The following is a 69,846-nucleotide window of genomic DNA, read 5'->3' on the forward strand; positions in this document are numbered from 1 at the left end:
TAGCCTGTCTCCCTCCTCAACTGTACGATGAACCTGACCTATGAAAGTCCACAGTTCTCTTTCTGATATCTTGGTTGATTTCTTTGGGGGTTTTTTTCTTTCATATTACACATAGGAGCAGCATGATGGTGGTTACATCTAAACCAGTGGTTCTTAACCTTTTTTGAGGTACCGAACCCACCAGTTTCATATGCGCATTCACTGAACCTTTCTGTAGTGATAAATATAATATGATTTTTTCCCCCCCAAATTCAAGACATAGAGGTCACCCCAAGATCACTAACTCTTCTTAAAAGGAAGAGTCTCTGAGAACAGTTCTTCAAAATATAGTCAGTGTTTTCAGCAAAGTTGAGCTGACTGTCCAGGAACGACCCAAGGTATTTAAAATTTGCCACAGTTTCAACAGGTTGGCCATCGAGAGAAACTGGAACCACTTTAAGGTCTTGTTTAGATCATTTAATTAGCTCTACATTCTTAAGATAATTAAAAATTAATAATAAATAATAAAGACCTTGTGGTATTCTGATTTAGTAATGTAATTATATTAGCTGTGTTACCACCCCCATGACACTAGAGGCAGCAGCAACCTCGAAAAAATGCGACTAAGGAGCAGATTTAGAAGTGCACCGAAAGCTACAGAATTTGGTCAAAACTGTGAGCTTTGCTGAAGTAAATAAAGACACAAGTTCAAATCCATGCTGAGTGGAGCTCCTTCAATCAGGGCTCCTCCGCAGCACTGATTGGCTAAGCAATGTAACGTGATCTTCTGCAGCAAGTGATGACGACTTTATCAGTCGTGATGACGACTTGTGTAAAGTCGTCATCACGACTTTACACAAGTGTGTCTTTACCTCCGCGGCAGAGGCTCCGCCGATATGGAGTTAGATTTGTTTCACAATTATTCAATCAAAAAAAATTACACTCAGCCAAAAAAAAAGAGATTCAATCAAAAAAAAAAAACTTTAAAAATGTTTAAAAATATGTTTATGATTAAATAGTTTTTATGACTTTTTTTTTGTTTGAGAAGATTTTTATTTTTGATTGAATCTCTTTTTTTTGGTTGAGTGTAATTTTTTTTTTTGAGTGAATAATTGTGAAACAAATCTAACTCCATACGCCGAACCCCTGAGACCGACTCATCGAACCCCTGGGGTTCGATCGAACCCAGGTTAAGAAACACTGATCGGGTTGTCCGTATTTAACTCAATGCTATGGAGTTATCTCTCAGACTCATTGCAAAACCAAGACATCATCATTTGGGCTACACCTACTTAGTTAAAGGTATAGTAGTGTATGTAAACTTCTGATTTTGAATACAGTACAAAAATATCTGTCATTGTTCTGACATCTAGCAAAAAGAGACTATTTTTGCAGTCCTAACTGACCTGAAACAATAATAGCTTAGTCTTATTTAATGTCAAACAGAGGAAAAATGAGCTGTGTCTTTTCAGAAAGTCTGGATAAATATCAGTGTGTGGGTTCACGCTTTGAGGCTGCGGGCCCACCACGATTGGTTCCCTGCCCACATTTAGGTACCTCAAAGGGTATGAGATCAGGGACCACCTTGAGCAACAGGGACTATCTTTTATGGTTGGTGTATGGTGTATACGGTGTGCTCCAGGGCGTCACCTGTTGGTTTGTATGTGCTGTTTTTGTAATAAAAACATACAGCCAAATCAATCTAAGAGTGAAGACAAAAAACATTGTTGGAATTTGTTTTGCAGCTACCAAACACATAATACAATGCTGACCTCTAGTGTGAATTCAAAGACACAGCATGTTCAGAAAAGAAAATACCTTGGTTGCACAAACTTGAACAGGGAGCATAGAGTGCTCAAAAGAGTTCAATATGTGATATATTAATATCCAGTAATCCTGATGCATGTTTGGCTTTTAACTGGAAATATTTGCAAGGTATCTTGCATGTTACCACTGCAACGATGACCATCCATGTTGAAGAATGACGAGGACTTTTCTTCTTCACCTGCTGCCTTCTCTCTGAATCACTGACTGTTTTTAAACTTCATTACACATTCTTGCTGTAAATAAATGAAGCACTCCAATTAGAACAAATCAAATGTTAATAAATCACATTCGAACCTGAGAATGCTTGTCTTTTCTTCCACATTTACTTGAGATGGCAAGGAAGCACTGGAATATAGGTTTGGAAAATTTTATTTTTAAATTTTAGAACTGTTTATTCTTTCTTGCAAAAAACATTAGTCCTATGCTCATCCATATGCTAGCTAAAACCCTATTTTTTAAAACTTTTTAATAATTCAGATCTGATGTTTGTTTATTTTAGATCTGAGGTTTAGTAACATTTTAGGATCGACTGAGAACTTAATAAAACATATCCTCAAAAATTTAAATAGCCTATTAATTGTGTATCTCAATCCAAAATAAATTAAGCTCTTCTTTGTATCTTGCAATTACCCTGTAATCTTATCCTTAAGCTTTGATGTGCAATGATCCCCCGCAATAAAAAAGAAAAAGACGTGCGCCGCCCGGGAATCGAACCCGGGTCGCAAGAATGGGAATCTTGCATGATACCACTACACCAGCGGCGCTGACACGCTTTAGCGTAGACGCTGTGATAATTCGATACATAGCTACATCCGAGTAATTATGAGTTTTATATATGAATATATATAAAACTCTTAACTACATTATCTAGTGTTATAAAATAAGAAACAGGGAAAATGTATTTCACAGGACGCTGTTCTTTTATTTGATTAAAAACGCAATGTTTCCCTTTATGCTGAAAGTTTTCTGTGTTTACTTCCGGTGTTGTAGTGTAACACCGAAGTAACTTCCTCTTACGAGACCTCATGTTGCTAACGGTCAAAATATGTGGTTTTTGAAACCAATTCATTGTAAGTTTCGATATTAGAGTTGCTACAACTCAAAAAGGTTTGTGATTTATTTATTTTTTTAATTTTTAATCTCTTATTTCGTAAATTGGATTTAATTTTTTTTGCGTCAGGATGTAATATTTAGCTATGTGAGGCTAATTATTATGTTACAGTTACAGCTATGATATACGGTAAGTTAAATTTGATAAACTGTTGTTCGTCATAACTGAGAAAAGATTAATTACTGCCCAGCAAATTTTAACCTTACTGGAGCATTGCAGTGATATTCATTAAAGGTTACATACACGGTGTGTAACAGAGAACTGGAAACTGAACTTAAACACCTTTAGAAACGTCATTATGTTTTTCCTCACTATTAGAGAAGACCCAGTGTGAATTTTCTAAAGATTTATTAACCTTGAGCGAACGTTTCCTGTAAACGTTCCTCTTGCTCTTTGAAGATACGAGATTTTTCGAACTTCTATTGAACGATTCCTATATGCTTTCTGGAACTTGACGTTGATGCTTTTAGAGAATCTTGATGTGACAGACTATTTAACATTTATCAACCATAATCCTCAAGGCACACTGCCCTGCATAGTTTATGTGTTTGCTTGCTTCAGTGCACCTGATTTCAATTAATGGCTGATTAAAAGGATTTTACTAAACGCCAGCCTGAATCGGGTGTGTTTAAAGAAGGGCAACAGAACATGCTGTGCAGTGTGCCTTGACGACGCTTTAGGGAACAGTCTTATTAGAGAACTGTTTGTAAATATTCCCTAAATGTTAGAGAACTTCAAAACTCCTGGAAATGTTCCCTAAACGTCTTCCAAAGCTTCCGCATTTTGTGATCTTATGGGACATTCTGTGGTTACAGATGTCTTCACCTTATGGAAAGCATACCGGTGTTCTAATTTTTAGAGAACCTTCTCCAGGATACTTTGCAAAAGTTGTTAACTTTCATGGCGCTTTTGGGGAACATTTCATGATAGTTCCTGGAAGCTTGGAGTAGACCAGCCAGATTTCTGACTCTTTCTGAAGCTTGCACTGTCAATGTGGAGACAAATCCTCAGAGAACTCTGTAAGGTTCTCTAAAAGTTGAAACATTTGCAGTCTCCAGAGAAGTTCACAGTGAGGCTTGTGTATTTATGCAACAAAGTGGACCAGTATCGAAAAATGCACAGGAGATATGTGATGAATTTGTGGGATATCTGTTGATCTCATACTAATAAAAGTGACACCATCAGAGGTTTTACTAACATCCTTTCACTTCCTGCAGAGGTTTTACTCATGTCGAACAAGAATGGTGAAGTGGAGTGGGTGGAGACAACCGAGGAGGTTGTTGAAACTGAGGAGGGCCTCTCTCTGAAGAACAGCACCCCGGCAGGTAACGTGTGATAACCATATTTTTAAACTTTTTAAGAAATAAAAAGTCTAACATCGCATCTCTGTTTGTGCCTAAAGTGGTGGTTGATTTGGAGTCGGCTGAAACGTCACTCCAGAAACTGCTGAGCACTGTGGGACAAGAAGAAAGCACTGAGGGCCAAGATGGCTTCTGTAAGTTTATTTCATTTTCCTTTCTTATTATAATGAAGAGTTAAACCTGTTAAACCGGTAGAGCATTGACAAGCTGGTATCAGTGTTCATGGTAGCTTAGCAACCACAACCCCCAGCCAAACAACTTTTTGATAATAACATGCTTTATTTGCATGGAGACATTGTCTTTTCTAAAGTTACTTTTGTGCAAATGATGAATTTTTAAAAAATATTTTCCTTTTAACATGTTTCAGCCACACAAGTCCACTCACTTTAATATTCAATTTTTCTTTTACATTTCCAGGTTGTGAGGAGTGTCTGCCTCTTTTTCAGGATCAGAGTAATCCTGATGACATTAATGGTCCATCGTTTATCCTCGACTTTCCAACGACCATGGGTGTCCCACAGCGAGCTCTTCTCACTTTACCCTTTGGCCTGATGATAGGCAGATCCAGCATTCCCAGTGCAGGAGTAGGTGTAATAAACCAAGGACCAGCACTGTCTCCCGGAATGCATTTTGGACCGTATGAGGGGGAAGTGACAGTGAAAGAAAATGCTATAACTAGTGACTTTTCTTGGGAGGTGAGTTTAATGGTTTTAATGTGACAAAATGTGAAAGTTTAAAATCATTTTAGTAGTCCTGAATCCAAACAGCAAATTGGCAGTCCTTGTGTGTGTCATCATGCTTATAACATTTTATTTATTTATTTTTTCAGATTTACAAAGGAGAAGATCAGTATGAGTACATAGATGCCGCCAGTGACTCCTATTCAAATTGGATGAGGTATGTGAAGGTGAAGGTTTACTGAACTAGAGTAAAATTGATGGGGCATTTTTGATAGGTACACGCTCAACAACTATCATCTGTATCTATCATCTGTGTAAGCACATGCAGAAATTTTACAAACTTTACCGTTTCTAAGTGGTGAACTTTGGTCAATGTTTCTAGAACTACAATAATATCTTAGGTTTCAAAGGTTTCTTTTGAGTCATGTAGTCAAAGAGAACGTAAATAAACCTGGCGTACCAAATTTCAGCTTATGGGGCAAGTCTTAGTTGGCCTGATTTTGCTTTATCGGGCCTCACAGAGGTTGTCACAATCTTTTCTTAGGCAACTTAATTCTGTCTCATAAGATCATATTACACTTTAATAAATCTGCACAGTTACTGACAATCTTGTACCCATTCTTGCTCCAAAGTGCGTTTCTTTAGCATTCAGTGAGGAATGCTAAAATTTTAGATGCTGATTATTTCTCAGGGTAGATTAAAAATAGGTTTTTAATTAATTTTGATAACTGGCTGATTAAGTGGTGGATCATGGCTTTTCCAATTTAATCCAAATTTAGATTTAAATAATCCTAGTTGTAACAACACATTTTGTCTCAGTGAAAGTTATAGTCCAGTTTTGGAGTAGACCAGCCAGATTCCTGACTCTCATCTAAAAGAAAATCTGTGTAGGGAGATAAAAGTTATAGTAATGGAGAGTAGGCCTCCCAGCCTCAAGGACTAGGATTTTATCATCAGATAAATGTTCAAAATGCCAGCAAAAACATTCAAAAAGCTGGTCAGCAATTATAACAAAGGTTTGATTGCTGTAATGTCAATAAGATTTAAAATCAACTTTTTAGTTTATTGGGCTCAGCTTCATGTTGTACTCAACATATTTCTACCGATCTTTGTTTGTGCATAGGTATGTGAACTTTGCTCGCAGCAAGGACGAGGCCAACCTGCTGGCCGTTCAGTACAAAGGCAGCATCCTGTTCCACTGCTGCCGCGCCGTCCAGACCGGAGATGAGCTCACAGTGTGGCCGAGCAGCAAACTGCGCGCCCACCTCAGCAAAGATTGGTCTGACATGTTGTCTTTGAAGATGAGCAGAACAGGTAGCTTTCGCTTCCCAAATCTGTCACCAAAAAAAACCAAATGTGTTTTGAGATCTAGTCTAGATTAAGTTGCTCATTATTTTCCCGTTTTTCTCTGAACTCGCAGAGAGCGGTGAGAGTGCGTCGTCTCCGATTTTCCTCTGCTCCAGCTGTCTTCTCTCGTTCACCACGGAGAGCTTCCTCCTCCGACACATAGAGCACTTTCACTCACAGCCCAAAGCAGACGAGGCAGCCGGCGAGGAAAACCCCGGCACCAGAGACGAGCCGCCAGCCTCTCTGGTGATGCTGGTGGATCCAGTTAAATCCAAAACGTGTGATGATTGCGGGAAAGTTTTTAAACAAGTCCCCCACCTCAGGAGACACAAGCTGTGCGTCCACTCCAACAAGCGGCCTTACTGTTGCTCGCATTGCAGGAGAAGCTTCAGTCAGGCGTCCGGTTTGGTCCGACACCAGAGCGTTCATTTTGGAAAAGCTGCAGCTATGGACAAACTGGTCCCTACAGCGGAGAGCTCTGCACTCGGATTAGAACTCTCCAACCAGCCGGAAGTGGCTGCATCTCAGGAGTCGGAAAGAAGCAACCCGACCGAGGTTGCACAAGTGGATGTGCATGTAGAAACGCAGCAGCTAGATTGTTCAGTTTGTGGAAAGAGCTTCACGAATGAAGCGCACCTCAAGAAGCACGAGGCAGCTGTTCATGAGAAGTTACGCCCTTATGTCTGTTCTGTGTGCCTCAAGTGCTTCGGCCAGTACAACGACCTGGCCAGGCATCTGCAGAGTCACCAGAAGAATGAACATAAAGAGAAAATGGACGAGGATTCGGAGGACGCCGCCACCATGCCGTTTAGCTGTGGTGAGTGTTTGGTGGCTTTCTCTTCGGTGGATGACCTGCAGCTGCACATAAACGAGCGGCACTCGGAAGACTCGGCGGCTGAAAACCAGGGAAGTAGTTCAGCTCCTCCTGTGGAAACCAAAGACCTCACCCCAAACAGTGCCCCTCTGAGGCCTCAGCGCCTCAGAGCCAGATCTAAAGTTTCTGCCGTCACTCAACTTGTAGCACCTAAACGCAAAGCGGCCAATCAGCAAGAGGCCTCGGCTGTCAGAAATGCAAAAATCAAGAAGTACAAGTGGTTTAGCTGTAATCTCTGCAAGCAAACATACGGAAACCCGGACGATCTCAAGGCACACAAGTGCACTTCGAAGCCGCTGAACTGCGGGCAGTGCAGCGCCGCCTTCTGGAAGTCTAGTTTGCTCAGAAGGCACACACAGATAGCGCATGGAAGGGCGAAATCCTTCCGCTGCGACTCCTGCGATAAAGCCTTCTCTACGTCAGCGAAACTGAGGCAGCATCAGAAAAACAAGTCTTGTCAGAAGTACCACTGCGCCTCCGAGCTGTTCCCCTGTTCCTTCTGCCACTTCTCCTTCACCATGAAGAGCTACCTCATCAAACACATCAAGAGGCACCATCCTAGGGATTACTCGGAAGGCCTGATGGACCTGGAGGAGGCGGAGGGGGAGTTCACGTGCTCGGACTGCGGGACAAACTGCGCGGACGCGGAAGCGCTCGCGTCTCACACGTGCATCAGGCAGCTGAAGGTCCTGTATTTGTGCACCGACTGCGGGAAGAGCTTCACGAACCACTACGGCCTGAAGCAGCACCAGCGCATCCACACGGGCGAGAAGCCCTACAGCTGCACCTCCTGCAGCAAGAGCTTCTCCTACGTGGGCCAGCTAAACGTTCACCTCCGGACTCACACCGGCGAGAAACCCTACCTGTGCACCCACTGCGGCGAGAGCTTCCGCCAGTCGGGAGACCTGAAGAGACACGAGCGGAAACACACGGGCGTGAGGCCGCACGAGTGCACCGAGTGCAGCAAGAGCTTCAGCCGCCTGCAGAGCCTCAAGGCTCACCTGCTGCTTCACCAGGGACAGAGGCTGTTCAAGTGCAGCCAGTGCGGGAAGAGCTTTTCCAGAAACTATCATCTCAGGAGGCACCATCAGAAGGTGCACACGTAGGCAGGTATCAGGACTGTAGTTGCTGTGAAAAGAGTTCAGATTTCCACAGATTAAAGTAAACGACTTTACTTTAGCAAGTTTAAGAATAACTTTGTGAAAGTTGTTCTAGATTTCCGACATTAGCCCGTTTTTATTTAGTTCCAAAACCAGTTTTAATGCAAGTTGCTGATGTTAGTGGAACACAGCGTCATCCTTATTTCTGTTTTGTTGTTTTGTCCATCCACTTTGTGCAAAACTTTTTTTTCTTTTCTTATTACTCTCCAACCCATCTGAATCAAGTAATCTGGGATTCTGAGGCAATTCTGTTGTTTGATTGAGGTGTGTTGGAGAAGGGATGCATCTAAAAGTTAAAGGATGGTATCCTTTCAGGTTGCACTTGAGCGCCCTTGAGCTAGAGGTTGAAAATAAATAAGCGTCAAAAAACCCCTCCAGAGGCGGACAATATCTATTTCAGGTTCCACAGATTCAGTATGATTGATGGGGATTGTTTATCCCCAAAACCTCACGACTAAGATTGATTCAGCATCAGTTTACATAAAGTTATTGCACCTTTCTGTTTGAGGTCTTTGTTTTTTGTTTGTTTTTTTATTTAAATTTACAGAATTTAAATTGCATTCAATATAAAATAATTCTCAGCATTAGACTCTAAATATTGTATAATTTATTAAAACAAGATTCACTTACGTTTTGACAAAAAAAAGGAAATGAAGCTAAACTGAGATTTGCCACGGTTTGAAATAAAAACACAGCTGCTCATCACTGTTGACCATTTATTCCACAAAACATACAATGCAAAGCGTGTGCACTGTACAAGCCTTAATATTATGAAAATAGTCATAACCATGCCTGTTTTTTTTTCTTTTTTTTTAAATTAAGTTATCCTAGGTTTTGTTTTCATTACCACCCTCATCTACTACTTGGTTTTAACATGACAACAGTACAGCTTCGTCTATTCGATTACCTTTTTCTTTGCTTTTGTCCTTTTTTTTTTCTTGACTACGTTATAAAGATTACGCAAATTGAAAATATTGAAGTCTGACCTGAAACTATACAAACATACTGCAATGACAGGTGACTGCTTCAAACTGTGCATGAACCGAAAACAGGTAAGAAACCTGGCAGTGTTTTTCCATGTGCTACACGCGGTGGTTGTCAAGTGCAGCTGCTGGTTCGAGACGAAAACTTCGCTGCTGGTAACGACTTTGGGAAAAGACAAAAAAATAAATAAAATTTCCCAGTCTGGTAATGGTTCAGGAATCGGTAATTCAAGTTACACAAGTTCTTAGCAACATCCATCTGGAGGGGGAAACGGATCCGTTGTCACTTGTGGCACAGAAGTTGCAGGTTTGTTTCGTGTGGTACCTCTTCTAAAGACACAAGGGGATGGAACCGGAGGAATGATGGCTTGTTGATGGGTTTTTAGTGTGTAGAAAATACACAAACACTTCTGGAAAGTAGGCAGCAAGGTTAGGTGACGAGACACCTAAAGGAAGGTTACTGTTACTACGGTTTAGAAATCACGTTCCACTCGTTCTCTTCGTTCCATCGGCGCGCCGCGGCATCTTCGGTGCAAACTCCTTCCTTCGTACCACATCTTTATCACGGAAAATATACAACAACCGTCCAAATCTCGGTTTATATTATGTTAAATGTTATCCACATTAAAATTTTTACAAACCAAACCGAAAACACACAGCATCACATCTGTACAAAAACTGAGGGGGGAAAAAAAAAAGTCACAAAAAAAGTAGGTAAAAACCAAAGAAAGGGATTTTGTTTTTGGCAATTAAAAGCAACAGCTTGGTCTGTCACAAAACAACAAATTATGGGGAAAAACAAATACTGAAATAAAAAAAAAGGAAAGTACATTTAGAGCTCATCAGAGTCTATGCTTGTTGTGTTTCATCGTTTCAGTGAACGGTAACAAAAAAAAATGGGGCTAAGAGGGTTAAATGGCCAAAAGACAAGGCCTGAGGACTCAGCGTATGACCGGGCTCACGATGGAGACAAAGATACCCTGCAGTTCAGTTCATCAGGTGAAGGTTCACATGGAATGAAAAAAGGCTTTTATAAGGGTTCAGATTTAAGCTCCTCCACCCTGACCTCCAGGTCAGCCACCTAGGAAAGAGAAGAAGAGACGTTTAGAGAACAGCTGCTGCAGAGACACAGTTCCAGTCTTTAACAAAAAAAAAAGACAAAAATTGATTCGTCAGCTTGATTAGACCAAATGGTAAGAGACTTTGAAATTACTTCTGTTCGGTGCCGACATTGGTTAAAGTGATTTTGTTTTGTTTTTTGTCTGTAAAAGCACAGAATTTGGAAACGAAGATAACAATTGCAAAAAGAATCCTCTTATATTAATTTGAGCTTTGACATGTTTGTATTTTATAGTTGCATTAATGACGAAGCTTAAAAATTACCCCCCATACCTGTTCCTGAAGTTGTCCCGACTCCTCCTTCAGAAGGGACGCCTCGGCTCCAACCTGCGCACAACGCTGGGTCTCCTTCTTTAGGTACTCAATCTCCCTGTTTGAGAAATGTTTTAAAAATAATAAAGCAGTAGCACAGTCTTGTACTCGGATGTTTTAAAAATGAAAATCCAACTTTTTATTAGAGTGCATATATTCAGTGGGGGGTGGGGGGGGGGGCTCGTAGTGCCACAAATATTTCCCTCCCATATTGCACCCTATACAGAGTTCCAATAATATTTTGGTTTTATTCTTTTTCAGATCACACATCTAATTTGTCAGTTTTTAAAAATAAAAATAATAGACTTTTAAGGAGAAAAAAAAATAAAATTCCTTTCTGGGGATCATTTTTATTTTTCCCCACAAAATATGAAACAACAAAGTACTAAAGTTGGCTTTCAATTCAGAAAATATGAAAAAGAGCTATTTTGTTGCTTTTTGGCTTCTGCATAAGATTTCAATATTTGAGTCACATGGTGTCTGATGAATCATGTTGCAAAAATTGAGATAATAAACCAAATCCAGTCCAAGAATGCCAATTTAAGATGACAAAAGGACTCAAAAGTAAAAAGGGTAGATTTTTTTTTTCCCTAATTTTTTTTTCTTTTAAGTGAGTGTTTATGCTACTTAAGTGTGTGCATGCGTTCACACTGTCTCACTTCTGCTGATACTCCTTGATCAGCCGCTTGGCTTTGCTGTATTTGCGCTCCAGGGCCTGATACTGGGCCTGCGTCTCCTTCAGGTGCTCATCCACCGCCTGACACAGGCTCTGCGCCTCCATCCAGTAGCCCTCCAGCTTCTCCATGCGCTCTTTGTTCTCCTGCAGGGTCTGCTCCAGCTGAGCCTTGTCCATTCGCCAGCGCTGCTTCTCCTGCTCGGCGTGGTGCAGCTGCAGGGACGAACATAGCCTCCGTTTCAATAAACCGACCAAGGCTTTTACCGTTATAAATGCTGCTCTGCATAGAACTCCTCTGGCTTAATGTGAAGTCGTGTTAGCCGTAAGTCTCACCTTTCTCTTCAGCTGCTGGATCTCCGCCTGAGTCACAGCATGCTTTATCTGGAGCTTTAGCAAGAGAACGAAATGAATTTTTAACACCCGTGTTTCTGTCACGCACCAGAGCGGAGGTGAGCCGTGGTTACAGATGAAATGTCCCGCTTCGAGGTATTCGTGCCTCACCTCTTTATATTTATGGGTGAGCTTCTCGGGGTCCGTCTCCAGAGGCGACATGTCCTCGTTCTCCGCCAGGTCGAACACCTCGATGGCGCTGGGATACGGCGGGCTGGCCTCGTCCTCCTCATCCTCTTCCTCATCTGTGCCATATTCGCCACCCTGGAGGAACACGTGCACAGAGAAGATCGGAGAGGTAGATCAATGTAAACGTAAACATCTGAAATACAGAAAAGTTTATTTTCAGCTGGAAAATGAAAGCAGAGAAATCCTTATTTTCCATCTCATTGTAAGTTAAATTGTATTTTATAGTGAAGTTGCAGTCAAAGTGTGGAAAATTGTTACTCCTAAGAAAAGAAATATAAATTCAATGTTGAGGCAAAATTGTATATCCATGTAGTGACCATAAATGTCCACTAGATGGGGTGCAACCCCCAACGATCCTTCCTGCTTTCTAAATTTACCATTCTGCTTTTCAAGAACCACCCTGACCTCCATCACTCATGCAGACAGTGAGAACGGTCCTAGAAGAACCTCCCTGCCCTGTCCTACAAGCATTTAACCACAGATGTTGTTTTCATAAAAAACAACAACAAAAACAACAGAATATTAAAGACCTAATTTTAAAATCACAAAGAGCTTTTGAGTACAAAATAATCTGAGTCATCCCTGAATTGGCTCCGTTTCTGAGCTTAGCTTACTGCTTAACCGTGTGTCATATCATAGATGATCTTAATGGATAAATTTCATAATCCTATCCAAAGTTGGATTTAGTTTCTCTGCAGCCTATAAAGATCAAATTAAGGCTATTATGTGATCCATGTATGTGGAAGTGCTTTTCAATAGTGACAGACATTTTCTTTCACATATTATTTCTAAGCAAAACACAACACCTGACAGCAGCATTTTAGAAGCTCGTAACTTCAGGAAAATGGGAATAAACTTCAAGTCAAGGGATGGCAAATATTTCTGGAATTTACAGAAAAACCAAGATGTACGTGGGTGTGTGTGCAGATGTATCGAACCTCTTGTTCGTCCATGTATTGGTTGTAGCGTTGCTCCATCATTTCCCTCTGCCAGCGCTCCTGCTCCAGGGTCTGCTGGATGAGCTGGGCCACTTCGCTCTGCTCGCCCGGCTTCTCCCGCCCAATCACAAACCTGTGATCGCATGCTCATTGATAAGAACTCTGACAGCATAACTACTGATCAGCAACACGTTAGAAGATGATCCAAAACACACATTTACTACAGGTGGATCAAGAGTTCTGCATAAAATTGTCCTTGAAGTTAACAGTGATATGAAATTGTTCTTTGTTATCAACATGGAGGATAAGAACTGTCTCTTTAAAGACTAAAATAGTACTTTCCTTATATGGTAAACTGCTATAGCTTCCTGAATTGGTGCAGTAAGACGTTATTGCAGTCAGACATTTCCTTCCTGTTTACTACCAAACAATGATCTTTTCTCTGGAGCTACGCTCTGCAGTTTCTAAGATCAACTCTGCCCGTCTTTCAGCTCATCACAGAGGATATAAGACGCCTGACAGAGGTCCACAAATCTCTGTCAAATTAAAGCCGAGGCTACATTAACCCGTCGCAAAGCAACAGATGGCCGCTGAGCCAGCCTCTGTCGTCTTTTAATTTTATGCGGCGTTTACGGGTAATTAAATGCTCACAAACACGCTTCCTGTCCCGCTCCATTAGTCTCACTGACAGTTTTTTTTTTTTTTTTTCCTGAATAGACCCTGAGCTTCGTGAGTCCCTCCACTGCCGCTGCAGCAGATCCATAATGTATGAGCTGATCCGTAGAGGTCTCTGATCTTTAGAAGTCACATTACACTAACAGTTATCCCAACAGCACTGGCCACAAAAAAAATTAATAAATAAATAAAATCTCCTGAATTATGAATGAGCCTAAACAACAAAAGGTGCTCACAGAACTCCAAAGAGCAAACAAAAAGCTGCAAATAGCCTCCTGGCATTTGGACCTGACACTTAAGATCCAGACTGTATTTGCCTGATGATAACAGTGTTTTCTGTAGCTGTAGCTCGGAGACTTTGAGCTTTCTTCAAACCGTCCCTAAAATGGAGCTCTTTTAAACCCAGAAGGCTGTAATCATGACTCTGTCAGAGTTGCAATATAAATCTCCAGTCTGGTTAAATGAATGGGCGGGATGTGGGAGAAGTCATTCCTGTTCTGGCTGCGGGTAAATACATCAAAATGAAACCGTCTGCTAACAGAAGATGTTAGCAGAATGCTGGACGTCAAGCGGAGCTGTAAAGGACGTCCCGGTCGCAGAGAATGCCTCGCAAAAAAAAAAAAAAATAGCCGCAAGAGCGGCACCCTCCCGGTGATAAACGCTGACCGTTTAATCCTGCTACATAACCCCAACCTGATGACTGCAGCCCGGACGGGGAACTGGGTCACAACAGGCCCGATTAAGGCAAGGTTACTAAAAAAAAACGCCTCTTACTTGACAGTTCCTGAGGTGTTCCTGAGTACGGAGGCGGCAAAGCTTTGGGTGACTCCCACCAAGCTGGTCCCGTCCACCTCCACGATCAGGTCGTTCACCTGGATCCTGAGGAGACATTTCAACAGGTTTACAGAAAATCGCTTAGAAAAACTGATTGTGGTCGACTGCCGGATAAAACCACAAAAGCTAAACAGTGGAGGGTCGTTTTCGCAGCAAAAAATAGAAACGTTTGCAAAAGGACAAATGCGATTTGTCAACACAATATTATATGTTGATGCACTGTTTTCTTCTGAATATATTTGACTTTTTAAACCTTTTCTCCACGCTGCCCTGTGCATGTGAAGAAGCATGTTGATGTGCAGATTTAAATTTACTGCGTCTGCTTCGTTTCTGCTGGTGATAAGCTGTGTACATCACATTAGTATCTAAACGAATAACATTAAAAGGAGACAAACTCACAAATAATCAACACAGTTAATTAAAACAATTGATACGTATGAGTTGACATTTTATATCCAGGCTGCTTCAAACACTTTTTTCTGTAACATGCATGAAATCTGGCATTTGAAACTATAAATTATTTAAGTGATTTGCCACTTAGATTAAACAAATAAAAAGTGTGTTTGGATTAATCAGATAATTTAGAACGTTTGTTGTTTAGTAGATTAATCAAGTTCATTAAAAAAATATATCTATTTAGATCAATCTAATAAACTTTTAAAAATATTGTTGTATAGACTAGCTGATTAACCGAATGATTAGATTAATAACTCACCTGCCGTCCCTGTGTGCTGCTCCTCCTTCTGTCACCGTCTTCACAAAGATGCCCAGTTTCTCCAGGCCCATGTCAGCCCCTGCGCCCATCCCGATGATACTGATGCCCAGGCCGTCTCCATCTGAAAGGGAGGAAGGAGGATCAAGCCAATAGTTACTAGAGTCCCTACTATAACACGTGTTTGGTTTGGTCTTTATCTGGTAGGAGGTTTGCTGTTAAAAGTACCTAAAGTAGGTGTGACTAAATCTTAGTCTCACCTCATGAAATCCTAAGGTTACAGGTGTAATCACAATTTGCTAATTCCACAACCGCAATTAGCAAAGTCCAAATGTTGATGTTTGTGATGGTAGGACAAAAAAAAAGGATTTTTCTAGCCTATCGGTTGTCATGGAAACTTGGTGATCCCCCCGAGCACACTTCTCTGCAGCTCCCCAACAATGAGCTTTGGAGAGTTTTTTTTTTTTTTAATACCCATTACATTATTTTGCTGTACTAAATGTAATAGTAGCGTTAATGGAGACTTTATAATTCTGAAACAAATTAAAAATATCATGAACAAATGCATAAAATCAAAATATTTGTGATCAAATTAAAAATAAAGGTAAGCGTGATGCGATACTGCGATATAAAACGTGGTAAATTACAATATAAACAATGCATTTTTTTTTAAACAAACACTTTACCTGATCAGGGTTTAAATCAGGACTGAGCCTGATCTGACCTTTTCCCTTCAGTGATGTCAACAGCCTGACGCCAACATTTGCCGCGAGCTGTGATTTATTTATAGTTGTAATAAAAGGACGCACAAGCTTTTTGTTTTCCTGAGGAAAAAGAAGAAGAGTCGCATCTACTTGAAAGCATGGGGCTGCGTCTCATTTACAGTTTCCCTGGTGCAGAAAGTGCACACAGCTTGCCTGCATGTTGCTACACATGCCATCACTTTAAAACATGCCTGCGACAGAAAGCTAAACATAGTCCTGCATGCATATATTAATGCAGCGTAATGGTGAGGGAGTGCTCTCGTTGTGCCCCACCGGGGAGCAATTGAAGGAAAGACTTGCACTAGTGCTTCCTCGTGGAAAAGCCGGATGGCTGTCAGAAGGCAGATGGCGAAGACTCCGGGCCTTTTTACATGAGCGACAACAATTAAACCCTCCTACTGAAGAAGACATAGTGTTTCATGTTTTCTTATTAAACCATCATCAATCAGGTGGTGTTCGGACCACCACAGCTGGTCCGAACACCGGAACCGTTTCACAGCTTTCGAGAAACTTGTTCTCAAGAGTTTAACGAGGCCAATACCTTTCTCCAGTTCCACAGGAAATAGGTCCAGCCTCTCCACCCGCTTCTCCAGCTCGTACTCCGCCGACGCCGCCATGGGATCCACGTCTTCATTGCGCCTGTCGTAGTCCTCGTTTGGATAGGTGGCAAAAACCTGCAGTGGAAAGATTGGATCAGTCATAACCGGATTTATAGCTTGCTGGGTGAGTCTGTCACAACATTAAACCCACTGATACGACTTTAAAGACAAAAGGTGTCCATGACAACAGCAGACGATGAGACGATTTTCTGATGACCCATTTTGGTCAAGCTTCAGGTGTTGGGACAGATGGTGTATGGTCAACAAACTAAATACCTCTAACCAAATATATTTGCTTTACTGAGTAAAATTCAAAATAACATTTAAATGCCGATATATAATTGTAACTTTAAAAAAAAATGCATCTATTTGAAAGATTTAAATACTTACAAAGAGATCATTATATTCGGATGCCTGAAACCCTGAAGTTAAGAGACACTTGACGATATCTGTAGCGTTCTCTAAATTTGCTACAACATATTAACATTATTTTAGCTTTTCTTTTGTTTCGCAAATATAGATGCACAACAATTTGGCTTCCAGATCATGGAAAATAACTGAGTTTGAAGGTGGATGCCTCTTTCTTCGTGCAGCTGTGCAGTGTTCTCACTTTCTCGTCTGAGTTCACACATTTTCTCCAAATATAGTAACTGATAATGAAAACAGATTCACTTCCCGTGAACCCTGATGAACATTGATACAATTTATGCAGCCGTACTTCAAGGCTTTGCAGGTGAATAAAGTGGAAAAAATGTAATTCAAACAAAACTAAAAACTGAGCATGGTTATCAACTAGATTAGTAATAGATTAATCGCTAACTGGAGTATACAAACCAAAAAAAGCCATCTGCTGGAAGAAAAACACAGAGAAACTGATGCAAAACTACACAGAAAATACAAACTGCACAAACATTTTAGGCAATAAAATGCTTATTTTCATATTTAAAAAAAGAAATTGAAATTTTTGTTTATTTGCATCTTTTAATGTATTGCTAAGTGATTAAATGGAAAATCTGCACAGTGACCAATTTGATTTAATCATTTGTCAGAATAATCAATAGAATAATATTTTTTTAAATAACTTACATCACTAGTTCTAGTAAATCATATGTAAAATGATTTCTTAGGAATTTTTAGTTTAATAAATAATGGAAAAGACTGGACCGCCGATTTACCGAGGTACCGGGGAGAAAATGGAGCTCATGCAAAATTAGCACCTTTCAACCTGTTTCTTATGTTTGCCAATACGTTATGTTTTCAGATCATCGACCAGTCGATGCAGTAATAAACTTAGAAAAGTTGGTTCACAATTTTTTGATTGACCTCCTGGCGTTACATAACGACAAACTCAAACTAAATCAGGCAGTATGTCAGGAAGAGAATCGTGGCCCTCCAAAAGTTATCTGTGCAATCATTACACATAAAGAATAAAAGCCACAACATCTTACCATTCAGATTGTGTCTCAGAAATGACCGTGTTTTAATGCAAAATGGTTTAATAAAGCCCAGAACAACCACAAAAGATATTTTTAAGTTGGTGGGCTGAAGCTTGACAGATTAGGTCATTAAAATAAGGACTAGAAACCATTATGACAAAAGCAATATAAAAATCTAGATTACAGATTGTGGAGTGGGTTTTGGAGGCATGTCCTGTGGTCTGACGACACTAAAAACGTTTAACCATAATGAGCATTTTTTCTTTCTTTTCAGGTTTTGTCAGCTCCAGTGGTCTTTTTTTAGCTGTTGTGAGACAGGAAAGTGGGTTATGAGAGAGGGGAAAGACATGCAGCAGAGGTCATTGGGCCGAGACTTGAACCCGTGACGGCTGCGTCGTCGAGGGCTAAGGCCTTCGTACAGATGGGTCACACTTTACCCCTGCGCCACCGCTGCAGCCGTAATGAGCGTTGTTAGCTTTGGAGGAAAAAGGAAGAACCCTGTGAGCCTCAGGGGCTTCATGTTTTATGGGTACTTTGCTGCCAGAGGGACGGTTGCACTCCTCAAAATAGATGTGATCATGAAGAGGGCGCATTTTGTGGAAGTAGAGAAGCGACATCTCAAGAGACGAGTCATAAAGTTAAATGGACAATGACCCTAAGAATACTGCCACGCTAGTTGAAGCAGTGGCAGAAGATCAACAAATGCAGTGTTTTGGAGTGCCCATCACTAAGCTCTGTTGTCAGACTTGGAAAAATTTGCATGAGCAATGAGACCTACAGACCTGAATGTTGCCAAAAGTCCAGGAAATCATTGAGAGACGCTTGTCTAAGGATCCCAACATTTTTGTTTTGCTACAGATTTCGACTGGAGCTTCCGAACGTGGTCTTAGGTCATCTGTAATGGAGTCATCTCATACAGCAAGGAGGCTATTATAATAAAGAGTTTGAGATAATCATCTGCTAAGGCAAACAGGAATCACATCCGTTCAGAGGAGTACGGCTGCTGCACTTATAGGCCACTTATTATATAACGGCATTTGCTAAAATCGTTGCAACTCAATGTCAGACGAGGCCGTGGAGATGAAGACGGATGTCGATGAAACTGTACAACTGAATCTATAATATGATAACATGACCACTTTTAATGTAGATCTAATACAATTTACTTTTATCGACTGTTTTTGTCAGAGAGATCTGCTGCATTTTCTCGAGGCCTCACAGCTACTTCATTTCACACCAGTAATCAAACACATAGGAGGGGAGAAAGAAAAAATAAATAAATCACAGCGACTGGAGTAGCTCTCATGGAGACAGAGGCCTCTGTTTTCAGGCCTCAACTTCCCACATTCAGTCTGATTTAACAGCATGACAGTTTACATAACCACCTCCAGCATGTTAATGGGGGCCCTCTGCAGCTGCACGCACACACACACACACACGCACGCACACGCACGCACACGCACACACACACGCATACATACACACTCTAACACCGTAAGCCAAATCTTAAAAAGGCTCTTTTTTCCCGTCTTCCGAGGTGATTTCGTATGCAGCACCTTACACATTCAACTCGCAACGCCGATTCAGTTCTGGACCTTCTCCTCCCCACAGTCTTCTCAACTTTTCAAGTGTTCACACACTTTGCTCCTTGAAGTGCAAAATTGTCTTCCTTGATCCTTTTTTTTTTTTTTTTTTTTTTTACAGTATTAGTCCTCTAGTACATCATCCAGTAATACAAATTTCAGAGTACAAAAGTTTCAAAACTTCGGTCACAATATCAGTCATAATTTGGCTTGAGTGAAACAGTCAGTTGAAATATCACAACTGAAATCTGTGAAGCTATTTAGCACAAAAATAAATACAGATATTTGAAATTTAAAACAGGAGTGTTTGTAAGAAACGACACACTTTATCAAACTGACTATACATTACTTGCAGTATTTTATCCTCGCAGTGTCATTTGAACAGCTGGTACCTATCTCGAGCTTCCAATAGACGACTCTCTCGACATGTTGTCAGTTCATCAGCAGGGCAGCCCAGAGGGCTAACAACTTTGAGTCCAGTACATTATTGCTGCAACCCAAAAGTGCCAATATGCAGCCTGAATCAATGGTTGACGTCAAACTGGTTTTAACCCTATTCTAGTCGTCAATCCAAAGAAAAGCTTAATTTGCTTACTGTCATCTTAAGTCACCTGTCTTCTGGTTCATCCTGCCATCACTCATGAACAAGTCCCCAAGACAACTGGTAAACTGACTGAACTATTATGTCTTATGTTAAGCACCTTGAATTGCTAATTGCTGAAGTGTGCTTTACAAACAAACTTGCCTTGAACTCCTACAATTGTGGCAATGGAAAAAGCCCAGCCTAGACGTAACGGTCCACCTTTTTCACATGAAGATGATTAAGAGATGGCTCTCATCCTAGCCACTAAAACCTTTGCTGAGGTAAAAAGCTCGAAGATGCAAACAGGACCTCATCATCCACAAAAAAGCAAAAGTCTGTGACGAACCAGGGACCCTCCACTCCTTGACTACAGTTTGACATCCTGTCAAAGAACATCACATACAAGATCAGGGCAGCAATGGAGACCAAGCCGTGCAGGAAACAGGCTTGAATTGTAGCCAAGAATGTGGAAACGGTTCTTACTTTGGTGACAAAAGGATCAAACTTTAGAATACTGAATGCCTGCTATTCTTTACTCGTACAATATCCTCAACAAAAGCCTTGGAAGACACAGTTGCAAGCTTTCTCCTTATTCACAAAACTCTAAACTCCCATGACCCAGTCAACAATTCGTGTTAAGTGAACATAACATATATCTTTAGTTTTCACGAGCAACTCAAAGAATTAGCTCTAAATTAGTGAGTAAACAGAAACCATCTGAAAATTGTTTGTAAAAACGCCTCAAAGATGTTTACTTATCAAGAAGTGATTATTTCTTAGACGTACTAAAGCCGTGCTAAACATTTCCCACCGTTTCCGCTCTTTTTCCTAAACTACGTTAAGCTAATCATCTCTTGGCTACAGTCCCATATTTACTCTGGAGGCTTAAGAGAGGCATTAATCTCCTTATCTACAAGTCGGTCCTGACCTGAGTGCAAACGAGCACAAATCAATCAGTTTGGAAGTCCATCAGTGGCTGCTGTAAAATTAACAGCTCATGAATGTCGCACAACAATGATTTAAGAAGCCAAAATAAGAAGCCAAAATTTATTTATAGGTCAGAAAACATTTGAACATTTATACGTCTCACCACAAATTGACTAATCGGAGAAAACAACTGATGTTTACAGATTTCATATCAAAATATAGCTATGCGTAAACTGAGACACTGCAGAGGACAGTGTGGGAGCAGCTCTGAAGTCTAATGGCTTTTGATTTAGGTTACCTTTGCATTTGGTCGGATTACCAGAATGTGGATTAAACACTCGCACGAAACACACTGTTTCCACCATAAGTAGCATAGCATGAAACAACAACAGTGTGGCTTGCATGCTCACGTGGCACTGCTTCGCCTTTTGACTTTCAAGACCAACAGGCCACAGCTGGTGGCTCCCGTTGCCCTCATTTCACACTGCAGAGGACCAAACAACCAGGAGGCTCTGCTGCACGTTACGTGGCACTGGAAACATCCAGCCGTTGGATGGGTGCCGTGACCTCATGCAAAGGGAAAGTTCAGGAGTGGTGCTAAGGAGCAAAGCAAGGAAAGAATCCACATAGGCACAGAGTTAACACTTTCACTGCCAGGAAGGTGGATTGTCTTCCTTCTTATATAGATGGTTATCCCACTAATGGCATACTATCTAATTAAGGTCCAATGTCATGTAACCTCCCTGGCCCAACCTAAGCTTGATGAGTAGTAGATGAACTCCTCTACTAGCATGGCGGATGCCTTTAGGAGATAAACATTGGGATTAAAGGCAGTGTGGTAGAGGGGGGTGGGGGGGGTGGACAGGGCTAGAGAAGGACACCGTTCCAGTTGTGGCAGATAGTAGGTCAGAGGAGCTAACAGATGGCCAGGAAACTCCCTTCCGCCCTCCCTCCCTCCCCTCTGCTGCCGACTGACTGGGATGTCCTACTAAAGCTCTTTGGGCAGCAAGCTAGAGCCTCTCCCCAGCTAACAGATTACGACTATAAAGAGCACACACTTGGGGCTCTAAAGGATATCAAAGGCAGTCAGAGGTGACATATACCACCGACTGGAAATGGTGAAATGACAGACAAGCTGTTGAGGCGTCTGCTCTGCTGGTTCTATCATACTGGCCCCCAGGCAACAACTGGGTGACACGCTGCTGTTAACTACGGAGGCTGTAACCCCCACCCCCATGCAGCCCACAGCTGCATGTCGACTGCTGTGTCTCTTTCCCTCGCGACTCCAAATCGGGTCTAATTTTGGATTTGGCCAATGGGGTGTGTGGAGGTGGTGCCATTCTGTAACAGAAAGCTTTGCAGCAACATTTTTCTCTGATCAAAACTATTAATTAGACGTATCCTGCCTTTGTACCTTGAAAGGTAAAGCAAACTGAGTAAATAACAATGTATAATGGGAGATATTTTAAATCTTCCCTTAATTCTCTGTAACCAATCTGCTTTGTGGTGTCAGAATGGATGCTTTAGTTGCCAAGCACACCTCTTCTTAACATGTTCGATTATTGCTTCCCTCCCCAGCACTGGTTGAATAATCACCAAGTAAATGTTTCCAAATCTCAATAAAACTGGAACTTAATCCAGATCCTGGATGTGTGCGGCTCCAGGTGCTTCACATTTGGCCAGTCTTATTCTTGCCAATACGACTGAGAAATCTGTCAGATAACGGCTGGATAGCATCAAAGCTCATGAATTTTGGCAAGACAGCCATTGGTCAATAGTCATGTTTGGGCTTAGTCTGACATCATAGTACAATAACTGACCTCAATTCTGTAGAATGATTTTCTGCATAAAATCAGATTTTAGGGTTTAACACTTGTGAAAAAAATAGCTGAGTACATACTCAGCAATTTATCCAGAAATGCTTATATCCTACATCTTATTTTTTTTATTTATCTCTAGAAACTAAAGCGCTTTAATTGTAAATGCCATTTATTTTGGATCAATTAATAAAGGATGAACAAAAATGTAATATCAATCTGAGGAGATGTTAGGATGACCCACCCCCTTAATAGGTTGTGTTATTCCTTCAGGCTGAAATACTTTCAGTGAGATACTTTACTGTCTAGTGACTTGAATACGACAACTTCACTGTCAACCAGCCAAGATCGGTTGACACCGAATGAAAAACACAATGAAGACATTGCAGTAGGCAAAACTGCTGAAGGACACGCGGATGCAACACCTTGCTGCTAAGATCTTTACAGAATGAAAAAGAGTGAGACTGAGTCACGGTCAAAAGTTTATGAAATTAACTTTATAATTACTTTGTTTTGACATAAAGTGAATTCCATTTAACTCCAGAGCTGTCTAATGCGAACTGCTCTCTCTCACTCATACACAGTGAGAGAGGCTCTGATAAATAATGAACGATCACAGAAAGACTTCTGAAGGATCCTTACTCTATAGTTGCCATAAATGAATGAATGATTTATGGTCAGAAAATCAAAGCTTTTGTCTCTCAAATATTAAGTTGGACGCAGCTTTTTTTAAATTTTTTTTTAATGGGTCATAAAAGACAAAAACTTAATATCTTGTGATGTGATAAACTCCTACATTTTGAGGGATGTAACAAAGATTTTGTGACTCTATATCGAGTCTCGTCAAGGAGTAAACGAGATTCGCTTTAATTTCCTTTCAGTTGTGTTTTATTTATAGAGACATCTGTCCAAAAGCCTGGAAGATGTACTCTATTTGTACATTTATTTGGTGATACTGTCAGTAAGAACTCTGTAACTTAGAGAAGTCGCAATTTTATATCACCATAACTTTCAAATTAAGTGGATTTAACTTTCAATTTATTAGGATTTGTTTTGCATTTATAGGCCTAATTCCGAATCGGCTTAAACATGTACTGGCATGTCAGAGCTTTACAGAATCAATGTCCTTTTTATTTGTTATTATTTAGTTTTCCAGAATAATTTCCATCAGACATTTTCGTCACCCAGGTGTGTTTAGATGTCCATGTTTACAATCAATGCAGATAAAAAAAAAAACCTAAAGATATTTATCAAGGTAGAAAAAATGTGACAGGGGTTATAAATATTAATTATAATATGCACAATGATATTTATTTTACTTATTGTGATATATAATGGAGGAGACAGAGAAATGGGGGTTAATTCTGTTGACAATGTGTTTAAAATCACAACCTGCTTAGATTTTAAAGGCAGGTAAGATATTGATTACTGAAAATATACTGGATGATGGTATGATGCCAGTATGACCACAATATCAGGATAATCACACAAATATTTAACACATTGTATGTCATTACACAATAATTTTTATTTAAATCGCAAAAGAAACAATTTACTGCAAAAGTAAGTTTTGTTTAGCACAAGTTATGTCTTTATTTTGACATTTATCTATATTACTTCATATAATAGGTTTTCCTAGTTTTGTGAATCAGTTAACTGTCACATGACCAAGCAAAGATCACATAACCAACCTTCTCCTCCACTTCAGAAATGTTGCCATTTCTGAAACAAATGCCAACAAGATGGAAATAAATATTGTATATTGATGTTGGCCCAGTATTATTTAACAAACCCATTTCAACATAGTCATTAGATTGTTTGAAACCCAGACAAATCTGTCTGTTTTATGCTAGGACATACCTTCCTTAAGCTAACTGACTGGCAGTGTGCAGCAACAGGTGGGGGGGGGAGGAAGCTGGCAAAATCTCCAGTCACTTCTGCTTATTCTCTGGCATTTCATTTGAACACTTTATGGAATAGATTTCATGTTGTGAAACCTTTTAAAAACAATCGTATACCAAAATGCCACAAATTGACCCATTTCTTATCTCACCAAGTTACTTCAAAACGTTCTCCGTAGCTTCACTAATTAATTTACTTTTTAAAACAACCTAAGTAAAAGTAAAAAGTAAAGTAAGACTATGTTTAAAGACATACTTAAAAGAAAAAAAATGCTAATGGACTTAGCATTAACATCGATTTCAAACAGCTTCTTGAAATAAATCTTTGCCAATTTTGCTACCACGACCATACGTTTAAAACTCTTCTGAATCAGATGTGGACTTTGACCATTTATAAAGTAGTTTCATGAAAAAAACACCTACTTCAATCCTAAACATAGAAGCAGTTAAAACCTAAGTACATGGCACGTCCTGCAGTTTGTTCAGTGTTTCGAATGTGACTAACCGGCGCGTGCACTCTTCCTGACACGATGATGACAGCTTGGGCGAGACAGGCCAGCACTCAGACATCACAAGTGAGACGTTGCATAACTTGGTTTGTCGCAGCAACCTGAGTGGGTTGCTACATACAGAAGCGCCCCCGCCGCTGCAGGACAGAAAAGTGGGACAGCGTGACCTTGCTGCTAATCCGTCTGATCTCCCACCCCTCCTGCTAGTGAGTAACGCACTCCAGGAGATGCTGCGGAGTCCAAAGTAACAGACAGTTTGAGGATAGTGGGACATATGGTGATTACATTACCCCTGCCTGGGCAATCCTTCACCTGCTGATTTGTGTGGCTACAAATGACCAAGATCTCTATTTAGGATTCCCCGCAAAAAATAAATAAATAAAAAAATAAAAAAACGTGAATTTATTTTTATGAAAATGAAGTCACTTTTTGTTATTGGGACAGTTTCATGTGGGCAGCAAAGTACAAAAAAAGTTTCATATAGTCGGGTTATCCTGCTGTATGAAAAATAAATCTGATTATTTCTAGTTTGGAGGGAGTGCAGGACAAATCCAGCAAAGATTATCTGTTTTGTTTTTTGGAGGGGGTTTTAGCAGAAAGCTTTTGTTACACAGCGTGATAGAGAATTAAGTTGCAACCTTCCAGGACACTTCATCCAAAGCTTTTATGAATAAAGCAAACATTTTTCACGTATTTTGGATGGAACTCCTAGACCGTGTGAAAGGTTAAAAAAAAAAACAACGGTTGGGAATTACAGATATGTTTCCGATACTTGTCGAGACCTGAAAAATGCTTTTAATCCAATTCCTATCCCAAAACCTCCTTCTTCTGCACGTGGCGAAGAAGGAGGAAGTTACATCAAACAAGCCGAGAAAATAAATAAGACATGAGAGGAAGCTTCAAGTGGGCTTCAAGGAGGTGGCCGTCAAAAGCCAGGCGAGTCTGTGACGATAACAATGCTGCTATTTTTACAAGCAGTCGCAGCCGTGGTGACAGAGAGCAAAAGGGAGAAAAGAAAAAGCGAGAGTATGAGAAGGAGCAGAAACAGAGCTGAATGTGATCACCACCCAAAGCAGATCTTCTGTTTTTCTGGTTGTTGTTTTTTTTTTGTTTTTTTCAGTTTTAGAGGACAGAGATGGATGTTCGGGGTAAAAAAAACAGGGACAGGAGACAAGAGGCTTTGACCCATTCACCAACCGTGACCACCACAGCACTTGAAATGTGGCTAAAAAACTGACTGGTTACGCATTGCAGAAATATGCACTAAACATGGGTGCTTCCTGTTCAAGAGAGAAACAAAGTGACTGCCGGCCTAATAAAGCGACGTGACATTTGAGCTGCATAATGACGCCCCTCCCTTTTGACCTCAACACCCTCCCTCACCCGTCCTTTTACTTTCATCCACCCTCACATCAGTCTCCATAACAAAAGGCCACAGTCATTCAGTACAACAGTACTCAGTTACTCCCCGGCGACCGCAGCAGAGCCACAATCAAATTCAGATTTCCATTTTTTTTTTTTAAATCATGTTTTTAATGACACATCATACACAATTTTTGTTTCTCCTCTCGAATGCATCGTTAACAGCCACCAGGACAGGCCCCTCTTTAGGTTGCCTTGGACTTCCTCAACTCAACCGCCTAATGAAGCCAACATCATTGAACCAACAAGTACCAGCAGCTCCAGTGGTCAGAATGACATATGCCTTGTAGAAAACAGTCTGTTTATTTATTTTTTATGCCCCAGCATATTCAGGAGAACATGGGCAGGCAGGATAAAACCCAAATGCCTATTGTGACGTCAATACCAGTATAAACGTGACAAACTAGAATGTCTTGTGCTCGTCGTAAGCAGTGACGTCTTTCCTGTCTTCCAGTCGGCGGACTGTGTTATGTGACCCCAATAGCTCAGCTCTGACTACCATTGTCCTGTGGAGCTACAACTGAAAGGAGACCAGGAATAGTGCAGACTGGTTATGGGCCTGTTTTACAATGGAAACATACAAAATAGTGATGCAAACCGCACCAACCCATGCCGTACCAATCCGGTTCGACCGCACGACATGCTGCCAGAGCTACAATAGGATAGAATAACATTTAGTTTACATCTAAGCTTATCCGTTTTAAAAATCTGTGGCAGGCATAGAAAACTGATGTTTGCAGAAACGATCGGACTGAGCTTGAGCAGTTTTTTTGCAAAGCGAGTGAGAAAATATCCAGTTTTCAGATGTGAGGATGTATCATTTAGAGGCATAAACAAATTGATGGTGACCCCCGGGCTTAAAATGCATGTAACATCAGATTTTTATTTGCAAAAGAAAAAAAAAAAAACTTCAAATACCATATCCTTTCATTTCACAATTATGAACTACCTTATGTTGGTCTGTCAGATAAAAATCCCAACAAAATGCACTGACATCTCTGGTTGGAAAGAGACGAAATGTGAAAATGTTGAAGGTGGGTGAATACTTTTGACAGGTTCTGTGGGGTATAATGGTCGGCATGCGTTATTTTGAAAATAGAAATCATCACAATTAATTCCTAAAAACCTGGGTAGACTATAGCAAGTCAGAAGGAGAAAGGAAAAGCCTTTATTGTAGCACTTCAATCCCAGATGTTCCAAATATCCCATTTTGTGGACTAATACTGTGTTTAATAAACTTCTATTCAGCCATTAGATTTGATGTTATATTTAGATCTTCCCTTGAGGCATATGTTGCTAATGTTGCAATAAGTGTGCATCGTTGTCACTCCTCAGTTATTGCAAAAATTGATTTAAAGTAAGAGTAACAATGCAATGCTGGACAATGTGCATCTACAGGGGAAAATATAAATAAATAAAATCAATAGTAGCCTTTGACTTGAGTCCCCATGATGAGGAACAGTATGAGACGGCTCTCTGTGAGAGAGATGCGTGTGATGCACAGAGTCAGGGCTGACTTTGCCTGCCAGAGTCTCTGCATACCCAGAGCTCGAGGCAGGGCTGGAGAAAAGTCTGATGCTCCTCTTCGGATCATTACACCGCCGCCGCCACTAAACAGAGAGATGCTTTGAGTCAACGCTCCCGCCCCCTTCTCTCTGTCTTCGGCCTCTTCAAATTTCTCATCTCACTAGCCTGGGCAAAAATTGCATTCTTCTTTCTTACACCAAAAAAATAAATAAAAAATACTCTCTTCACCCTCACTTAACTCCCCATAAAGGGACTTTTATCTTCAAGTGCTGTGAATATATGTCTTTAAATATGCTGATGGTTACCCAAGTCTTTTTTGATATGTAGTTTAGCAGGTTCCTTTACATTTTATGTAATATTTTTAATGAATTCTATAAACTGTATGGGGTATTTTAGGTCATGTCAGTTGATATTTCAAACTTACAATAAAATAAATGAGAATTTCTCACGTCTTTTCAAAACATAAACACCCAACATTATACAATTGCTTTTATTTGTAGCATAAAAAGCAGCTGTTGTTAACGCTACTGCTGAAACAACAAAACATTGATTTTTTTTTTATTATTATTATTATTATGACAAAATTATCAAAAACATTCATTTACTTTGTTGTCCTACATGGATTTCAAATTCTCTTGAAAGCTAGACCTGCAAATTTTATTTATTTATTTATTTTTCGCAGCAGGACCGCAGAGCCATCTCTAAGCAGCTAGCTGGTATGATTTGTGGATTTCACTGCCGTGCTGATCCCAGTGTTGGAAAAAAATCAAAAGGTCAGCATCTGTTCGAGGGCAGGAGAAAGCTGAGCAGGTTCAGTAAAAATGCTGACAAAAGCTCTAATTAGGACTGTAGCCCGGGCAGATTACCACCCAAGGTCGTACGCCACATACTTACAGGAAATATTTAACAACCAGGCCAAGCATCATGACCACGGATCCTCTCCATTGTGCAGTTTTGAGCTCCGCGCGGGGCAAACGTGCGTGATGCGCTTTTGTGTATTCGGACACCTTTCTGTTGGAATCAGCGTCAAGTTCTGTCGAGTCAGACGAACGCCACGAACCTCAGCAGGCAGGGAGCACCTCGCGTCAGGCTGCAGTTGTGACCACGCTCTGACCTGCACGCCGCCTGTTCTCCTCATACAGAATATGACATGACGTACAAGCACTGCTTCGTCAGAGCTCATAACGCCCTCTCTGTTATTTGCACCCCGTCTCTGTAGACGGTTCTGTCTGGTACCGTCTGGAACGAGGTAGCAAAGCATCGGGACCCAGTCAATCAGAATTTCCAATTGTTTAATTGATTAGTTTCATTCCTCAAGCTTTTGGAGCACAAATCTGAAAAAAAAAAAAAAAGTTTTTGGACCTCCTCACAGATGTCTTTATGTGAATGAGTTATGGAGCTAATAACGTATTTCTTTAATAAATATTATAATATATTAGTATGTTTATTGTGCTATAACAATGAAACTAAATTCACTGAAATATTTCAGATAATCAAACTTCTACTGGTGGACAAAAAAGCTGGGATATCTTTGATATGAAGAGTTGTTTGATCTGAAACCTTTTAGATTTGGTTTGTCACCTATAGTGTAAAACGGCATAGTTAATATTTGCATTCATTTTATGTAATTATTTGATCACAATCAAATCTAAGCTGTCAAAAACAAGCTCCCACATGCACATATATGCCTCTGATTGCATCACAGAAAATAAACCGATCTGTTTTTTGTATTTTGGAGGATGTGGGGGGGTTTTTCTCCCCAATTGTTTTTCCATTTATTTTTTTCTGATGACATGACAAGTTAAATTTCCCACTTGGTCGTTAGTGCTTTCTCTTCAGAATTTACTGTAAGTCAAATATGTCACCTGATCACTTCAGTTTATGTCTCTAAACCAAAAGAACATTTTGCAGACTCCTGCAGTAGGAATTCATGCTGTGTTCCCCAGCTGAGGTTTTAGTGTCAGTGTGCAATTTCTAGCGAAACCAAAAAAAAATCCTTGAAAATACTGGGCTGCCTCTATGAAAATAAAAGTAAGCCTCTCCTTCTGATTGTGGTTATTTCTGCTCACTAGGTGTTCCAGTGCTGCGTCCCTCCTCACCTTGATGGGTTCTGTGCAGAAGCGGATCTTCCTGGACGGGGGCGGGTCCTCCTCAACGGGAAGGCCAGGAATCTCCACACAGCTGGACTCAGGCTCGTAGCGCTCGTCGCCCTCCTCCTCCTCCGCCTCCTCTTCCTCCTCGTCCTTCTGGCTTTCCCCGTAATCGTCCCCCATGGTGCTGCAGGTGCTGATGTTTGTGAGGTCACGTTCCGACTTGTCGTCCCTCTGAGTCCTGTCGTCCTGGTCTTCCTTCTCCTGCCCCTGCGCCAGCATCTCGTCGGTCTTTGGAGAACTTCTGGCCTCTGCAGCATCTTCTCCGTTCTCCACAGACCCGTGGAGGTCACCTGTGCTGTTGGACCCCTTGGCCCCAGGCAGATTTTCATGTTGGACAATCTCTTTGGCCTCCACACCAACATCCACAACAGTCTTTTCTCTTTGCTCAGTGGACTCTCCTACATTGCTTGAATATTCGGCGGTGGGACATTTGCTGCCACTCTTGTCTCCATTGATGCTTTCGGATGGAGGTGTGACCCTTCCCCTAAGGCCCCTGGGCGGCCCCTCTCTGCCCTTCTGATTGCTTATCTCTTCCTCCTGGTGGCCTGATGCAAAGGCACTGACCCTCTTGGTGATTATCTTTGAGTTCAACACCCCCACCTTGGTGCTGACCCCCCGGGAAGGGAGTGGCGGTGTGGAGGAGAGCCGGTGAAGGTTGTTCCGCAGCTCAGCCGCCCTCTCAAACACAGCACTGAGCTGGCTCACCGTGGGGGACACCGCCTCGCTGGTGTCCAGGCTGTCCAGGGACTCTGTGCTGCCGTTAAAGCGAGACACCATGTCCAGCCTGCCATCCTGGAAGGCCGGGGTCTTGTCGGTCTTCAGCAGCACCCGGGTGGTGCTCAGCTTCTCCAGCCTCTCCTGCTTCTCCTGCTGCTGCTGCTCGAAGATGCGGCGGGTCTCCTGCAGCTTGGAGTAGCTGGGCGACGAGGCCCGCTGGTGCCCGTTCTCTGCCTTGGGGTCGAACTTGTTGACGCGCTCGGACACGGTGGAGCCGAGCTTCAGCAGCGCGCTGTGGTCCACGTTTTCATTCAAGCTGCCGGCTCTGGGCAGGGACAGCCGCACCGTCCTGGCGCCGTCCTCCGCCTCCACGTCGCCCCCGGTCGTGGTCTGCATCTGCTGGAACATGTTTTTAATGCGGTGCACGTTGGAGCCGTACCTGCGGCCCCGGGGGCCCTCCTGCACGTCCCCATTGGCGGCGCCGTCTTTGACCGGCTTCAGGGCCTGCATCCCCGCCTCGTACGCGTTCCTGTGCGGGGACGGGCTCCTGAGCGTGGAGCTGGTGCTCTTGGATGTGGATTCGGTCTTCATCATGTTCGGTCAGGCGTCGCGACGGATGCTCAGCGACCTCATGTCTCCCTTCCACTCCCCTCCCAAAATCTGTTGTTCCTCCACCCGGCGGCGGATCCCAGCGAGGTGGCGCCCAGCCCGGACTAAACACAAACAACAGATCGCATCAAAGGCCTGCCTGCATCCGCTGCAATTGTCAGAGAAAGTGAGCCCCGATGCATCTGTCAATAGCTCGCATGCAGACACGATGCAAACCCAAACCCCCTGGATATCTGCAGTAATCATTCAGATATTTGCACGGGGAGAATAAAGCGGAGATGAGCGGCGGATTTAGCCCAAACTGACGACAGATTGCTTACGTTTAATCCCTTTTTGGAGGCAGCATCATTTTGATCTCTTCATTCTGTGAGCTGCAGATTTCTGGTCCTCCTGTAGCGGCAGACTGCTGCTGCTGCTGCTGCTGCATGCAGGAGGAAGCTTCCGGGTCATAAGGCCCGCCGATCAAATCCGAAATCCCCAAGCACAAAGGGGTCAAACGTGGAAAGCCAAAAGTGACACAAACAATATATATTAAAAATAAAATTTAAAAAAATACAAATCATTGTAAATATTAATTATGAAAGCCAACAGTTAAATACTTTTCTATGTTAATTTTAAGTCGATAAGAGCATTTTAATGCTGTTTAAATAAATTCCCCCTCAATGTCAACGTTGACCTCATTTGGACGAACTCAGTGTTGAGTCTACTTTCCTCCAAATGTAGCCTAAATGGGGTCTATTAGACATTCCTCAAAACATATTGTAATTTTGCTTAATAATTAATGCATTTAAATATTTCTTTGTGTGTTTATTTATTTTATTTTATTTTAATGAATTAAAACTTGCTTATTTGTCAGATTGTGGTACTTTTGGTTTTCCATAGAACTGTGAGAGAAAGCGTCTCATTTATAGGGTCTCAAGGAATATTCCTGCATAAATAAAAGATTTAAAATAATCAAGCACTTAGAAATAGCAACAAAGGGGGTGGAGGGGGGCGTCGCAGTAGCTAATGGCCTCCACTTACAAAACAGAAAAAAAAATCTAAAACATTTTTAGTGAATATTATTCCTAGATGCTCCGAAGTACAATCTGTGGACTAAACCGACGGCGTAAGGACCCAATGAAATCTCGCTCACGTCAAACCCCGTCGGCCAATAGCGCTCCCGTTATTTGCAGCTCAGATTGTTGCTTCCTGCATTGTGCATCTTCGCTGACAGATATGTTCTGCGCTGCGGGCCGTCACTAGAAAGTATTCTCTTTACGTTCAGCTTTAAAACAGGACTTGCCAGACTCGGTGTTAAAAAGTTGCCCAAAGGGTTATTTTCGTTTCAAAAGCCTCGAAGCTGCGCCGTATTCAAGATGCATCATATATTGATTTGTATGAGGAATGTGTTCTTTCTATTCTAAAGTTGTATTTCGAAGCATCAGGTGACGATCAATAAGCAATCAAAACGTCAAGAACTACAGACTGAAAAGTGACTTTATATTCATCCCCCCTGGTCTCAGTATTTTGTAGGATCAGCTTTTAGCTTCAGGTCTTTTGGATACATCTCTCAGCTTTGTAGTTCTAGAAAATTAAATCTTTGCTCATTCTTTTTTTTTTTTTTTTTTACTAAATAGTTCAAGGCAAGCTCTGTTAACTTTGGTGAAGATCCAGATTTAGAGTCTATAGCAGGCCTTGATCTGAACCATTGCATTAGTTCTCACTGTTCAGGGTCATTGATCTGCTGGAAGGTGAACCTCCACCTCAGTCTAAAATCTCTTGCCGCTTTTTAACGGTTTTTCTTCCACATGTAAAATAAGCAAAGAAGCAAAAAAAAAAAAAAAAAGTGTGTTGTTTTTCCTTTCTCAAATATTCACTACAGTCCTCAATTTACAGACAGACATCAGTCCGGATGTTGTTAGGTGAATGAGGCAAAAATAACTTTGCCATGAGTTTAACTGTGGTGACCCCCCTCCACCCACCCTTGCCGCCTCTACATTTGGCTCCGTCAGTCAAAGGCCAAAAACAAGATGGCGGGATTCAGGAGCTGGCTTTTCATTTCAGCAGGCAAGTTTAACTCTGAAACGTTAAGTTTCACGAGGTTAAAGAAACCAAAAATAAGCTTCATGTCTTACATTTAAGTCTGCATTATTGAATGGAAATGTTACCTGTGATTTCAGCCAGGCAGTGATGTGACTAAACAACTGACCTGCTTTAGTCATTTTTCATGATTTTGGCAATATTTTTTCTTTTTACATTAGACTTAATGTCTTTTTTATTTTATTTTGTTTTACTTCCACTCAGTCGTCGCTGCCAGCTTGTGTGGGATCAGTGCCGAAATCAAATTTACCATTGCTGTGGGGAGGTTGTTTACATATGAAGTGATGAGAGAAAATTTCCAGAGTGACTTTGATTCCTACTCGCAAAAACTCTACAGTAAGTCTGATGCGCTCATTTTCTTAACAATTGACAGACAGCGAAAAAATACACTTTTATCACACTGCTGTATTTATTTTTTACATGGAGAAGCCGGGGTCATCCATAATGACCCCATGATCTTTAAGTGCAACCAGCAGGGGTATCCTGACCTCCCAGAGTGGCTCCGCTTCATCCAAAGGCGTCCCAGTGAGAATGGCTTCCTGTATGGCACACCAACGACTCCAGGAAAAACCTTTATTGAGGTCTGGAGTTTTTTGTACCAACATCAAGAACAGCTAGAGACAATTAGAATGGCAGTAAGCGTCAAGCTGTCAAATCTGTAGAGATAAAAGGTTTGGATTGATTCTCCGGCAGCTATTTTAAGCCTGGATTTAAAGAAAAGAAGAAGAAAAAAACTTGTAAAACTTCTTTGAAGAAAAAATATAAAAGTATCTCAAAGTATCTGTAGTTTTAATTAAATAGAATATATTAATACATAAAAATCTGTTTTTTGGGTTAAGTAAAGATGAAAGCCACATAGCTAGTTCAAACAGATAAACTCAAAATGTGAGTGAAATCCATATTATTCATGGGCTTTAGAATGCTGTTTTTTTTTTTTTAATCTGGGGACCAGTTCAATTAATGTTAAAACTCAAAAATGTAACTCACAATTTTGAATTTTTTGTGTTTGTGTCAAAACTATATGCATACACATTGTAATAATTGGGTAAATGTTCTATAGCTGGTTGCAGAGAAACCACACAGATTTTGTGGTCATCTAAAAGCTTCTGGCTTAATTATGTCTGGAGTTTTGATTACACTTCTTGTCCGAACTGGTGGAGTTCCTCCTGGTTGTAGTTAAAGTGTGTGACAATCTGTCCCAAAATGAAAGTAAATTATTTTGGATGGTCAGGATCAACTTTAAATTCAAATCTGTCATAATATATAAAATGTTGGTGAAACCAGAGTGAAACCAGCTTTACATCAACATCTACTGAGAAGGTACCAACTAAGGAACCACTGAACTCTGCAGAGTTCTACATTAAAAAAAAAAAAAAAAGCTAAGGTTAACAGATTTGTCATTATTTTCCCTCAGATCTATGCAATCAACAAAAACAGCTATGACACAGCAAGAGACCTTCTCGTCATCAAGGCTGTTCCAGGTACGTATGTTGTTGTTTTTTTGTTTTTTTGTTTGTTTATATTAGTCTACAGACAACAATGTGTGAGTCAGGAGGATATGAGGAAATGTGAAATGTGGAAAAAAAATAAAATCCATGATTTCCCTAACAGAGAAGATGCTGCCCTACCAAGCGGAGTTCTTCATCGAGCTGAGGGAGGTTGAGAAGGTGCTGCCCTCTTCTGTTCAAAGTGAGATAAAGCAGGATCTGCAGAAGCTGTGGAACAATGAGGCGCTGGAAATTGTCAACATTACCAACGCCCTCGACCGCGGAGGCAGAGTTCCCCTCCCTCTTGCAGGACACTACGAGGGGTAAACAGAGTCGTCTGTACAAAAACCAGCAAAAGCGCTGAAATCTGTATTTCTGTTTATTCAAAACCTGTCTTGTCTTAGTGTGTATGTGAAGGTGGGGTCAAAGAAGTACTTCTCCAGGTGTCTGCAGAAGGTGGTGACGCCAGAATACCAAAGGCAGTGCGCAGCAGGGGACAAAGTGAAGGTACCTGGAGAATGCCACTTCTGCAAAATCCCCAGCAACTGCATCACCTGGTGCAAGACGAAGCTGGTAAGAGGAAAAACTCCCTTCACGAAGATCATCCCTTTAGAGTAGGCTTGTTGTTTTGAAGCATAATGTTTAAACTGTATATAAATAAGTAAATAACTAAATACTCATAAGATAAGAGATAGGAATGTATAATATTCAACTTGGCCTTTTTTTTGGTAAAGTTTTAAATGCTTGAGTCTAAACAACCTTCCAAATCAACTAAAGAATGATTTCCTCAAAAGGAAAATGCACGTTTTGGAATCACCTACCCAGACATTTGAGACCTAAATCCAACAGAATTTAGTATGACATCTAGTCACAGTTACTATGACTAGATGTCATATTTGGTTGTCTCTCTTTGCAGTTTGACCGAACGAAGATGGAGCCTGCGCCTCCTGCTCCGACAATGGGCTCCGGGATATTGGAGGACGAGGGTTACTTCGACCCTCCGGAGTCTCCCCCGAGCAGAGACTACTTCCCAGATTACATTGTGACTGTGATCGTGCCCCTGATCATTGCCATCCTCCTGTGTATGCTGCTGGCCTACATCATGTATGGCAGGCGTGAGGGGGTGTAAGTATCCATTTTGAATGCTCAAAATAAAAATGAGGTACGATGGTTTAAGTTCATGTAATGTTTTTTTTTTTCATTTTGTTTCTAGTGCAAGAAGGGATGCAAAAACAGACAAGTAAGCAAACTTACTTTGCAAAACCTAAAAAAGGACGTGAACGAGACACTACGCGAACCTGAATGTGATGCTCTGCTTTCTCCAGCATCCAGCTGTACCATCAACAAACCATCCACGGGAACACTGAGGAGCTGAGAAGCATGGCCTCCCAACGAGCGGTCCCTCCTCCTCTCTCTACGCTGCCCATGTTTAACAGCCGCACAGGAGAGAGGGCGTCACCGCTGCAGTCGGACAGCATCCCTCTCATCATGGCCCAACAGTGAGAAAATCTCCTGCTAACTGCTATTGTTTCTGAGCCGCAACAGTCATCCTAATTTCCGCCATTTGATAAAGTTGGTGTTGAGTTTATGTGTCTTTTGTTGTGACGTATCACTATTCTGCTCTTCTCATAGGGATCCCTATAGTGACACACTGCCCAGGTAAAACCAAATCACTACATTCACTCCTTTCGCTAACACCGGATACTTACACTCCCTCATGCTTGCCATTCCTTCTCATGTCGTCCTTGTTTGCAGGAAGTGATGTCGGTCACAGATAAAGCATCTTTGAAGCTCCACAAAGTAATTAACTTTGCTTCATATACACAAGTTTTTGGAACTGCCTATTTGCAGCACAATTAACCAAACAACCAGTTTATCATATTGTTATTTGCTGTTCATGATTTGTGCTTGTGTTTTCTTTTTTTTTTAGCTTATTCTATTTTGTTTTGTCCATTTCAAGACTTGAACTTGTTCCTTGTAGTAATCAAATTATTATGTTCACTATTATTGTCAAACAATCCCATCCTCTTGAGCGCATGAAGAATACCTTTTCAAATTAGGTGAATAAATGATTATTGCACGCAAAATTATTGCTTTGACATTACGTTGTCAGCTGCATCTAAGCATTTGTGTTCAGTCCCCGACAGAAACCTCTAAATAAAATCCAGTGCAATAATAAAGCCACTTTTGAAAGAAAGTTTTTTTTAAAAAAAACAAGGTGGCAGCATCATACTTTGTTGTTTTCTCTGTTCAATGTAGAAAGTTTGAAGGGATTGAATACAAGGCAATTCATTCTTTAAAGATTTCATAAAGCACGAAACATATACACTCAAACTGCAAGCTGTTTTTTTCATTACTCTATATCAGGGGTGAAAGTAGTTTTACAATTATATATGTATATATATTCATTTATTTTCAGATCAAAGTTAATATGATCTGAAAATAAACTCCGAACAAACAAAAGTGTTGCTGGGAAAATATATAAAAAAATAAAGGGAACACTTAAACAACACAATATAACTCCAAGTAAATCAAACTTCTGTGAAATCAAACTGTCCACTTAGGAAGCAACACTGATTGACGGGTCCAACATCGAGGAGGACGGTCTCAACGCCCTGGCGCCGTTCAGTTTGTCACCTCATGCTGAGATCGACTCAAAACCCTCAGCGATCGACGTGTTGCAGCCCTGCTGTATAGCACGAACAGTTCAGAAACAATATGAAATGGGAAAAAAATAATTTAATAACTGATTAAGTCGTGTCTTAGATTGTTCTTGAAAAACGAATCAGTCACGGCTAATTATTGAGTGAACTCACGGCTGCACAGTGAACCCATTGATTTTTTACAGCAGACACCCGCTCCCCTCTCTTACAGGTACTGCGTACCCCCTCTAAATCTTTTAGGGGTACGCAGTACCCTGCCGTACCCCCTTACTTTCACCCCTGCTCTATATAGCCTAATAAAAAAAAACACGTTTGTGTTTGTATATTTGTGGAGCCATAGTTGTTATAGCACACAATATCCACCAGGTGGCTGTCTTTTCCCTTCTGTAAAAACTAGAGCTTTATCTTCTTTAGACATCTTTGGTCTTCTGATAATGAAAGATATTCTTCTGCAGGAGGATGCAGATGCAGCTATGCCACTCGCAAAGCTACTTATTGGAGAATTTAAAAATCATTTTTTTCAATCAGATGTATGTTGGCCTTGTTTTCACTGTTGCTTGTCAGAAACAGAAACTGCTTCATTGCAACACAAAACGTTTATGTAGGTTTTTGTCAAAGGCCTCGCTGTCTGAGAGTATAAAACATGGTCTTAAATGCAAGACATATTTTCTGAATGCGTGACTCTAAGTTTTAACAACAGTGAAAACTCTGCCACCGAGTAGACCACTTCACATGCTTTATTTCAGCACCCAAAATAATTAAAAACATCTTGATTTATTATACATGTACAAAATAAGTACAGAATCTCTCCTTGAAATCATGAAAGTCGGTCTGCTTCAATTTCCATTTTTAAGAAACTCTCTGCAAAAAAAGACATCAATGAAACATAAACAACCGGGAAGATGTGTGCTGTTCTTTTGAGTGATTTCTTTTTTTTTTTTTTTCTTTCTTTTTTTTCAAGGATATTTAAGGGATTTTCCACAGATGGGGCAAACACTGAACATGTGGGCAGGGAAGTCACTCGCTTGTATCTACAAAGACACGAATGCATGCATCACACCTGCAGCAATCGCCTCTGTCATCAAACCAACACTCAAAGAAGAAAACAATTGCACTGCATAGACAACAAGACAATGAGTGAATTTAGTAGCACCAAAGTTCTGCAGGCATTAGTGGCAACAATTACAGTATGAGAGTGAGAGTTTGATCATCAAATACTGATAACTGGACCTCATTTGGATTAGTAATAGCACCTTTAAATGGTTTAATGTCCCCCGATAGGCAATTTCTAAAGAAAAATTGGGGGGTGACTCTGAGGTAGCCATCTATATATTGCAATGAAGGTGAGCTTAATTGTCTTGTTTTTTTGTTGGTCCAAAGTTCAGGTGTTTTTCATATCTATTTAGATCAACAAGACACTCCACACTTTTTACAATTTATTTAACACCAGAAAAATGGTACATATCATTTGTTGTTTTCAAAGTCCTTCTGCAGTGGTAGGAAATAGGTAAAAAGTCACCCGATTCTGTTTTCTTTTTTTCTCTTATTTTTAATCATCTCCTTTGGGGAAATTTTACACATACGTACATTATTTTCTTGTTGCCAGTGGAATCAAAAAGTTTTATTTAAAGTGTCCCTGTGTGGTTGGTTTTCAGATGAAGTAGCAGTCCCAAAATAAAAAGCATCTCAGGGTTGGAAAAAAAAAATGCAGACACCGTCTTCAGTGGAGTGGTTTTAAAGCATTGTGGACCAATGGCGGCCGAATGAGTTTTGGTTGCATAAGAAAAAAAAGAGGTTTTAGAGATGACTGCTAGAAAAAAACAACAATGTCATGTCCATGTTTCTTTCATTTTTTTTTTTTTTTTACAAGAAGCAAACGGGGCCAACTTCGACGCCAAATTCCTGATCGGGTGCACCAACATCCATAGGAGCAATGTCAATGATGGGCAGTCGGGTTGTTTTCGATGTCTTGTAGTCGATGACTGTCTTGCCCCATGTGCCAGTGTGTGACTATAGAGATAAACAGAAAGACAAAACAGACATAAGTCTCTAATAGCTTAACAGATACATAGAAATGAACAGAAAAATCAGCTATCCAACTGATATATTCACATTTGAATTTGATTAGTCATAGCTCGTGGCCTTGTACTACTACTACTTTGAGCTGAAGAGTGTGCTTAGGATAAAATAAATTATTTAATTTGACTTAGCAGTATAGTTTTGGTTTAAAGTTATGAGGACGGTGCCTTCTGCCAGATATTTCTCACACTTTCTGTGTGGAAGTTGTTACTGAGAAAGGAAGATTAAATGTCATTGCTATGTGAAATATCAGTAATGCCAAATAAATGAGGCCAGAGAAAGCACTAAGACATAGTAAGCAACCTAAAACAAACATGTATTTTCTTAAAGATATTCAGATATATCTAGTTTATTTAAGCTACTGGACAGCAAGAAAGAGCAAGACTTCACTAGATAGCAAGAAGACTAAACAGAGCAAAGGTGCTTTTTTTATTTCATTGAGTTTACAACTCATGTTTGTAAACCAGGTAAAACAAAAAGAAAGTCCTACTTTGCTGCTGCTAGCGACACTAACCATGCTAGCTAGTTATGCTACTAAGTTCCTATATGCATCGTCTTTGATCTAAATCTTATTCTGATCACAAATTGGTCATGAAATTTGTATGAGTGCATAACTACAAATATGACTCAATACGAAGACAGAGGGAACTTACCGTGCAGCCATCCTCGCTGACGCTGTATGTGAAGCGGCTGTTGCCCTCGGCTCTGATCTCGACATCATTGGAGCCCTGGAGAAGGAGGGCCTTCTTCAGGTTGCCTGTTGCAGAATCCATGTAGGCGATGCTGTTCTTGCAGTGATATGTCACGTTCTGTGAGGCCTGGTTGGACATCAGGCGCATGAAGGAGATCTGGATGTTGACGTCCTCGGGATCAGCTCCCTCGGTGCCATACTGGAACTGCGTGACGGGTAGAAGCAAAAGTCACTTTTTGATCGTACTGACTAGAAGTAATCGGAGGCATTTTGTGACGGCGACTCTCACCTGGAATCCACCGGTCATGGACTCGCTGAACCAGATGTGCTTCTTCTCTCTGAGGTTCTTGCTGAGGTACCAGTTCTTCATGGGGATGTTGGAATCGATGGGGTAGACGCAGGTCTCTCCAGTCTCCATGTTGCAGTGGACCTGGATGGCGTCCAGAGAAGAGCCCTGGTTGGGGTCAACCCAGTATGTGCCTGTAACCGAGAAAAATATAAGGAGGGTTTCAGGTTTGATCAAAATCTAAGTCTGGCAAAAGGTGCTAAAAGAAAAAAAACGGTCTACGAACTCTGATCCTCACTCACCGCTCTTCCATTCAGGGTGGCACATCCTCAGGTCACGGCACATGCGAGCAGGGCTCTTCTGGGAGCCGTCGGGGCTGCGGATATTCTCAACCTTCTGGGTCAGGGTCTTCAGGGTGGTGTCAACCTCCATGTCGCGGTCACGCATCATGTTGGGGTCATCAGCGCGGTAGCCACCACGGAGAGGATCTGGGCCCTTCTCCTGCTGGGGTGGTGCAACGAATTCAAAGGCGCTGCCAGGGGCTCCAGGAGGTCCAGGGGGTCCAGGAGGTCCAGGGGGACCCTGTTTTGAGATAAGACGGTAATGAAATAGGCAGACTTACAGCAGGGGTTCCGAAGGGTTTTTGTAAAAGTCACCCAGACATCTTAACTTGTCCTTAAAAGACTTGATTAGATTTGAAGAGGCCTTTTGAAACATCTTATACATGTTCAGTTTCCTTCTGCTTTTGCACTGTTTACACCAATTTACTAGAAAGGTTTCTAATAGTAATGAAACTCACAGAAGGTCCCAGCTCTCCATTGCGACCACGAGGTCCAGGGGGTCCGATGGGTCCGGGCATACCGTTCTGTCCATCCTTACCAGGGGAACCGTTGTTTCCAGATGGCCCCTTAAATGAAAAGCAAATCATTTAGAAGTTTAACTTTGTTGATTCTTTGACATGTTATCTTGACACAATAAAGGAATTCCAAGTACTTTTGCTTTTTAGTAAAAGCATCGCAAATGTTAGTGGTGTATCCAAATATTGGCATGGTGACGCAAAGCAGCAGGACTTACTCTGGGTCCAGCGGGTCCGGAAGCACCAGCGGGTCCTCTGTCTCCGTGAACTCCCTGGTAGCAGGCGAAGATAATGACGTCATCATCATAATTAACAGCATTAAAAGCTTTAAAACATCAATCTACGAGGACTGATCAATATAAAGTGTTTAGTACTGTTCTAATGTATCAAATATGATTGCATATGTGAAAATGAATGCCTAAGGGATTATAAAACTCTTAGAGGAGATATTTCTTTTTGTTTTTTAGCAGTGTATAAGTGGTAGTAGAGACTCACAGGAGGTCCAGGCAGACCAGGCTGTCCGCTGAGTCCTCTGTGTCCCTTGTGGCCTCTATCTCCAGCCTCACCAGCCTCTCCTCTGTCTCCCTTAGCACCAGCAGCGCCCTGAAAATTGCCAAAGATGCCATGACATGTTAATGCACAACTCTGAGACTTAATGTGGATAACTGGGATTCATGTGCCGTAGATTGATGAACTTACAGTAGAACCACGGGGTCCAGTAATGCCAGCAGGACCAGCGGGACCAGCAGGACCCTGAAGGAAGGAAAGAGGTTTAATACAAAAATAAACAACACACACACACACACAAAGAAGTTTGGGACAAACTGAATCAAAAAAAGCACCAGCATCATGGGGGGACTTACACTCTCTCCGCGTTCACCGCTTTTGCCAGAGGGGCCGACAGCTCCGGGGGCTCCAGGAGCACCAGGAGGTCCAGGGGGTCCAGCATTGCCACTCTCACCACGGTCTCCCTATAAAGCATATGTCTGTTAGCCAGGCAGCTAAGCTCTACATTTTCAGATGTGTAAGGAAGAGTTCTCCATTTTTAGATAAGATTTTGGGGGAAATAAGCCTTTTTAAAGAGTAAATGTTCACCTTAGGGCCAGGAGGACCGTCACGACCAGGAGCACCATCATGACCAGAAGATCCCTGCAGAGGAGCAGCAAAACTGGTCATTCATAACGAATCGAAAGGAAATATCAAACAATAGTGATTTCAAGCCTCATACCTCACGACCAGCCTCTCCAGGGGCACCAGACAGTCCAGGGGGTCCACCAGGTCCAGGGGGTCCACGCTCACCAACAAGGCCAGAAGGTCCCTGCTTACCAGGCTCACCCTAAGAAACAACAGGGGATTGCTTTTTGTCAGGCAGGGAAGTGCCCAGTGAATGGTTTTAGAGAGCCTAAGTTAAATTTAGCACTTACATCAAGGTTTAGAAAATAAGAACAGATGTCAAGAATACTCACAGCGGGTCCAGGGATACCAGTGGAACCACGCTCTCCACGCTGTCCAGTGATACCTACGATACCTCTCACTCCAGCGATACCCTGGGGTCCAGGCAGACCGGGAGTACCCTACACAGAGGGACGCGGGAGTCAGTGGGGTTGAATCATGCGCAAAGCGAATGGCGGTAAAGTGGCGAGTACTTACAGGGGATCCATCAGAGCCAGGGGATCCCTTCTCTCCACTGGGACCGGGAGCACCGGCAGCACCAGACTCACCAGGGCGACCAGCAGGGCCGGTCTCACCGCGAGATCCTCGGGGTCCGTCCTTTCCAACGGGTCCAACAGGTCCGGGGGGTCCAGAAGCTCCCTAGAATCACGCCACAAGGTCACAGTAAGACAGAACAACTCCATTAGCCATCACCCCACGGCCATGTAGAAGGTAATTTACGTGATGATTCTAAAACTCACAGAGGGGCCAGGGGGTCCAACTCTGCCGGCAGGTCCAGGGAAACCAGTAGCACCCTGTGGAGACAGACACAGGTATGGTGAAACATTAAATGTATTTGCAAACATAATGTGAGAATATTTAAGCTAAGTTACTACAGAAGATATTTTCTACAACAAAATATGAATAGCTATTGTCCAATTTTTGGTTGTTGAATTTTGTCTTTTGACAACTGAATTTAAATAGAGAGAGAGAGAGAAAGAAATAAACTTTTATAATACGTTTTTATAATACTTCCCAAATTTAATGGCAGTTGCTATTTCAGTACAAATTATTGAAAGAACCTTGCTAAACCCTATTGCTAAAATTTTTAAAACACTTTAATATAGAACTGGAGTGTCCAGCATAAGAACAGACCACATCTGTTTTTGTTGTTTTTGTTTGCAAAAACTCAACAAATCAGGAGTGTAAATAAAAAAGAGGCACATAATTCATAAATTGAATTTTTTGCCATACTGGACTTCATAGAGTCCATGTGTTTCCTAGGACTCCTGTAATATTTTCTTTAGATGAAAAATCACTATTTACAACTATGTTTTCAGGAATTGCTCTATATTTGCATGTTGACTTACAGGAGATCCAGCACCACCACGAGCACCTTTGGGTCCAGTAGAACCAGCAGGTCCCTGTTGAACAAAAATGTATTTAAAAAAAACGATCAGACAATAAGACAACATTTGTAAAAACCTCTTGAAGAACACAGAGTCAGATGCTTCTGACTGTAGAGTGACAAACCTGAGGACCGGCAGATCCAAAAGGTCCAGGAGGTCCAGCAGGGCCAGCGTCTCCCTTTGGTCCGGAGTCACCACTCTCTCCCTTGGCACCAGGCTGACCATCAGCACCCTGAAATGGGAGGATAAAAAAAAAACAAAAAAAACATTAGAGTCCATGTTTTTGTCACACATGAATTCAATATGTACTCCGATCTGCATTTTACTTACAGGAGGTCCAGCAAATCCAGCAGGTCCAGCAGGTCCAGTCTCTCCACGCTCACCCTGTTGGAGTCGTCAATTAGGTCAGTTCAGTCTCTTGGGAAATGCTGCGTCCCCTTATCATGCACTGAGGTCTCACGTCTTTTTGAATTAATAAAGACCACTGGAGCAATCTAACGACTTAAGGGTTTAGAAAACAACTTACAGGGGAACCACGAGGACCAGAGGGTCCAACGATTCCAGAGGGACCAGCCTCTCCCTAAAACCAGAGAAGAAGAAGTACAGGTCAGCAGACAAAATAATCATAAATCATAAAAATAAATATAACACACATTCACTTACAGTATGAATGATACATTATGTTGACAGACTATAAATTTGTCTGAGAGTGCTGTAATATATTTTTTTAATTGCTCATCCGCTTGAACACTGATTATTATTGGTCCTAAGGAGTCCCTCAGGGTGCCATATTGAGATCCATTTACTCTCTACATAAATCGTCTTCATGATAATATTCTAAATGATTTTAACATAAGCAGCATCAAAAACAGACTGGAGAAGTCTGCCTTTGATGTTCTGGTAAGATTAGCGCAATTTAGGTTGGGATTCAATGCAGAAAAATAAAAATAAATTATAAATTGGCAAAGAGTCTAAATTTCCTAAAATAGACATTGTTTAAGGGCAAATTGAAAATTCTAATCAGTAATTATGGTTAAAGCATTATAACTGTTAATTTACAATTTAAGACCAATATTGTTTGGATTTTTACACAGTTATGCTAAATATTATCTTTGTTTTTTGGGGGGGATATTGTTGTATTTATGATTGTTTGAATGCAATGTATAATCTCAACCTGACTTCAACCTGGATATAAGAATATCCATTCATAAAAAAATAAAAAAAAGTGTAATAAAATAACTGGTGAGGAGAGATTTTAGTTGCACATGGTGCCACAATAGCAGACTAGTGCATTAACTATGGTTTATTGTTCATATTGCAAAAGGAATTACATACATTTGCTGTTTTTTTAATCATAGTTTGAGGACTCAAAACAATACCATATTTAGATTGTTTTTCTCTATATGTGAGAAGAAACCTGAAGAAGTAGAGATGTTGATGAAGATAAACATCGTCCTTGATCTCACCTTCTCACCCTGAGAACCAGGAGGTCCAGGAAGTCCAATAGCACCAGTCAGACCGCGCACGCCATCTTTGCCAGAGGTGCCATCAGAACCCTTAGCACCAGCATCTCCCTAAACAGAGAAAAGTGTGGTTAAACAGATGAATGTGAAATTGAATGCCAGCTGGCCTAGCAAGCCATAATAAAAATGGATAAAAAAAATATAAAAGGAGTTACGATTTTCAGTGATGAACTCTCAACACAGTTAACCATGCTGCTCATAATGTTATCCATGCCAACTGGTGTATATTAGAGCCCCAAGTTTGAACCATTTATTATGATACTTCAAAACAATTATAATAACAAATTTGCTATTATTGTGACAAAAAACAACAACAACAAAAACAACAGCATATCTCAATTTCTAACAACATGTAAGATTTATCTAAGAGTGACAATATTTAAATAGCAATCAATAAGTCAGTATGACACTGATATCTTGACTTTTTCAGAGCCATATCGGGTTACTTATTAAGTTTTGGATGTATTTTTCAAAGAAAGATGAAAACCTATTAGCTTACACTAAGTTTATACAAAGCAAATATTAAAAGAAAGTAAAACAAAGTGAAAGTTTTAAATGCTGTCACACAGTAGAATTAGTCTATCCAAATTGTTTGGCTGTTACACTCACTCTCTCTCCCTTGGGTCCAGGAACACCGGCAGATCCTCGCTCTCCAGGCATTCCCTGCATACCAGGGAGTCCCGCACTACCGGGGGCGCCACCAGCTCCAGGCTCTCCCTGTGCAGGTACAAAAAAAGAAAGAAAATACATTTTAATCATCCCCCAGATATGACCTGGACGAAACAGATCAGGACTTTGGAGACCCAGTACAGTTTGAAGTTTGTTCATTTACTCCTCCGCTGCTTAAAAGTTGTAATTGAGTGAATTTACCCCGCTGCTGCCCCCTAGTGGCAGGCATTGTCACAATCCGTGACAATGCCTGGGTTTTTACAGAACCCGTACCACAACAGAGATGCAAAACAAACATAAAACTCCAGCTCACATTTACAGATGCTGAACAAATGTCTCGTATATCTTTGTAGAAATGCTCAAATCCTGCATACGGGAAACATTTTGTTGTTTATTATTCTCCAAAGATTTTATATGATTCCCCATTTCCATTGACTGTTGTTGACATGAAAGACTATGTCAGCTAACGAAGCAAATAGGAGTTTGGAGTATTATTTTTTAGATTAGAGAAGTTAATAGAAAAGTCATTTAAAATGCTAACTGTCAGACGCAGTACAAAATGAGCTGGTGGTTTGATCGATATTTGATCAGCATGAATGTGGAAGCGTGTTCCATATATTTTCTGAAAATCGTCAAATGATCATCACAGGCTAAGCTGAGTAAATAGGAAGTGACACGCATGTGAGCACACTTGTTTCCCTAGCAAAGCTGTTTTGTTTCCGATAAAAAGATTAAAAGGCAAAAATCAGAGGGATTCCCAAATAGTCTCGTTTGTCAGTTTGGTTTTGGTCTCTGCTTATCACGACCCATTTTAACATATTCTGTAGGTACCTCTGCTAAAAGCCACTAATAGTCTCACTTAATATATATTAATGTATTTTAAATCCAGACCCAGGATGTTCACATGTTTTTTTGACTCCTATAAATTGGAAAAATTGGATTTCCCTTTCCTGATATTTGCAGGTGTTCCTGCTGTTCACTGCCCTTAATCGACGTGTTTCACAGAGGTCAAGACTCTTCCAGGTCTGAGCTGTAAAATTTTCTGTCCAGCTAATTTATTTTTTTTTACCATACCTTAGGTCCATCGTTTCCACCAGCACCAGGGGCGCCACGGGCTCCAGTTGGACCGGCAGGCCCGGGACCGCCACGCTCACCAGGGAAGCCTCTGTCACCCTGGAGGAAACGCAGAGAAAACATCAGGCTTTTTCTCTGTGCTGTAAATACTGCATGTACTGTAAATATTAAAACAGGATGTTCAGCAAAACAAGAGGGGCTTACTCTGGGTCCAGATGGGCCAGGTGGTCCGGCCTCTCCAGGAACGCCCTGAACACAAGCAGCAGAAAGAGCGATTACTGTCGGGTCTAATTTTGCTTTGTCCAAACAATTTGTTTGTCAATAGTTCCGATTTAGCCACGAATGATGCAGATCATACCTGCTCGCCAGGCTTGCCGCTCTCACCAGTAGCACCTTGGGGTCCAGGAAGACCCTGTTCAATAATTAAAGATGCAGTTGAATGTATGAATTATAAAGTGGGACAAAAAAACAAAACCAAATCACTTTAGAAGATGGAAGGCTTCAAAAACTCACTTGGAATCCTGGTGCACCAGAAGGTCCCTGCTCTCCTTTCTCTCCAGCAGGTCCCTGTAATCAGAGGTTGGAGAAATTTTTATATATTATTATTTTATATTCCTAATAAAAATAGGGGGGGAAGGGAAGGATTATGAAAATTATATTTTTGATGCTTAAAAGTAATGGAGGCAAACTGCTTACACCAGGTCCAGAAGGTCCAGGAGCTCCAACATCACCATCTTTGCCGGGAGCACCCTGAACAGAAGAAGGTCACAATATTTACCAAAATGTTTCTACTCTCATATTTCAACTTCAGTTCATTTCGGTTTATTTGCTTTACGCTATGGCGCAGAAAACACAATTTAAAATCAGTTTACACAAATAAGCATCTTCAGTTCAGTCCAGACTTTCAAATCTAATGCGCTCTTATTCTGATTTCGTCTTAACTTCAAGAGGTCCTGTAGTACTTACAACTGGGCCAGCAGCTCCACCAGGTCCTCTCTCGCCACCTTTACCAGATTCGCCCTGGTGACACAAACAGAGTTCACACACTCGCAACCCAAGGATCTCATCAATCCCCTCAAAGACACGGTACGGTGAAGGGTTCACTCACAGAGGCTCCCTTGGGTCCGGGGAATCCCATGACTCCGGGCTGTCCTCTGGATCCGGCGGGGCCGGGAGGTCCGGGGCGGCCATCTTGACCAGGAGCACCCTAATGGTTAGGAGTGGAGAGAAAATGTTTTATTAAAAACACAAAAAAACATTTAGGTTGATTCATTTTTAAAGCTGGCAAAAGGACATTGTCGTGTGTTTTGATATTGGCTGAGAAAGTCTGGATCTCATTTAGGTCATGTAAAACCAGAAGACTGTAAATCTTTGCTCACATCTTCCTCTTAGGTTTTGTGTTCTGCTAGTTCTTCATTCTTCAGATAATAAGAGTGCTGGGGAGAACACGAACGCCTCACACTCATGTACTAGAACCCCGTTCTTTCAGTTCTCTTGAAAATGTCCTTATAGGTTTTATTTCCAGAGGTGAAGCAACCATGGTCTCCAAAATAAGAGCTTCTTCAATGAAGGATCTTATTTTGCTCATTTAGAAACTGAGCAAGCTAATCCATAATCAACCATAACTTTAGGTGTTGATTGCTGACTGTGTTAAACCGTAAAGAGATCAGAAGCTAGCCTTTTTTTTTTCATTTTTTCTTTCACTCTGGTCTGAAAAGAGTTTCATATGTGGTTCTATTCTAAAATATTGAAGGAACTTTAACTAGAAATCCAGTCAAATCTTTAGAAACTATCAGTACTTACAGCAGGTCCGACTTTGCCGTCAGGGCCGGGGCTTCCGGGGCTACCGGTCACACCCTAAAGAGGAGGAGCAAGTTGAAATTCACTTGTTTTTTTTCTTTCTTTCTTTTCATCTCATTGCATTAAACAGAATTGTTCCAGTTTGTCTCAAAACTCACCTTTGATCCTGGAGCGCCAGGAGCGCCGGGGCTTCCGCCCTCACCAGTGGCTCCCTGAGATCCCATTTGTCCGGGGGCACCGCGCTCACCTGGGGCGCCCTGTTACAAAGGTCACAAAGGGTCAGAAATCATATCCAGTAGATTTAGTTATTTTTATGAAGTTCTGTACCAAGGGTTTGCAAATACTTGCTCCTGGTTTCATTTACCTTTCCACCAGCAGCTCCATCAGAACCAGGGAAGCCGCGAGCACCGGGGGCACCCTGGGAAAAAAAAAACCAAACAAACCCACCAAGCAGGTCAGTAAACGTGGTAAAATATGGTATTACCAAAGCAGCTCTGGGAATAAAGTGATTTTTTTTAAGGGACTACAGACATTTTTACATGAAATTAGTACTAAAACCAGACATGACTGCAGGTCTATTTACAATTTAGAGGTTTTTGATTTGATTGAGCATGAAATGCATCGTCTCAGATGTGAGCATCAGATGCTGGTAAGAGGATAATTTAACCACCACAAACCTGCTCACTTTGTTGTATTTTAGTCTTTAAACTTAAGCTATGAATAGGAAATAACACAAGTTCTCCTGCTTTCTATTCTTCTTTTATTTGGATTCGTCACATCTGTTTTCACATTGTAGCATTAGAACTGCTACAATGTGAAAACAGGAATTCAAGGGTGACTTTCTCAACACTAACAAAAAAACGACAAAGCGATAAATAAAGGGTAAAAAAAAATAAACATACACGCTCTCCAGGGGGTCCACGGGGTCCAGCACCACCAGGCTCTCCACGAGGTCCTCTCTTTCCCTCCTCACCAGAGGGGCCAGGAAGTCCCTGAAGTCCAGCTGGGCCCTGGAAAAGAAGGAACCGTCTTATTCATCCGAGAAACAAAAGGCTGCGCGTGGTTCTCATTTTTCCTCCAAATGTGGTTTCAGACTTACAGGCTCACCCTTGGCACCAGCCTCTCCCTTAGGACCTGGAGGACCAGGCTCGCCCTGTTGGCAGAGAAACACGTTTCATTTATTCCGTCCAATCACTTCCGATCTCTGTGACACTGACTGGGAGACATTTCTGCACACGATATGCTGTCTACTCACATTGTTACCCTTGGGACCGGGAGCACCAGCGCCTCCCTGAGCTCCAGCAGGACCACGGTTACCGGGGAAACCAGGAGCACCAGCGATACCGGGAGCGCCCTGCGTAAAAAAACAAGTCGGAGTGTAAACAATCAAAAATGATTAAGCAGAATAAACCTGATCAGTGCGTCTCGTGCTTAACTTACATTAGCACCTTTAGCACCAGCCTGACCATCAGATCCAGGAGAACCCTGTTGGGAAATTCATGGGAAAAAAATGTTTGAAACCTACTTTAAAATGTTTTCATGCTGATTTTTTTGTTTGTTCGTTTTAAAGGAAGTCAGACTGATTAAAGGTCCTGTTACTCACAGCAGGTCCAGCGGGTCCAGAAGGTCCTGGGTTACCAGGCTCACCACGGGCTCCTTGGGGTCCCTCAGATCCACGACCTCCGGCAGGTCCGGTCTCACCCTGTCAGAGGGAAGGAAGCAACACCAATGAAGAAATCAGCACCTTGAAAATCAAGTAAGTATCATGAAAAATTTGCAAAATATGTTTGAGAGAAGGACTTCCTGGCTTATTATCAAACATGAAACAGACGCAAACTTAACAAAAAACAAAACAAAACAAAAAAACATTAATGCCAAAAGATGGACAAGGGTTCTGATAAATGTCTTTGAACACATTTCATTCTATTGATGTAAAATAGCCCATTTAAAGTCCATGTGCAGTTTATGAGATCTAAGCGCAAAAATGTGGTAGAATAATTACAACCTGCACTTAAACTAAACGTTTTCAAAGAATAAAAACAAGAATTTTATTAGCCATATTTTAAAGCCAAGCAGGTCATTGCTGTTGCGATTCCTTTTTAACTCCAGGAAGTGGAATATCAAAGGAAATGAATTCTAAGATGCTTTGTAAATGGAAAGTGACTGAGGAAATAGGTCCAGCTGGGGTCCAATTACGTCTTCTGATTGCTGCTAGGATCAGTGAACCCCGTGATGGCTGGCAGTCGAGCATACTGTTTAATTAATCCATAATATCCTTACTTAAAAGTTATAGCTTAAGTTTTTCCTGCAAAAATTAACAATTTTTTTCAGAACCGAGGTTCAATAGTATCCAATGATGTGTTTTCCTTCATTCAGAGGAAAACATTTGAACACTAAGACTTAACTGGTGAAAAGGAAACAAAACTTCTGACTTAGTTGTTTTTAGTTTTTAGTTGTTTTTCTTTTTCAGTTAAATACGGAAAATATATGACCTATTTGACTTACCTTAGCACCGACAGCACCGGGGAATCCAGGGGGTCCGGCAGATCCGGTGGGTCCCTAAACATCAGGATTGGACACAGATTGTTAGAGGAGCATGGTCAGAAAAGGCAAAACTAACTTTCTTTTATGTAGAAAAGTAAAAAAACATTTTAATCATTGAAAACTTACGGGAGGACCAGCAGGACCGGTGTTGCCATCGTTACCACGAGCACCCTGCATGGAAGAGCAAACAGATTTTGCTCAGTTCAGCTTTTTTGCACGCGAGTTGAAGAAGGTTTAAGGTTAGAAAGTGTAAAAATGGTGGTGCTTACAGCAGGGCCAGCAGGTCCGGGGCGGCCTCTCTCACCAGGAAGACCACGGGCACCCTGCAAGAGAATAGAAAAAAATAAAACTGATCAATTTCTTCTAATTTTTGCAGACCTCTTAGAATAAAACTCCTCAGGAGATCAAAGAAATCATTAAATTGACTCTTTAGGACGGTGCAACTGAAAACGTACCATGGCGCCTGGGATGCCATTCTCTCCGGGGACACCAGGCTCTCCCTGCAAGACAGAGGTCAGCTTTTAAACAGCTGGATCACAAGGCAAAGTGATCTAGACGGAAGAACGGGTTTCTGGGCGTCTTACCTTAGGACCAGCAGGTCCGCCGTCTCCCTTGGAGCCATCAAGACCAGGGAAACCCTGCAGGCAACATCGGGAGTCATTATTAGATCATGTTTCTGCTTGTGACTCTAATTCAGAAGCTCCAGATTAGCACTAAGACTCACTCTGTGTCCCTTGATGCCGGGCAGTCCGGGGGTTCCGGGGAATCCACGAGCACCCTGCAGGAAAACAAGAAGAGATCTGTCATCATGGGAGTTACTCATGCAAATGGAAAGGAAATGTGATCATGATTGAAAAACTAAGAACTACAACAACAAAAAAAAACAGCAATAAAACAAGCACAAATTTGCAAATGTGAACACGGACAGGAATTTTGGGTGAACGGTCAAAGACTCTCTAATTCGGCTCACCTGAGGGCCAGCAGCTCCGCGCTCACCGGGGCGTCCAGCTTTACCAGCTTCACCCTTTTGAGGACACACAGACAGAAACATGTTTTTCAAAACACAGGAAGATGCTCGACCAAGTAGTAAAGAGGCAGTTTTAGCTGTAAGGGCAGGTAAAAAGGAAACAGAATCACTCACATCATCGCCGTTCTTTCCGGGAGGGCCTGCGGGACCGCGGGGACCCATTGGACCCTAAAAACACCAACAGATAATACCATTTATTCCAAAATGTTATTGACACAGATGAAGAAAAGTGGAAAAAAAACGGTATGCAGAAGTAGACCAATGACACATCATGTAGTCGAATATAAGAAAAGCAAGACATTTATTTGCCTCTAGACGTAATCATGTTCATTAATGATGTTTAAATCAAAAGCTGCAGTTTACAAACTGATGACGTTTGAATGAGTGACACAGTAAAATTGCCATTTATCAAACCAGTTATAATGTGTACCTACCACAGCACCGGGCTCACCAGGCTCTCCTTGGGGTCCTGCGCTACCTGAAGGACCCTGAAAGATATCAAGAGAAAACATTTTTAACACATCTTATTAAAAGATGAGCTGAATGATATATGGGGGGGGAGTTAGTGGTGCATCAATAGCCATCTCTATAAATGTCTGGGCCAGAGACTCTTATTTTTCAAATACAAACTGAATTGACTTATTTATGCATGTCAGTCAAGCCAGAATGGCATCAGAGTAAAATCCCTGCTTTGTTCTTAGTGTCCCAACCAACTTATATGTTTTTGAAAACTTTCTGGGGAGGTTTGGAGGATTACGTATGTTTCTGCTAAAAATGCTTACAGGTGGGCCGGGAAGACCAGGAACACCACGGGGACCAGGAGGACCCTGTTGATGAAGAGTTAGAAAAATCAGACATCAATTTACATTTTTGTACACTCTAAAAACATGGGTCACTTTATGAAAATTTCGTACAATTGGGCCGGGGACGGGTGGGCCGCTGGACTTGGAGGGGTCGAAGTAGCTCATTTGAGGAGAGAAGTTCTGTGAAGGGAGAAGACAAGGAAATTAGTCATTTTTTCAGCATAGAAACATCTCAGAAAAATACTTGAGCTAGTCCAGCCTCTCATAATCCTGTTACAAATATCAGAAATCTTAAACGAGAGCAGTGTTTTTATCGATCTATGAATGCTTTAATCTGAAGGAAGGTTGCTGAATTGGGTCAACACTTTCAGGTGTTTTTATTGTCAGATGAAACTCTGATACGTACTCCACCAAGGCCAGGGGGGCCAGGGGAGCCAGGTGGGCCGGGAAGGCCAGGCTGTCCGGGGATTCCATCATTGCCAGGGAGACCAGGAAGACCCTGGGAAAAACAGCATTCCAGACAGGTTACATGCCTCTCTATGCAGACGATGTTTTACTTTACTTTCAGAAGCCCAAAACATCACATCAGTGTCAGTACACCTTGAACTTCATATTCAATAACTTTAAAAAAAGAACATAAACAAAAATATTTGTCTAATACAAGCACATTTCTGCTTACAAAATATTGTAAACACTTTATTAATGATCTTTCACCTCATTTTAAAGAGAAACCTCAATGACAGTCTCATGAACTCTCTTTGACCTCTTGAGCTAGTTAACAGTTACAGTTATAAGTCACAGCAGCTTTATCAGCAATCATGTTGGTTTCTGACAGTTTTCATTCCTAATTCATGGAGCATATATTGCTCATATACATCTCTATTTTTTGGTGCTAACTAAAAAAATCTTCTTGTAAATGTATTAAATACAACATAATCAGCAACATGTAGAGCAGCTTTCATGAACTGGGCTGAAATACCACAAGGTAGACACAGATAATGTTTCAGAAATCTCGTCAGGATTGTCTAATATGCATATAAATTAATACTGAAAATTGTGTCTCAGACTTTTCTGCAATTATTTCTTTTTCCTTAGTTATCAGTATGATTAGACTACAAAACAAAGTAAATAGAAACCTACCGGATCTCCTCTGGGGCCATCGGGTCCCTTTGGAATCTATAAGTACATTAAAAAAAAAACAGTTAAGCTATGCTGTAATCTTGTTTGCAGGATGTCAAATAATTTATGTTATTAAACTATAATGTTAAGGTCTGATAAATTCGGAATTGTTTCTCAACATTAATAAAATTATGAGAAAGAAAGGTTAAAATACCGTAGGTTCAGTGGGAGGACCTAAAAAAATCAAAGAAAAAAAGAAAGGTCAACAGCTAGCACATATAATTAAATTCAAAATATTTCAAGACAAGCTGAAATGTCAAGCTGCAAGTCCAAGCATGTATAGCAGATTTAGACATTAAAGCAGGGACTTTAATGCAGTCATGATTTTGTAATAGCTGCACTAAGAGCAACTTAAATAACTGAAACGGGGGGGAAAAGGGGTGAGGAGTGTGATGGTTGTGCACAAACTGGCATGTCGGGAAAATGATAAACTCTCCATTAGAAAGAGGGTGTAATCGAGCACTTAAAACGTTTGTTAAAAAGAACTCAGGAAAATGTGATCCAAAAGGAATTTTTTTTTTCTATGTGAAATCCTCAGGCAGGCAGACAGGCTGAGAGGCTCAGGTCCATGTGAGGTCTAGAGGCCAGAGGCAGCAGAGGAGCAAATCTAGGAGGTGGTGCAAGGCATGAATGAAACTGTAAAACAGGTGGGCCGTACCCTCGCCATCGGGGCAGACAGGGCAGCACTCTCCATCTGGAATGTAGGGGTCTTCACAATCGGACGTGTCCTCGCAGATCACCTCGTCGCAGAGGATGGTCCCCATGTCGCACACGCAGATCTGGCAGGGTTCTGGTTTCCATACATCCTTGTCGTTGTACGACTGTCCTTCTGATGTGCAGCTGCCAAATTGCTCTGAAAAAAATATATATATATATTTGTGATGAAGTCAAGGATTTTGAAAAGAATTTAGCATTATATTTACATTTTTGCATGTAAATTGAAGCTAGATGCTTAAATTCTCAGAAAAAAAATGGACACATCTAGTTTAGCAGCATGTTGATAAACCCTATTTCGGGATGTTTGCAACAAATTCTAATATTTGCATAAAATCGAACAATACCCCTTTTTTAAAATCAATAATTAGGGATAAAGAGATGCTAGCAAAAACCAGCAGGAGAATGAATTGATTTGAATTGACCAAGACTATAGTTTACTTCTTTCTCTACAAATCAGTGGTCTTTGGGCCTAATGCTTAACTTCCTCTTGGATCACTTCCTCTTAAGGTTGTCAAAGTACACTAGAAACTAACCTACAACATTTAACAATAAATGATGCCAAAAGTTCATTTTGCAAACATTAAGCATTGCAGTTCAAATAATATAGTTACATATTACTTTCCATGTGCTTAAGTAATCATTAGCATCCCTACAGATATTTCAGGAAAAATTTTTAAAAAACAAACTTTATAGAAGTAAAACTTGCATGCTGTATGAAAAACATCAACAGGGTTTTGTTACTTTTTAAGTGAAAATAGGTTAACTTAAAAAAGATTCTTTTACAAACAGTTATTTGGCAATTTGATATAAAACAATGTGCAGAGCATCACCTGGCTAACATGACAACTTGAAAAAGCAAAGCAAAAAATAAAACTTTTAAGTAAAATTGATGTAACCAGATGAAATATGATATTAAAAGCCACTGAAATGCTAGACTTTTAAAAAGTTTTTATACAGCAGAATTGGGTTGGAGACCCCTTTAATCCATCCTTTGGCTGCACACCTGTTTGGTGTAGAGCTCAACGAAGTGAACATTAGCTAAAGGATTATCATATGAAGGGTAATGGTTTTCTTCCTGGTAATTGTGGATAAACAAGCTTCAGCTCCAGATCCAGTAAAACATTCAAAAATGGACTGCTTCTTGATAACCAATTACAGTAGGTCCAATCACGTCTCAAGAGTGGTAGATTTTGCAGGCTGGGCATCAGGAGAGGGTTAAAGCGTAGACGTGCAGTTCCAGGCCTCGCCACATGGCGTCACTATTGTTTGCAAAAGAAGGCCTCCCTCGCCCTACTCCGGATGGTGATTAATTGACGTCTAGACGAACTTATTCCATTGTCGACGTCAGACTTTAGAGATTTTTCCGTTGTCATTTTTTTCCCTTAATTTGTTGCAATATTCTCTTAGTTTTAGAGCCGAAGCTCTCCACAGATGTGTGTCTGCTCTTTATTGATGCGGTTTCAAGCTTTTGTCTCGGGGTGCAAGTTCCTGAAGCGAAAGAAATTCTCACCAAATTCAGACTAAATATTGTTTAATTAAAATGTTGTTGTCTTTTCCTTTATACTTTTGTTTCTTTTGCATGAGTTTCAACTCTGTCTGAACTCATGTCCTACCACTGCGCAGAGATAAAACAGCTGCTCCCCTCAGGTTTGCACTCCAGAAGGACATGTGTCTGCACGCCAGTGAGATGGGGGAGAAAAAAAAAGAAGTGTGGAAAAAATGTCCAGTCTATAAGCTCCTATTCGCTTCCAGATCTCCAGAGGAGCCCGTGGAAAAAGAAAACACATTTCCCCAGTTCTGCCAGGTGGCGGGTCAAATATCCCGACTAGTTCCATCAAACTGCGCATCCTCTTGTGGACTTTCCACATCCTGAGAGAGGGCCACAAAGAAAAAAAAAAAAAAAGGAAAAACAATGTTTGAATACTTACTATCATCCTCGCCTTGACCTCTCGCCAAAAGCACTGTTGCGCTGAGCAAAAGCGCTAACCGAATATCCACAAAGCTGAACATGTCTAAATATTAGACATGTAGATTCTTTGTGGCAGGGGGGGATCCTCTTTTTCCTCCTCAGACACCACTCATATAGGGCAGGGTCCGGTCTGTGCGTAACTCCAATCCAGACCCCAGCAGAAACTCCCTACTGCCTAAACAAATGACTTATCTTGGCTTTTATATGGCTGAGCTTTTGGGGAGGTGCCGTGCGCGCACCACATAACTTGTTGCATGTTGGGGGCGCAAAATCCCTCCTTCATCGGAGGGGAATGGGCCGTCTCAACAAAAAGCAGTTCACGTCCCAGCTCAAACGTGGATGATGTTGGAAGGCATCATTTACGCACCGGCTCTGAGGCGCTGCAGACGTCCCGTATCATCTACCTGCTGTGGATTTTCTTAATTGAGACTTTTTTTTTTTATGTCAAGCTAAGAAGTCTTTAGCGGATCTGGATAGAACGGATTTTCAGCCAGCATATAAGTTATTTTCCCTCAAGAAGTTACTTTGTATATATTCTTAAGAAAGTTGTGCGCAATGTTATATTTGGATGCGTTTGGATCCGGGGAAGAGAGTCAAAGATGGAGATGATCAGAGGGAACTCACTGTGAGGCTTCGCACCTTGTTTTTAGTCACTGATGACCAGATGGGATCCACTGACATTTCTGGGATGGCGCACCAGAACCAGACTGCATCATAGCATGTCAGCACCTTTAATGATATGTCATTGTGAAATATATGGGTGAAAGTAACACAAAGCAGCGCAAGCAATAAGTAAAATAATTGTTGAATATAACCAGACAATATAAAGGACTCTATATGGCCCCTTCCTGCACACCCCTAGGTTACCTCCTGCCCAGTGGCACCACTGAAAACACTGGCAAATAAACTTCACGCATATGTCACACAAAGTCTAATTATCGTTGTTTATCTTTATTAGTTGTTTTTTTCCCTGGAAATATGACCCATTATGTTTTCGAAGTTTTTTTTTTCTGTGCCACTTTTTTATACCCTGCGAAGTTTAAATCACTCTTCTGCAGTACAGATATGGAGATATGGAACCATCTCATGATCTGATGTGAGAGACAGAGGAGGGAGGAAGCAGAAAGAGAGAGAGAGAAAATCTGGCAGATCCACAAAGCAGTCTGGTTACACTATGGACACGTTGCAGCCTCTAAAACAGAGAGCTTCAATTTGACCTCATTTACTCTCTTCTTCTTCTCCTTTCTTTTCACTCCCATCTTAAGTAGGCTCTTCTGCCTTTTTAGCTGCTAACAGTGAACGACACGTGCAGATTATATGTTTTCATTTTACGTTCAGACGTCAACATACACTTACAGGAGTGGAGTGCATTGCAAATGTATTCACCGAATATGTCCCCATTTTTCTTATGTTAAACATTCTTTGTATGTGATGAAATAGTAACTGAAAAAAAGAGAGCAGCATGATCCAGAAGTCATAGGGAAAGAATACAAACATTTCAATTCCAGATTTGGATTTAGCGCTATATCAATAAAAATGTCTTTTCTTGGTTACCTAGATGTATAAAACAGTTTGAGACATACCTCAAAAGAGTTCAATCAAAATTTGTCTGCAAACTGGAGGCTCATACCATACATGTCAGTTGATGAAATTATTAAAGTCAGAGAAAGTGGAAAAACTCAACAAGTCCAGGTTGCTTTGAAGGGTTTAAGGGGAAAGAAGGTTCTTTCTGGAAAAAAAATGGCAGCACATCTTACAACGTTATTTTCACAGACAACACCAAATAGGAGATGTTGGGTAATGATGTGCAGCATCTTGTTTGAAAAAGTTATGATGTACCATGGTATTAAAGCAATAATGATTTGGGTTTGATTTGTAGCCACAGGAAGCATTTTGCAGGAACAAAATGCAGCAAATCTAAACGAAAGGAAGCAACGATCTGCAGAACGGCGGGTCAACATTTGTTCATACTAATAGCAAAGAGTGAAAAGTGTGACAGATAATGATTAACTTGATTTCTACTGGGGTCTTTTCTCAATATAACATGATAAAACTCGCCATAGATTTAAGACTTTCACAATAATACGTAAATATTTTTAGCAGCTTTTCTTTGAAGAAAAGAATGTTTCTATCCATCAACATGCCAGATATACAACACAGATATGCCCTGGTTTCATTGTGACTTTTTCAGGGAGAATAAAGCTCTGATTATGCAATCCTTTCTATAAGATATGTTGTTGTTTGCTGCTTTAAGTCACTTTCCCTTCAGAACAATGACATGAATTTTGTTTCTAGTGTTTCTGCTTATCTGATGCGGAATGTAGTAAAAAAAATAAACCCGATTAGGAGTCAGAGTGGAAATCTGTGCTTCCAGAGTGCCGTCCTGTAACTGAACGGAGCTCAGGCTCACAGGACAGTGTTTAAATAGAACCGGTAATTTTCTGGTGTTTGTGTTGGACTCAAGTTACTGCAATCTATAATACACAGCGTTCAGACTGGTGGTTTGGGTGGAAGCGCACAGAATCCTTTTATGATATTTTAGCTGTCTTCAAATGCTTCACTGCTGCGCGTCTGTTCTAACTGGTAGGTGAGGCGTGCGACATACAGCAGATGAAATTCAGAATGTTTTTGGCCAAGGCAATCTGATATCGTTTGTTCACGTTTCAACTACAAACTGGTTTAATGAACTTTTATATCCCAGAGGAATACAAAGAAGAGCATAATCATGACATGGAAGACAAAAAAAAAGCACCATTTCATGTTTGGCTTGCATTTGAATTCACCAGCTTGGGACACATTAGCTTAAATTTGGACTGTTTTTCTTACCCAGAACATTTGTGAGGAGGAGTTTTTAAAGTTTCCCACTGATTCGGGTCTGGGCTTTGACTGTACCATTCAAAAACATGAATATGCTTTGATCTGAACCATTTATTTTGTTGCTCTGGCTTTGTGTTGAGACTGGTTGTCCAACCCTTTCTCATGTCTTTCCCTGCCTCCAACAGCTTTTCTTGCAGGATTCCTCTCTTCCCATTACATCTGACCAGCTTCCCCCGTCCCTCCCGAAGAACGACATTCCTCTTGCATGATGCTGCCACTACCCACACGTGCTGTTTGCTTCCACATTCAGCATTTTGTGACTCAGCCAAAGAGCTTCATTTTGGTTTCATTTAAGCAGACCTCCTTCTTCCACATGCTCACTGTCTCCTCCGTTCTACCGTTCAATTCATATCTATTTTCAGCAATGACATAAAGACCAGAAAATTGAAGTGCACAACTAAGACCTGCCATGTTGACAGATTATCTCATCTGACCTGTGGACCTCTGAAGCTTCTCCAAAGATACAGGCATAAAACTGTGTGGGAAAATATGTGCCTTACGTTTCTGTTTCATATTTTTAAAGGATTGTCTCCCAGGTAAAAAGTTGGAGAAATGGGAACATCCCTTTATGCATGGAAAAGCTGTGTCACTTTAATGGCAGAGTGGACCATGTGTTAGTCTAAAACAACACATCCCTGCACTGATTTCATACAATCAGTCGTAGCTCGCAAAGTAACTGCGCTCGCTTGTATCCCCTCTTCAACCGTCAGAGCTGCAGCCTGGAACACGTAGCATCTGCCTGCCCCGTCCACGTGTTCCTACTTGTATTCCTCTCAGTCTCTCTGATCCAAATGCATCAAAGCCAACCTCTCTCTCTCTCTCTCTCTCTCTCTCTCTCTCTCTCTCTCCCTCTCTTTTTCTCTCTCTCTCTCTCCCTCCCTCTCTCTCTCACTCTCTCTCTCGTGTCCATTGTGCCTGGATGCCCTGCGTTCAGAGGCTGCACTGCATTTATTTGATTTTTCAATTCTTTGACTTGCTGTGAAGCTGGCATTTTGCAGCAAGGCCTTTATTACTCATTGTTCCACATCATTATGACGTTTGCAAATTATTGTCAAGAGTGGGTTTTTGTGCAGACATTTCCCTCGTTGTTTAGGTAAAAGCCCGCTGCATGCCCACCTGTTCCAGACTAATTATACACTACACATGTTGAAAATTATAGCGCATCGCAATTAAAGTCAGTGAATGGTATATCTTTATAATCTAAATAGCTGTTTTTGAGCTGTGACAATGGTTATCTTTAAATATTTTTCAACAATTGCACGTGCTTGTATACAGCTATAGGTTGACATTCGTTTAAATGGTTTTCCATTAGACTTTAAAATCAGATTTTATTTCAACAAGGATTTTCTCTTGGTTTTATTGTTCGACTAAATTATTACGTTTTGCCGTCAGGTGAGAAGGTCTTCATTTTTCTTCCATCTGCTGATTCTAATTAGGCAGATGTTCTATAAATATACTCTCGTTGTATTTTATCATGGTAACAAAATGGCAAAAATAAATCTTGTTTAAATTTTTCGGTTTTGTTCTGGTAAAATATTTAAAAGTGATGATTTTGCATTTAGCTCTAGCCTGTAGTTTAAGTGATCAGATTTAGTCAGTGGTTTATGTACCCTCCTCTTGGAGCAGGGGCTTCTTCCTTGGTGAACACCACCCACTGAGGTCATGGTGAAGTAAAACTGGCTCCATTGGGCAGTGATAGTGGTTTTCCAGCAGTACCAGGTTGAAGTCATCAGCCATTAGCTTTAGAGGGGTTGTTCCTGAACGTCCTTCGCAATTTCCTGTCATCTAAACAAGTTTGGGTCCCGGTAAGTTTGCGACACGTCTGAATAAAACTCCGAATTATGCTCAACAGTTTGAACTGATGACCTTTGATTCTGGAGCTGATTGTAATTTGTGGAGAACGATCATTTCCTCCCTTAGTTCTTGATGTATGAGGTTGAAGAAGAGTCAGAGAGTCGAAGTCATGAATTCCATTTATTAAGACTAAAATCCAGCTGGTTCATTTGTTCATGTTATCCTCATGAGCTAACAGAGCAAAATGGCATCACACAACAGTTTGTAATTCCCTTTGTTAGCTTCTGTATAAGCTACACCCTAAAGAGGGAGTTCCCTAACAAGTCATTTCCTTTAGCATTAGCTTCGTGCGCATGTGAGCTACGTGTGGGTATATGTTTAAGTGAGGATGCAAATGGCTAAAAGAGATAGAGGAAAACACAGAATTACTTATTCTCAACAAATTCTTCTCAGATCTTCATCAAATTTCTTGGACTTTTCAAATGTTGTAAGCATTTCTCAGTCAAAAAAGTACTGTCAAGCAATTGTTGCCAACTAAGCTTCAGTCTTCAGGCTTGATCTCCAAAGACAACTTAAAAGACATTCTAACATATGTTAGAATGCCAAGCAGTCTTCACATATGAAGACATTTGAAGACTTCACTTTGACTCAGAAGGATGAAGCTTGGACACATCTGGATGTTGCAATAAATTAAAATCAATCAAAACTTGTTTCCGAATGAACAAAACAGGTTAACATTACGCTCTGGGAGTGGCCCTAACCTCAACCAGCAAAGTGTGTAGCAGGAAACCAGCTAATTTGAGATTAATAATAATAAAAAAAAGATTCTACCAGTTTTAATAAGAGAAGTCATTTATACATCCAAAATTATTCCAGAAACTGGTCAATGTCTACAAAAGTGTGAGGTTTCTCTGAAGTTTTCTGAGACGTGTTAATATTTGTTTTAATGTATGCTTATATTTGAGGCTGCTTGCGTTATGCTAACTCTCTAAGTCAGAGAAAACCCAGATCAGATTCAATCTTGTGCACCTAACTCTTTTATTGATTGTTGTTGCATGTTGTACATTGACGCCACATCGACAAAAACATATTTTTAGTCGTTAAAAGCCCCAAATATTTGAAATTCATCCCCACATCACAAGTGAACACAAACTTCTTTTTGTACTGTAAACCACTAGTTTATACAAGGAGTGTGTAAATGTTGATCCTAGATTCTTCATCAGAAAAGAAAAAATATCTTTTTAAGATCTACCAAGAGTTTTCCACTCGCTCTTTTTCCTCCAATATTTCAGCTATGGCATTTTTCCTCCATCAAGGTTTGCTCTTCTCGTCCTCCTGCATCTGGTTTTCCTTCCCAGCCCCCATCCGAACTCCAGATCTCCATCCCTCCCTCTCTCTGGCCCAGCCTCTTCTCTTCTCTCTCCCATCCTTCCACTCCCCCACCAGAGCAGACACCCAGTCAGACATAGGATGGAAAATATGACCGGCTCCTTCCCTTGCCGAAGATAATATGAGGGAAGGAGCCCGACTGCTTTAAACGGTGGCAGCACCAGAAATTGACATGCAGAGAAAAAGAATCAGAGTAAATAGCCACCTGAACTGCAGTTATGAGTACATATTTGCCAAAGCTCTTAGTTTTGAGGGTTGTCGTGTAAAAAAACTTACTTTGCTCTGCAAAATGTCAACTAGAGACAATAAATGTTTACTTATATGAGGTGTGATTATATATATATCGCAGCTCTTCAATGAAACAGCAAAGTTCTGTTTATGATCTGCATATTAACTCAACACTGGAGGCCACATGAGAAAACCCGAGGAGCTTCGCTGTGAATGCGGGTGTCGTGTTTCAGCACTGCGACGGCTCAAACTGAGGGAGGGCCTTTTGTCTTTCAGAGAGGAGAATTAGCAATGTGAGGTCAAGCTGAAATGTATTAAACACACACACACAAAATCACAACAATAGTTTTCCTCTTTGAGTCCACTCCTGGATTTCTTTTGGGAATGTTGGATTTCCTTTGAAAAAAAACGTTAACAATCATCGCTGTTTTTTGTTTTTTTTTCTTTATCTGCTATCACAACTTGACCGCAAACTTCTTTGTGTTTTATTTAGATTTTATTTCACAGACCAAAGCAACAAGGTAGCTTTTGTTTTTAAAGTTAAAGAAAGGCAATATGTGGTTTTGAGAGTTAGTTTTTGCAAATAATAAAAATCTGAAACGTTAAGAATGCATTTTTAACCAGTACATTGTAGAACCATGTTTTTTTTTTTTGGTTTGCTCTTCTCCAGGCTAATATCACCATACTTTATTACAATATAGCTCAAGCTCGATATAATTACCTTACAGTGTCTGTACTCTGTAGACATCAATTGATTTAAATCTTTTCATATAATGCTGATTGGATTTAGGTGTGGACTTGGACTGGGCCATTTTAAGGCACAAAAAATGCTTTGACCTAAGCAGAGGATTTTATCTTCTCAACTCTGCTCATCTTCCTCATTCATACTGAAGACAAGTATCACGTAGCATGATGCTGCCACCACCATGTTTCAGTGTGGCTACGATTTGTTTGGTGTGATGTCACATAGCATTTTGCCTGTAGGCCAAAAATATGAATTTTGGTCTCATCAAACCAAATCACTTTGTGTCACATGTGTTCTGTGTTCCCACATGATTTGTGACAAATTGGTACTTACAGATTTTTTTAAACAATATTTCCTTTTCACTCTCTTCCATTGGTGCCATATTTGTGAAGTGCATAAGTAATATCCTCCCAACTAAGTTGTGGATCTCTGCAGCTCCTCCAGAGTCGCTGCTTCTTCTTTTGCAAGGCACTGTAAAGTCTTCTGTAGCCTTCTCATTGATAGCTGCATCCGAATTCCTTAAAAACGGTTTCCAGTGGCCCTGGCGGATCCTCCCAGACATCTGGGGACATACAGCCTTTACAACGTGTTTTTCCTTTTCACCCCTTCAGCTTCTCTCCTGCTGTGTCTCAGCAAATGCTTTGGATTGTCTGCTTTCTGTTTGCCGTCGAGCTCGTCTTCCTCAACTTTTTTACCTTATCATTCTGTTATTACTTGTACTAATGTTTTCATCAGTGTCATAGCAGGAAAATACCAACGAAATACTGGATTGAGGCTAAAAACTCACTTTAGACACACGGAATAGTTTGCAGCAAATTGGTGGGGGAAAAATGAGCTAAAAAATCCCGTCTGGAAATGTCGTTACTCTGACTGCCTCTGGAAGCACTTGTAAATACCATGGCCGTGCAGGGATGTTCGAATGTAAGAAAAATGACAAAAAAATGAAGCAGTACAGTTGAGACTTACAGTTTAAAGAAGGAAAGAAGGCAAACAAACCAAAAAAACGGGGGGAAAAAAACAAAGTGGGAGGAGACTTTAGGGGTTTGGGTTAAATGGAGAAGTGGGCACTTTGGGAACCAGACAGAAGTTTTAATCTCACTACAAGGCTTCAGGAGCTGACACGTTGAAATGGAGTAAAATGCATAGCAGGTAAACTCTAACTAAGAGACACTGCAGTAGGAATAAGGAAGTCTGTAACTATGCAGGGGAAAAAATCCCATCTGTCGGATGACTCATAGTCTCCTCTCAGCTGCAGAAAAGGAGCTCAACAATGTCCAGTCCAAACTTTTACTCAGTTAGCACAGCTACAAAATATTTCAGAAACTTCTGTTACCTCAAGATGATGTTAAAGCTGGAAAAATAGGCACATGTAACTAAGATAGTTTGATACAGTTCAAATTATGAAGGCTAGACACCTGGGGTGGAACATTTCCAGAACTGCAGCTTTTATCAACTGATCCCAGCCTGCACAAACCAGTCCATATCAATGTCAAATCAACAGGGAGGAACAACGTTGGATCATGATTGGTTGAGAAAATGTCCAATAAAACAGTTAAGTTACTGTGAAACAGATTGCTGAGGAAGTTTGTTATTGGTTCTGATGAAACAAAAGTTTAACATGTAATCTGTCACATTTTGCTGTAAATTGACCTGCGTAACCACAGATTGTTCAGGGCATCCATGGTAACCCCATTCACTCCAGAAAGTGAGAATCAGAGCTGGACCACTGAGTGACCGGGTCTAATGACTCATGTTTTCTTTTAAGTCATACTAGCAAACTAGAGGAGATAGTGTGATGCTTTGTTCAGTGCTTTGCTGGGCACCATTGGGTCATGGCAGGAAAAAAAAACAACAGAAAGTGAGTTGATAATAGGAGTTTCCTAGATGCAGAAAACCTACCAATGGGAGGCACCCAGGAAGCATCTTGATCAGTTTCCCAAGCTACCACAACTGATTAGTTTTGACAAAGCCATACAGTGGTTATACTCTGGTTCCTCTGGGAGAAATGGGGCTTGGCTCCCTAAGACTGAAGCCTCAGAGAAACCAATATACCTAAGAATCTTTTTTTTTTTGTTGGACTGCAGGTGAAAGCCAGAGTTCCCTGAGAGAATCCACACATGCATGGGGAAAGCATGAAAACTTGAGAAAGATCCCAGGCTGGGGCTTTTAACCATTTGTCCCGCAAGGCAAAAGTGCTACCAACTGCACAGTTGATGACAGAGACAAAATCACAGAAAAAAACAAATAATTCTACGTTGACAAACATGCGGAAATACATAAATGATTTTCTGACATGCAAGTAGAGAATGCAGCCACAAAGATATGAATCCAGAAACTGATATGAATAAATGTTCACCTGGTTTTATATATATATATATATATATATATATATATATATATATATATATATATATATATATATATATATATATATATATATATAGAGAGAGAGAGAGAGAGAGAGAGAGAGAGGGAGAGAGAGAGAGAGAATCATAGCAACATGAACCTCCTTTAAGATGAAACTTACTTTTTTTTTTGCAGCAATAACAGCAAACCATCAGTCCATCATGGAGCTGAAAACATAACAATAAAAGATTTAAAATCTCAAAATGTACCTGATATTCCTACCTTTGTTAAGCCCTGTATATGTACACTCTGTATTTATGGTGTCTTCACTGAATTATAGTCTTCATCTTATAGTTTTAAACTCATTACATTTCCTCAAGAGTAATTTGTATTCCACTTTTTTCTATCAGGTTGCATCGCTTTATGCCTGGTGCGTTCTGACATTGTGACATTTATTTGCAGCAGAGCATAAGAACATTCTGCTCAAGCTTTTTTTGTGGTTTTGCATTTTGTCTTGAATCTGATCCGAAGAATCACACTAAGTCAGTCTTTTAACTACCATAACCTCTTCTGTGGGCTATAACATAGCCTCTATATTTGTGTCTGCTTGGGGAAGAGGAAGTATCAGTAGGCTGTGTCTTTTCTGATCATGTGCTGTCAATGTTTTGGTCCTCTGAAACTGAGCCCTAAGTCCAGCCCGAACTTTGCAGAGTACCTCAGAGGGGATGAGAAGAAGAAAAAAAGTGACCTCAATAGAAAAGAATGCTGTGCGGTCTCTCGTCTGTTCTCCCTCCCCTAACATCCAGCATGGGTAAAAATTACTTCACTTAACCCACCGTTTAAACGGCCACAACTGCATCCGTGTCCCACCTTCATATTCGTTCCTCCCTCATTTTCATATCCTCTTTTCATGGACTGGATGCATGTGAAGTTGCCACGTTTAAATACTCTCTGACTACTCTTACTGTGAAAAGGACTGCCCTAGGACCGGAGGGCTAACAGATGTACTGTATATACTTTCATACTGATGTGAATTAAAAGCTTTAGTCGTCATGCTGAGTTGATAAATGTTTGTTGTATTCAAGTTTGATTTATTTTTTCTCAGAATGTTACTGCTGACAGATAAAACTGATTAAATCTACTGATGCCAGTTTTCTCTTCCTCCAATATATTTTTCATGCTGGAACATTTTCTACTTCACAACCTGCCACTTATCTGTGATTAGATTGAAGTATTGAAGAGGTTGTGCATTGCAGGGTTTTTCTAAACTAAGTCATTAGTGCACTGTGCTAAATAAAAAAAATCACTAGGTCCAAACAAAGATATACAGCATCTCACAAATGTAACCAAACTACTTCAGCTTCTTCGGATTTTGTCACAGACAAACAACTAAAACATGCAGAGAAGTTTTCTTTAAGAACCTGGGTTGGAAAAAAAATCACTGTTGAGATGTCATGCAATAGACTAACACAAAGGAGTTGACCCTTGTTTTCAATTTTTTTCCTCGTCAGATAAAGCTCTGAAAAGTGTGGTGTGCACTTGTATTCAGCCCCTTTAATCTGAAATCCCTCCTCAAAAGCAATTGAACTATTAATCAGAGTTCCCATGTGTGTTGTGAAGTTTAAAGAAAGGACTTATAAAACAAAGCAGGTCAGAATTCTTTCTTTTTTTTTTTGTGGAACTTGACTCCAAATGGAGGAAATCAATCTTAGTAATCTGAAATACCTGAGCAATGCTTCTTGACTCATTTGCAAAGCAGTCAATCCAGGATTCTGATAAATTTTACTTGGATTTACCCCCAAGAGTGGAAATAAGACAGACTATACACATTAGCTCCTGTGACAGTGCTAAGATGGTTTTTACTGTGTGTATCTCAATAAACTGTTTCAAGGTCCTGCAACATAGAAATTCTTTCCTTTCAGTTCTGGGGAACCTTTACAGTCTATTATCTCAGTTTTTCAAGAAGCTTCTTGGCTGTATTGTGGGAATTTGAAACTCAGTTTTTCATCAGCGCAAACCGATCACAATGCTTCCATTCCATCACTGAGGCCTCAGAGAGCAGAAGAGGCTTCACACAGGAGAAGTTATCCTTGTGCCAGCCATATGTTCAGAAATCTTTGCTGCTGCTGCTGGAGGAGGAGTCAGGGTTGATGCTTTCCTCCTGTGTCACCCTGAAAATGACTAACAGCTTTCAGATGTTGTCTAAGGAGGAAGTAGAGAGAAATATTGTTGCAAATCATCTATGCTAATACAGACATTTAGAACCTCATGAGATTGTATGTTTGTTTTCACGCTTTAGGTTTAGCCAAAAAACCCAACACTGAATCAAAACAGGGTTTCTTAATGCTACTGTTTTTGTTGTGTTTTTTGTTTGTACGCTGTATTATTTTAACCCTTTCATGCATAGTGGTCACTACAACCATCTAAAAGTCATTTTCTTGTGCTTCTTGTGGATTTTTATGTTATAAATGAACACAGACCACTGAAGTGGACACCAATGCATCATAAAATACATCATCAACTACTGGCCATCAGCTGCAAATGCAAGAAATTATTTTTGTTAAATCCAATATGGCCGACAGACAAAAATGCATGCAAACCGACCCGGTCCCTCCTTCTACTGTAGACGACTCTTGCAGGTAAAAAAAATTATTGTGACATCAGATAACCCCTAAAGAACAATGCTACTGTTGTATCTTTCAAATAACAACTTTGTATTTGGAGAAAATTACAATTGATCACC

General features: G+C 40.9%; 4 protein-coding genes and 1 non-coding gene across 13 annotated transcripts; 2 read left to right on the top strand and 3 right to left on the bottom strand.

Moving 5' to 3' along the window:
- Window positions 1-2,499: 2,499 nt before the first annotated feature.
- Window positions 2,500-2,570, bottom strand: trnag-ccc (transfer RNA glycine (anticodon CCC)). Its single transcript has one exon. It is a non-coding gene; the product is annotated as a tRNA-Gly (tRNA).
- Window positions 2,571-2,776: 206 nt separating this feature from the next.
- LOC103481653 (histone-lysine N-methyltransferase PRDM9-like) lies at window positions 2,777-9,044 on the top strand. 3 transcript variants are annotated; one of them, XM_017310897.2, is made up of 7 exons: window positions 2,777-2,913; window positions 4,135-4,242; window positions 4,320-4,412; window positions 4,696-4,973; window positions 5,108-5,175; window positions 6,082-6,272; window positions 6,379-9,044. In XM_017310897.2, the coding sequence occupies exons 2-7, from the start codon at window positions 4,146-4,148 to the stop codon at window positions 8,283-8,285; spliced, it is 2,634 nt and encodes an 877-aa protein (XP_017166386.2). In that variant the 5' UTR covers window positions 2,777-2,913; window positions 4,135-4,145; the 3' UTR covers window positions 8,286-9,044. The 3 variants fall into 3 exon arrangements, with proteins under 3 accessions (XP_017166386.2, XP_008435498.2, XP_017166387.2); XM_008437276.3 differs by lacking the exon at window positions 2,777-2,913 and adding an exon at window positions 2,926-3,046; XM_017310898.2 differs by lacking the exon at window positions 2,777-2,913 and adding an exon at window positions 3,513-3,936.
- Window positions 9,042-32,141, bottom strand: LOC103481836 (neurabin-2-like). Of its 2 annotated transcripts, XM_081601144.1 has the most exons (11): window positions 32,035-32,141; window positions 30,335-31,818; window positions 16,473-16,605; window positions 15,171-15,291; window positions 14,396-14,500; window positions 12,947-13,079; window positions 11,931-12,083; window positions 11,763-11,816; window positions 11,413-11,642; window positions 10,715-10,811; window positions 9,042-10,403 (listed from the first exon to the last, which is right to left on the bottom strand). In XM_081601144.1, exons 2-11 carry the CDS (start codon window positions 31,697-31,699, stop codon window positions 10,353-10,355), a joined length of 2,442 nt encoding a protein of 813 aa, XP_081457270.1. In that variant the 5' UTR covers window positions 31,700-31,818; window positions 32,035-32,141; the 3' UTR covers window positions 9,042-10,352. The 2 variants fall into 2 exon arrangements, with proteins under 2 accessions (XP_081457270.1, XP_008435820.2); XM_008437598.2 differs by having other exon boundaries at window positions 30,335-32,116.
- Window positions 32,142-33,608: 1,467 nt separating this feature from the next.
- On the top strand, window positions 33,609-39,810 carry sgca (sarcoglycan, alpha). 6 transcript variants are annotated; one of them, XM_081601146.1, is made up of 12 exons: window positions 33,609-33,763; window positions 34,001-34,132; window positions 34,223-34,431; window positions 35,211-35,277; window positions 35,408-35,606; window positions 35,688-35,856; window positions 36,200-36,408; window positions 36,497-36,523; window positions 36,609-36,782; window positions 36,916-36,942; window positions 37,039-37,083; window positions 37,214-39,810. In XM_081601146.1, exons 1-11 carry the CDS (start codon window positions 33,727-33,729, stop codon window positions 37,043-37,045), a joined length of 1,257 nt encoding a protein of 418 aa, XP_081457272.1. In that variant the 5' UTR covers window positions 33,609-33,726; the 3' UTR covers window positions 37,046-37,083; window positions 37,214-39,810. The 6 variants fall into 6 exon arrangements, with proteins under 6 accessions (XP_081457272.1, XP_081457271.1, XP_081457274.1 ...); XM_081601145.1 differs by having other exon boundaries at window positions 37,039-39,810; XM_081601148.1 differs by having other exon boundaries at window positions 34,223-34,377; window positions 37,039-39,810.
- Window positions 39,370-57,903, bottom strand: col1a1b (collagen, type I, alpha 1b). Its single transcript, XM_008437279.3, has 51 exons — window positions 57,684-57,903; window positions 55,697-55,891; window positions 55,193-55,212; window positions 55,000-55,035; window positions 54,266-54,358; window positions 53,971-54,039; window positions 53,839-53,883; window positions 53,491-53,544; window positions 53,171-53,224; window positions 53,000-53,053; window positions 52,754-52,807; window positions 52,614-52,667; window positions 52,485-52,529; window positions 52,299-52,352; window positions 52,156-52,200; window positions 51,991-52,044; window positions 51,089-51,187; window positions 50,926-50,970; window positions 50,741-50,839; window positions 50,585-50,638; window positions 50,388-50,495; window positions 49,850-49,903; window positions 49,644-49,742; window positions 49,489-49,542; window positions 48,794-48,892; window positions 48,652-48,705; window positions 48,382-48,435; window positions 48,199-48,252; window positions 48,044-48,097; window positions 47,890-47,934; window positions 47,686-47,784; window positions 46,552-46,659; window positions 45,886-45,993; window positions 44,946-44,999; window positions 44,750-44,803; window positions 44,544-44,651; window positions 44,381-44,434; window positions 43,772-43,825; window positions 43,509-43,670; window positions 43,325-43,432; window positions 43,087-43,194; window positions 42,954-43,007; window positions 42,722-42,829; window positions 42,558-42,611; window positions 42,354-42,461; window positions 42,077-42,130; window positions 41,802-41,909; window positions 41,305-41,584; window positions 41,006-41,196; window positions 40,679-40,921; window positions 39,370-39,956 (listed from the first exon to the last, which is right to left on the bottom strand). Exons 1-51 carry the CDS (start codon window positions 57,763-57,765, stop codon window positions 39,810-39,812), a joined length of 4,344 nt encoding a protein of 1,447 aa, XP_008435501.2. The 5' UTR covers window positions 57,766-57,903; the 3' UTR covers window positions 39,370-39,809.
- Between the last annotated feature and the right edge of the window lie 11,943 nt (window positions 57,904-69,846).

The sequence above is a fragment of the Poecilia reticulata genome, chromosome 19 (assembly GCF_904066995.2).
Source record: "Poecilia reticulata chromosome 19, P_reticulata-male-v2, whole genome shotgun sequence".
Lineage (NCBI taxonomy): Eukaryota > Metazoa > Chordata > Actinopteri > Cyprinodontiformes > Poeciliidae > Poecilia > Poecilia reticulata.

What these genes read in the sequence shown, in the direction of transcription:
- sgca (XM_081601145.1), top strand. Translation starts at nt 33,727, where the DNA reads ATGGCGGGATTCAGGAGCTGGCTTTTCATTTCAGCAG. An exon ending in TAGAGACAATTAGAATGGCA is followed by an intron (nt 34,432 to 35,210) that starts GTAAGCGTCAAG and finishes ATTTTCCCTCAG; the next exon opens with ATCTATGCAATCAACAAAAA. An exon ending in AGGGATGCAAAAACAGACAA is followed by an intron (nt 36,524 to 36,608) that starts GTAAGCAAACTT and finishes TGCTTTCTCCAG; the next exon opens with CATCCAGCTGTACCATCAAC.
- col1a1b (XM_008437279.3), bottom strand. Translation starts at nt 57,765, where the DNA reads ATGTTCAGCTTTGTGGATATTCGGTTAGCGCTTTTGCTCAGCGCAACA. An exon ending in CTGGTCTGCCTGGACCTCCT is followed by an intron (nt 42,131 to 42,353) that starts GTGAGTCTCTAC and finishes GCCTGCTACCAG; the next exon opens with GGAGTTCACGGAGACAGAGG. An exon ending in CCACCCTGAATGGAAGAGCG is followed by an intron (nt 41,197 to 41,304) that starts GTGAGTGAGGAT and finishes TCTCGGTTACAG; the next exon opens with GCACATACTGGGTTGACCCC.
- LOC103481836 (XM_081601144.1), bottom strand. Translation starts at nt 31,699, where the DNA reads ATGATGAAGACCGAATCCACATCCAAGAGCACCAGCTCCACGCTCAGG. An exon ending in TCTGCACAGAACCCATCAAG is followed by an intron (nt 16,606 to 30,334) that starts GTGAGGAGGGAC and finishes TTTCCACTGCAG; the next exon opens with GTTTTTGCCACCTATCCAAA. An exon ending in TCCTGTGGAACTGGAGAAAG is followed by an intron (nt 15,292 to 16,472) that starts GTATTGGCCTCG and finishes CCTCCCTTTCAG; the next exon opens with ATGGAGACGGCCTGGGCATC.
- LOC103481653 (XM_008437276.3), top strand. An exon ending in GAAGAACAGCACCCCGGCAG is followed by an intron (nt 4,243 to 4,319) that starts GTAACGTGTGAT and finishes TTGTGCCTAAAG; the next exon opens with TGGTGGTTGATTTGGAGTCG. An exon ending in CTAGTGACTTTTCTTGGGAG is followed by an intron (nt 4,974 to 5,107) that starts GTGAGTTTAATG and finishes TTATTTTTTCAG; the next exon opens with ATTTACAAAGGAGAAGATCA.